Below are 72,089 nucleotides of genomic sequence, written 5' to 3' on the forward strand. Positions count from 1 at the left end.
AGGGTAGGGACAGCATTAGGAGAAATACCTAATGTTGTTGATGTGCTGATGGGTGCAACAAACCACCATGGTATGTATATACCTCTGTGACAAACCTGCATGTTCTGCGCAAGTGTCCCAGAACTCAAGGTATAATAAAAAGAAAAAATAAATAAAGTCAGGAGGTAACATTTAAACTGAGACCCATGAGATGACAAGAAGCCAACTACACAGAAAGCCACAGATATAGCATGTTCAGGCAGAAGGGTCAACATGTGCACAGGCCAGGTAGCAAAGCTTGGTATATTTCTCTCCAGAGAAAATATGCATATATGTGTGACTGTATTCATGTGCACACACAGGTTGATAAATATCTATATAACTAAAGCTATCTCAAATTACATAATAGTAAAAGCATAGGTGTTGGACTCAAACAGCCCAGGTGCAAATCCTACTACTTACAATTAGCAGCAAAGGATGTTCAGCAGTTCACTTAACTCCTAGTTTCAACTCTTTCTTCTGTTAAATGAGGTTTGTTGTGTACATGCATCAGGATTCTTGTGGAGATTAAATGTGATAATGTGTGTTAAGTACCTAGCAAGATAATATAATAAATACTATATAATGTGAATAAAAAGAAAATATTTAGAGTTCTCTACCCAGCAATTAGAGTGAATATGCATTTTTATTAACACGAATGAAACATTTACAATAATGAGTTATTTACAAGATAAAACTCCTCAAAAAGTAAATAATCGTTGTCAAAAATATATTCTTTCACTACATTACAACAGTTATAATTAAGGAAAATATAAATTTTAAATCATCATATATTTGGAAAGAAAAAAGTACATATTAGTAACTAATTAAAGAATAAATCATAATTAAATAATGTGGAAAATGGAACAAATAGTAGAATGCAATAAAATTACACTGTAAACAGACCATATGTGGGTTTTGAGTTTTTTTAAATTGCATTTTAGGTTTTGGAGTACATGTGAAGAACATGCAAGATTGTTGCATAGGTACACACGTGGCAGTGTGATTTGCTGCCTTCCTCCCCTTCACCTATATCTGGCATTTCTCCCCATGCTATCTCTCCCCAACTCCCCACCCCCGCTCTCTCTCCCCTATTTCTCCTCGACAGACTCCAGTGTGTAGTGCTCTCCTTCCTGTGTCCACTTGTTCTCATTGCTCAACACCCACCTATGAGTGAGAACATGCGGTGTTTGATTTTCTGTTCTTGTGTCAGTTTGCTGAGAATGATGGTTTCCAGGTTCATGCATGTCCTTACAAAGGACACAAACTCATGGGTTTTGATGGCTGCATAATATTCCATGGTGTATATGTGCCACATTTTCCCTGTCCAGTCTATTATCAATGGGCATTTGGGTTGGTTCCAGGTCTTTGCTATTGTAAATAGTGCTGCAGTGAACATTTGTGTGCATGTGTCCTTATAGTAGAATGATTTATAATCATTTGGATATATACCCAGTAATAGGATTGCTGGGTCAAATGAAATTTCTATTTCTAGGTCCTTGAGGAATCGCCACACTGTCTTCCACAATGGTTGAACTAATTTACATGCCCACCAACAGTGTAAAAGTGTTCCTATTTCTCCACATCCTCTCCAGCATCTGTTGTCTCCAGATTTTTTAATGATTGCCATTCTATCTGGCGTGAGATGGTATCTCAATGTAGTTTTGATTTGCATTTCTCTAATGACCAGTGATGATGAGCATTTTTCATAGGTTTGTTGGCCTCATGTATGTCTTCTTTTGTAAAGTGTCTGTTCATATCCTTTGCCTACTTTTGAATGGGCTTGTTTGTTTTCTTCTTGTAAATCTGTTTTAGTTCTTTGTAGATTCTGAATATCAGCCCTTTGTCAGATGGGTAAGCTACAAAAATTTTTTCCCATTCTGCTGGTTGCCGATTCACTCTAATGACTGTTTCTTTTGCCGTGCAGAAGCTGTGGAGTTTGATTAGGTCCCATTTGTCTATTTTGGCTTTTGTTGCCAATGCTTTTGGTGTTTTGGTCATGAAGTCCTTGCCTAAGCCTATGTCCTGAGTGGTTTTGCCTAGATTTTCTTCTAGGGTTTTTATGGTGTTAGGTCTTATGTTTAAGTCTTTAATCCATCTGGAGTTAATTTTAGTGTAAGGTGTCAGGAAGGGGTCCAGTTTCTGCTTTCTGCACATGGCTAGCCAGTTTTCTGAACACCATTTATTAAACAGGGAATCCTTTCCCCATTGCTTGTTTTTGTCAGGTCTGTCAAAGATAAGATGATTGTAGATGTGTTGTGTATAGTATTGAGATGGTATATTAGTTGTGCTTTCTGGAGAAATTTATTGCCTTGCATGACTATATTGAAAAGAAAAAAATTAATATAACATACTGTCCATCATTAATTATTAGAAAACAATCAGAATAAACCCAAATGAATGGAATGATAGATTTAAGAATAAAACCAGAGACTAATAAGCTACAAAATAAAGATACTGTACAGAAAACAACAAAGCCAAAGGCTTCTTCATTGTAAATGCTGACAATATCAACAAATCTCTGGCAATGCTTATCAAGAGAAGAGGAAAAAAGTTATAAAAAATATTTTGAATAAATATATATATATATAAATATATATATATATATATATATATATATATATACATATATACACATATGCCCCCAGAAAGAGGGAGACCTGAAAACGGAGACCAGTGATATGGCTTGGCAGGACTCACCCCCACAACGACCAACAAACTGAAGCCCTTTCACTTGAGAGTTCTGCAGCCAGCACATCGGTCCAAGCCGGACCTGGGATGATCTAGCTCAGTGAGGGGAAAATAATCTGCCATTGTGAAGGCTGGTATAATCTCATCTGTGTAAACAAAAGCCAGAGAAAGCAGCTGGGCTGAGTCCGTGGCAGCCCAGCAGCACCTCTGCAGGTAGACAAGGAACAGAGTGCCTCCTCAAGTGGCTCCCTGACCCCTGAATAACCAAAAAAAGCCTCATACAGGAGAGCTCAGGCAGATACCTGGTGGGTAGCTTTCTGGATGAAGCTACCAGAGGAGAGATCAGTCAGCAATCCTCACTGCTCTGCACCCCCTGCAGGTGATTCCCTGGCAAGCAAGGTCTGGAGTGGACCTCCAGCAGTCCTACAGTAGAGGGGCCTGACAGTTAGAAGGAAAACTAAGAAACAAAAATAAATAGCTTCAATATCAACAGAAATGACATCCACTCAGAGACCCCATCTGAAATCACTAACTTCAAAGATCAAAGGTAGATAAACCCAAGAAGATGGGAAGAAACCAGTGCAAAAAGGATGAAACCATCGAAGACAAGAATGCCTACTCTCCTCCATGGGATTACAACTCCTCACCAGTGAGGGAACAAAACAGGATGGAGAATGAGTCTGATGAGTTGACAAAAGCAGGCTTCAGAAGGTGGGTAATAACAAACTTCTCTGAGCTAAAGGAACATGTTCTAACTCAATGCAAAGAAACAAAGAAACTAAAAACCTTGTAAAAGATTAGACGAACTAATAACAAGAATAACTAGCTTAGAGAAGAACATAAATGACTTGATGGAGCTGAAAAACACAGCACAAGAACTTCTCGAAGCATACACAAGTTTCAATAGCCAAATCAATCAAGCAGAAGAAAGGCTATCAGAGATTGAAGATCAACTCAATGAAAAAAAACAAGAAGGCAAGATTACAGAAAAAAGAGTGAAGAGATAGGAACAAAGCCTCCAAGAAATATGGGATTATGTGAAAAGACCTAATCGATGTTTTATAGGTGTACCTGAATGTGACAGGCAGAATGAATCCAAGCTGGAAAACACTCTTCAGGATATTATCCAGGAGAACTTCCCCAACCTAGCAAAGCAGGCCAACATTCAAATCTAGGAAATACAGAGAACACCACAAAGATACTCATTAAAAAGAGCAACCCCAAGGCACCCAATCACCAGATTCATGAGGGTTGAAATGAAGGAAAAATGCTAAGGGCAGTCAGAGAGAAAGGTTGGGTCACCCACAAAGGAAAGCCCATCAGACTCACAGTGCATCTCTGGGCAGAAACTCTACAAACTAGAAGAGAGTGGGGACCAATATTCAACATCCCTAAAGAAAATAACTTTCACTCAGAATTTCATATCCAGCCAAACTAAGCTTCATAAGTGCAGGAGAAATAAAATCATTTATGGACAAACAAATGCTGAGAGATTTGCTGCCACCAGACTTGCCTTACAAGAGCTCCTGAAGGAAGCACTAAATATGGAAAGGAGCAACCAATAGCAGCCACCACAAAAACATACCAAATGGTAAAGACCAATGATGCAATGAGGAAACTGTGTCAACTAATGGGCAAAACAACCAGCCAGTAACAAAATGGCAGGATCAAATTCACACATAACAATATTAATGTTAAATGTAAATGGCCTAAATGCCTCAATCAAAAGATACAGACTGGCAAATTGGATAAAAAGCCAAGACCCATTGGTGTGCTGTATTCAGGAGACCCAACTCACATGCAAAGACACACATAGACTCAAAATAAAGGGATGGAAGAAGATTTACCATGCAAATGGAGAGCAAAGCAAAGCAGGCGTTGCAATCCTAGTCTCTGATAAAACGAATTTTAAACCAACAAAGATCAAAAGAGACAAAGAAGGGCATTACATAATGGTAAAAGGATCAATGCAACAAGAAGAGCTAACTATCCTAAATATATATGCACCCAATACAGGAGCAACCAGATACATAAAGCAAGTTCTTAATGACCTACAAAGAGGCTTAGATTCCCACACAATAATGGTAGGAGATCTCAACACTCCACTGTCAATATTAGACAGATCAACGGGACAGAAAATCAATAAGGATATCCAGTACTTGAATGCAGATATGGACTCAGTGGACCTAACAGACATCTACAGAATACTCCACCCCAAATTTACAGAATATACATTCTTTTCAGCACCACATCACACTTACTCTAAAATTTACTACATAATTGGAAGTAAATCCTCAGTAAATGCAAAAGAAGGGGAATCATAACAAACAGTCTCTCAGACCATAGTACAATCAAATTAGGACTCAGGATTAAGAAACTCACTCAAAACTGCACAACTACATGGAAACTGAACAACCTGCTCCTGAATGACAACTGGATAACAATGAAAGGAAGGCAGAAATAAAGATGTTCTTCAAAACTAATGAGAATGAGCACACAACATACCAGAATCTCTGGGACACATTTAAAGCAGTGTCTAGAGGGAAATTTATAGCAATAAATGCCCCCTTGAGAAGTGAGGAAAGATCTGAAATTGCCACCCTATCGTCAAAGTTGAAAGCACTAGAGAAGCAAGATCAAACAAACTCAAAAAGGTCGCAGAAAACAAGAAATAGCTAAGATCAGAGCAGAACTGAAGGAGACAGAGACACAACAAAACCATTCAAAAAATCAGTAAATCCAGGAGGCGGTGTTTTGAAAAGATCAACAAAGTAGATAGACTGGCTAGACAGACTAATAAAAAAGAAAAGAGAGAAGAATCGAATAGATGCCATAAAAACTGATAAAGGGGATATTACCACTGATTCCACAGAAATACAAACTACCATCAGAGATTACTACAAACACCTCTATGTGCATAAACCAGTAAATCTGAAAGAAATGGATAAATTCCTGGACACTTGCACCCTTCCAAGAATAAATCATGAAGAAATTGAAACCCTGAATAGACCAATAAGAAAGTCTGAAGTTGAGGCAGCAATTACTAGCCTACCAATCAAAAAAGTCCAGGTCCAGACAGATTCCTAGCCGAATTCTACCAGATGTACAAGGAAGAGCTGGTACCATTCCTTCTAAAACGATTCCAAACAATACAAAAAAGAGGGAATTCTTGCTAACTCATTTTATGAGACCAACATGATCCTGATAACAAAACCTAGCAGAAACACAACTAAAAAAAAAACTTCAGGCCAACATCCATGATGTATATCGATGCAAAAATCATCAATAAAAACTGGCAAACCAAATGCAACAGCACATCTAAAAGTTTATCCATCATGATCAAGTAGGCTTCATCCCGGGGATGCAAGGCTGGATCAACATACACAAATCTACAAATGTAATCCATCACATAAACAGAACCAAAAACAAAAACCACTTGATTATCTCAAGAGATACAGAGAAGGCCTTTGACAAAATTCAACAGCCCTTTATGCTAAAAACGCTCAATAAACTAGGCATCGATAGAACGTATCTCAAAATAATAAAAGCTATTTATGACAAACGCACAGCCAATATCATACTGAGTGGGCAAAAACAGGAAGCATTCCCTTTGAAAACTGGCACTAGACAAGGATGCTCTCACCACTCCTACTCAATATAGTATTGGAAGTTCTAGCCAGAGCAATCAGGCAAGAAAAAGAAATAAAAGGTATTTGATTAGGTAAAGAGGAAGTCAAATTGTCTCTATTTGCAGATAACATGATTGTATATTTGGAAGACTCCATCATCTCAGCCCCAAATCTTTTTAAGCTGATAAGCAAATTCAGCAAAGTCTCAGGATATAAATCCATGTGCAAAAATCACAAGCATTCCTCCTGTATGCCAATAACAGACAAACAGAGAGCCAAATCATGAGTGAACTCCCATTCACAATTGCTACGAAGAGAGTAAAATACCTAGGAATACAACTAACAAAAGGATGTGAAGGATCTCTTCAGGGAGAACTACAAACCACTTCTCAAGGAAATAAGAGAGGAGAGGACACAAACAGATGGAAAAACATTCCATGCTCATTGTTAGGAAGAATCAATATCATGAAAATGACCATACTGCCCAAAGTAATATACAGATTCAACACTATCCCAATCAAGCTACCATTGACCTTCTTCACAGAACTGGAAAAAAACACTTTAAACTTCATATGGAACCAGAAGAGAGCCTGCATAGCCAAGGCAATCCTAATCAACAAGAACTAAGCTGGAGGCACCACAGCATCGTACTGGTACCAAAACAGAGATATAGACCAGTGGGACAGAACAGAAGGCTCAGAAGCAATGCCACACATCTACAACCCTCTGATCTTTGACAAATCTGACAAAAACAAGCAATGGGGAAAGGATTCCCTGTTTACAGAAAACTGGTTAGCCATTGGCAGAAGGCTCAAACTGGATCCCTTCCTTACACCTCATATTAACATTAACTCCAGATGGAATAATGATTCAAACATAAGATGTAACACCATAAAAATCCTAGAAGAATACCTAGACAATACCATTCAGGACATAGGCATAGGCAAGGACTTCATGACTAAAACATCAAAAGCAATGACAAAAAAGCCAAAATAGACATGGGATCTAATTAAACTTAAGAGCTTCTGCACAGCACAAGAAACAATCATTAGAGTGAACCAGCAACCAACAGAATGAGAAAAGTTACTGCAATCTATCCATCTGACAAAGGGCTAATATTCAGAATCTATAAAGAACTGAAGCAGATTTACAAGAAACAAACAAACAAACCCATTCAAAAGTGAGCGGAGGATATGAACAGACACTTTTCTAAAGAAGGTATTTATGAGGCCAACAAACATATGAAAAAATGCTCATCATCACTAGTCATTAGAGAAATGCAAATCAAAATCACATTGAGATACCATCTTAAGCCAGTTAGAATGGCGATTATTAAATGATCTGGAGACAACAGATGCTGGAGAGGATGTGGACAAATAGGAACACTTTTACACTGTTGGTGGGAGTGTAAATTAGTTCAACCATTGTGGAAGACAGTGTGGCGATTCCTCAAGGATCTAAAAATAGAAATTCCATTTGACCCAGCAATCCTATTACTGGGTATATACCCAAAGGATTGTATATCATTCTACTATAAAAACACATGCACATGTATGTTTATTGCAGCACTATTTACAATAGCACAGACCTGGAACCAACCCAAATGCCCATCAGTGATAGACTGGACAAAGAAAATATATGGCACATATACACCATGAATACTATGCAGCCATAAAAAAGGATGAGTTTGTGTTCTTTGTAGGGACATGGATGAATCTGGAAACCATCATTCTCAGCAAACTAACACAAAAGCAGAAAACCGAACACTGCATGTTCTTACTTATAGGCAGGTGTTGAACAAAGAGAACACATGGGCACAAGGAGGGGAACATCACACACTGGGGTCTGTTGGGGGGCTAGAAGAGGGACAGCTGTGGGTGGGAGGTTGCGGGGGGATAACACTGGGAGAAATGTCTGATGTAGGTGACGGGGGGATGGAGACAGCAAACAACCATGGCATGTGTGTACCTATGCAACAATCCTGCAAGATTTGCACATGTACCCCAGAACTTAAAGTACAATTTAAAAAATTATATATATATGGACAAAAGGTATTAGACAATAAAAATAGAATATCAATAACAATATATCAATATCAAATAGTTTTAAAATGTAGATAAAAGGGACAAATTTCTTTTTTTCTTTCTTTTTTTTTTTCTTTGAGACAGAGTCTCACTCTTGTTACCCAGGCTGGAGTGCAATGGCGCGATCTCGGCTCACCGCAACCTCCTCCTCCTGGTTTCAGGCAATTCTCCTGCCTCAGCCTCCTGAGTAGCTGGGATTACAGGCACACACCACCATGCCCAGCTAATTTTTTGTATTTTTAGTAGAGACGGGGTTTCATTATGTTGACCAGGATGGTCTCGATCACTTGACCTTGTGATCCACCTGCCTTGGCCTCCCAAAGTGCTGGGATTACAGGTGCGAGCCATCGCGCCCGGCCAGGGGACAAATTTCTTGAGAAAATCTTTCTACTAAAAAGGCTTTAGGAGAATGAAAAGATTAAAGATTTCTATAATAATTAAATAAACTGATGTCAGGATTAAAATTTTTCTGCATAGAAAACATCAGGCCCAGAAAGTTTTGTAAGAAAATTCTATTAACCTTTCAAAGAACAGATTACCCCAATTCTATTTAAACTTTTCTAGGGAGTAGGAGGAAAAGGAAATGTTCTTCAATTTATTCTAAGAAGCCAGCATAAACCTGATAGATATATTATCCTAAATGTAAAAATTTTAGAAGACTTATTATCATAAAGATGTGAATTTGCTACAAATTGACTTTATATTCATGAAATTCCAAGAAAAATCATATCTTTTAATGAATTTTAAGACTATTATAAAATTTACATGAATAGCTATAATTCTAAGAAAACAGAATACATCCAAAGAATAACCAAAGGGGAATTGCCATATTAGATTTTAAGCTTCTCTATGAAGATGTGTTTATAAGTTGACTGAGAAGAGAGAGAGACAGAGAGAGAGAGAGAGAGAGAGAGAGAGAGAGAGAGAGACAGACAGACAGAGAGAACAAGAGCTGATTAAGTGACCTACCAATGTAGGAAACTTTTGTATATGTTAGAGCTGTCAGTTCAGGTAAGCACTAAAAGAAAAAACTTTAATTAGTGGAGTTGGAAAAAAAAAGTTTTACTTAAAGAATTATAGCATTAATTCCTGTCATCACTATATGCTGTAATCAACTTCAGATACATTACAAAGTTATATATTTAAACTCTTAGTGGAAAACATAGATAAATACAACTTAAAAATTAGAGAATAAAAATAGGTATTACGTTCAATCTGTGTATTTATATTTAAATAATATCTCTTCTAAACAGCATAAAATTTAGTATTAAATTTATTTATCCTGACAATCAGTACATATTATAATCAACTCCACATGCATTACAGAGTTATATATCTAAACTCTTAGTTGAAAACATAGGTAAATGCAACTTAAAAATTGGAGAATAAAAATACGCATTACTTTCAATCTGTGTATTTATATTTAAATATCTCTTCTAAACAGGGTAATATTTAGTGTTAAATTTATTTAGCCTGACAATCACTGCCTGATATAATTTTGCCTAGTCTCCACCCACATCTCATCTTGAATTGTAGTTCCCATAATCCCCACGTGTCACAAGAGGGACAAGAAGGAGATAACTGAATCACAAAGGTGGTTTCAAAATGTTATCTTTTGGATTTCAGTGATTTATTCTCATGATAGTGAGTTTTCATGAGATCTGATGGTTTTACAAGGAGCTTCCCTTTTCCATGGGCACTCATTCTCCTTCCTGTTGCCCTGTGAAGGAATATTTGCTTCCTCTTCTGCTTTAATCATTAGTTTCCTGAGGCCTCCCTAACCATGCTGAACTGAGTCAATTAAATCTCTTTTCTTTATAAATTACCCGGTCTCAAGTATGTCTTTATTAGCAGTGTGAGAATGGACCAATGCAGTAAATTGGTATCACAAAGACTGGAGTGGTGCTATAAAGACACCTGAAAATGTGGGAGTGACTTCGGAACTGGGTAACAGGGTTTATAAATTACCCAGTCTCAAGTAATTTAGAGTGCTTAATCCACTTACATTTAATGGATTTAAATGTCTTCACGTGGCCTCTTCTTTGTGTCTGTGCCTGCCTGGTATCATTTCCTCCTATTATAAGGACACCAGTCATATTGGATTAAGACCCCACTCATGATCTTATTTGACCTTCATTGCATTTTCTAAGGTTCCGTCTCCAAATAAAGTCAATTTAGATGTTAAGGCTTCAATATATGAATTTTGGGGGTCACAATTCCATCCATAATACTGAGCTCCATTTCTGTTGTTTTTAACCATATATTAATTTTATTGTTTAGTCATTAGTGTAATTGTCTTGAAATTGTAATACATAACCTTAACTTATCAAATTCTACCTGAGATTAATATTATGCCATTTTATATATTATCCAGGAAACATACAATAATATAATTCCATTGACTACTCAGTCGTTTTGATTATTGCTGTTACATGTTTTGTTTCTCCCATGCATTAAAAAACTCAAAATACATTATTAGAATATTTTATTTATTTACTTTTCTTCATTTTTTCCCGTCACCTTTATCCTTTCTTTGTGTTACAAACAATCCAGTTATACCCTTTTCATTATTTAAAAATGTACAATAAATTATTGTTGACTGTAGTCACTCTACTGTGCTATCAAGTATTACATCTTATGTATTCTATCTAACTACATTTTTGTACCCATTAACCATCCACCCCACCCTATCCATTACTCTTTCCAGCCTCTGGTAATTGTTCTGCTTTCTATCTCCATTAGTTTAATTGTTTTAATTTTTAACTTCCACAAATACATAAAAACATGCAAACTTTGTCTTTCTGTGCGTGGCTTATTTTGCTTAACTTATTGTCCTCCAGTTCCATCCATGTTGTTGTAAACGACAGGAGGTCATTCTTTTTTATGGCTGAATAATAATACATTGTGTACATGAATGTTTTTAAACTCTCAATTATTTTATAAAACAAATTAAGAAAATAAAAAGTAGCCTAAAGAGAGCCCGCATAGCCAAGTCAATTCTAAGCAAAAAGAACAAAGCAGGAGGCATCACACTACCCGACATCAAACTATACTACAAGGCTACAGTAATCAAAACAGCATGGTACTGGTACCAAAACAGAGATATAGATCAATGGAACAGAACAGAGGCTTCGGAGGTGACACAACATATCTACAACCACCCGATCTTTGACAAACCTGACAAAAACAAGCAATGGGGAAAGGATTCCCTGTTCAATAAGTGGTGTTGGGAAAACTGGCTAGCCATATACAGAAAGCAGAAACTTGACCCCTTCCTGACACCTTACACTAAAATTGACTCCAGATGGATTAAAGACTTAAACATAAGACCTAACACCATAAAAACCCTAGAAGAAAACCTAGGCAAAACCATTCAGGACATAGGCGTAGGCAAAGACTTTATGACCAAAACACCAAAAGCATTGGCAACAAAAGCCAAAATAGACAAATGGGACCTAATCAAACTCCACAGCTTCTGCACGGCAAAAGAAACAGTCAATAGAGTGAATCGGCAACCAACAGAATGGGAAAAAATTTTTGCAGCCTACCCGTCAGACAAAGGGCTGATATCCAGAATTTACAACGAGCTAAAAAAGATTTACAAGAAAAAAACAAACAAGCCCATTCAAAAATGGGCAAAGGATATGAACAGGTACTTTACAAAAGAAGACATATATGAGGCCAACAAACATATGAAAAAATGCTCATCATCACTGGTCATTAGGGAAATGCAAATCAAAACTACGTTGAGATACCATCTCATGCCAGTTAGAATGGCGATCATTAAAAAATCTGGAGAAAACAGATGCTGGAGAGGATGTGGAGAAATAGGAACACTTTTACACTGTTGGTGGGAGTGTAAATTAGTTCAACCATTGTGGAAAACAGTGTGGCGATTCCTCAAGGACCTAGAAATAGAAATTCCATTTGACCCAGCAATCCCATTACTGGGTATATATCCAAAGGATTATAAATCGTTCTACTATAAGGACACATGCACACGAATGTTCATTGCAGCACAGTTTACAATAGCAAAGACCTGGAACCAACCCAAATGCCCATCGATGATAGACTGGACAGGAAAAATGTGGCACATATACACCATGGAATATTATGCAGCCATCAAAAACGATGAGTTCGCGTCCTTTGTAGGGACATGGATGAACCTGGAAACCATCATTCTCAGCAAACTGACACAAGAACAGAAAATCAAACACCACATGTTCTCACTCATAGGTGAGTGTTGAACAATGAAAACACATGGACACAGGGAGGGGAGCACTATACACTGGGGTCTGTTGGGAGGGAGGGGGGGGGATAGAGGGGGGTGGGGAGTTGGGGAGGGATAGCATGGGGAGAAATGCCAGATATAGGTGAAGGGGAGGAAGGCAGCAAATCACACTGCCACAAATGTACCTAGGCAACAACCTTGCATGTTTTTCACATGTACCCCAAAACCTAAAATGCAATAAAAAAAATAAAAAAAAAAGAATTTATGGAAAAAAAAAAAAAGAAAAAGAAAATAAAAAGTAGTCTGCATATTTATCAATATCTGGTGCTCTTTATTACTTCTTGTACATTTGTATTTCCTTCTTGTATTATTTCCCTTCGTGCCTGAAGAATTTTCCTTAGTATCTGTTTTAGTACATGTCTGCTGGCTACATACCTTCACACCTTTCATTTATCTGAAAATATCTTTATTTGGTCTTGATTTTTAAATGATAATCTTAACGGATATAATATTACATGTTTTTTTTTTTTAATCTTCTGGCTTGCATCTTTTTGATAACAAGACTATCATCATTCTTATAATTATTTTGCTTTATGCTATGTATTTTTTCTGGGAATGCCTTTAAAATGTTATCTTTTGGTTTTCAGTTATTTAACTATAATGGGCTTGGTGTGGCTTTCCTTTCTGTATTTCCACTAGATATTTGTTGTTACATCAGTAGGTTGAGGTTGTTTCTTCTCTCATTCTTTTCTTCTAAGCCTCCAATTACACTTAAGATAGATATGTTGATATTTTCTCTACTCATTTTACATTTTTTATTCTTTGTACCATCTCTCTCTTCCTGTTTTTATTTAGATAAATTTTATATGTTTATTGATTTTTCTTCTGCAATGTGCTTTTAACCCCATGCAATACTTTTTAAAATGTTACGTATTTTATTTTTTATTTCTAGAATTCATTATTCACATTTTATTTACATTCATTATTGTTTACTAAGCCTAAAGAAAACAGGAATTTTTCTCTCCATTTTTCAAGTTGTTAACTCAGTAGCAAACACTTTTCACATAGTTCCATATCTTAGCTAGAAGAGTTAGTGCACAAATTTATATGCCTGGGAAGATATATTAAGGGCTAATGGCATCAGGAACCTACTCCCCAGTAAACTAGCTAAATAAATAAAAATTCAAAGTTCTTCTTGAAAGAACAATAAACATTAAAATAATTTAAACTGAATAAAATCTGTTCTTTGAGATTTTTTTTCTAAATTTTAAACTTAGTGTATTTAAAGTCTTCTATGAACAGATTTTTAAAACCCCACATCTCCTCTTAAATTCCTATCTCTCTAAATTTATATATATAATTCTGTCTATATAATATATATATATAACGAATATTCTAAAGACAACTGAACTACTATTCAGAAATACTTATCTCAGTACAATGCCAATGTTTAAAGTTTAAAATGGTTTCTATAAATTAAAATATATATTCAGCAAATTGTTTATAAATAGTGAAAAACTAATACAAGTAGTTTATTTCCTATGATCCAAGTATTATAATGTTTCTGAATTACATAAGTTGACATTGACTAGGAAATGTATCTGATATTTTAGAGGCACTTGCTAATCTGGGAAGTTTAATCCCTGAAATAGCTAAATATCAATGTAAGAAAAATTTACCTTTTAGTGTTTCTCAGATCGATTTTATTCTACTGTCATGAAAACATTGAGTATGTGGTGCAAACATTTAGTGCTGTGGGATTACCATTGTGGGGTAATTAGTACCAAAGGTTGAAGGAGGGATGGATTTTGGAATGCTTCTATGCTTGGATTACTGATTATCAAAATTTCTGGGACATCAGAGTTATCCTGGCATTATCCAGACCTATGGAATCAGACTGTAGCAAGTCCTAAAATTTATCTTTTAATATGTCTTTCGGCTGGTTATGTTAATCAACCAGGTTTGGAAATATTGAATCAGATGACATTTGAGCTGAATGCATAAATAATTGCAGAGCAGATTAGTGATAACTTGCATCTAAGAAAGAGAGACAAGCACTAAGATAAGACTATATTTTTAATGAAAAAGAGGACATAAGTTAGGCTTTGTAATTTAGTAGAGTGAATCTGCCAAGAATATAAGAATGGATAAGATTGAGAGAAGGAATACACTTGATTAGGGAGTTCATTTAAATAGGCCAGGAGAGAATTAATGAGGATTTGAACTATGACACGTAGAGATTCTGGGTGACTTACAGATGTAGCTCTTTCTCTCATAGTGTAGCAATGTATTTTGATTTGACAGTATCTTCAGTGCTTTTGAACAGAGAAACATTGTGTGATCTTTAACTTGGCTCCATTAGAAAGAAAACTTCTTCTTTGGTAATGCCTTTGTAACCAGCTTACAAGGTCTTCAGGTCTGTGCTTTTCTCTTCTGAGAAAAGGTCCTATTTCTGTCACACAAGTGGAAAATGTCTCAAATTAGATCTAACGTAAGGAATAACATCTTGACTCTGTGGCTTATTTAAGATAAGGGGACAAGGCTCATGTAGGGCCAATCTACCTGCTTCCCTTTTTATCTTTGATTGATAAAATTGGAAGAATATGAGCTGGGGCTATGTGTTGTGTTACTCATTACATTAAGACAGCCCATTTGTATTAGGAAAGAATAAGGCCAACACAGAGAGAGGCAGAAACATAGGCAATCCTGATAATACTATATTTTTTTTCTTAGTCTTCCCCAAAACAACCTACAATCTGCACTGACAAAAGTTTCTAAATATAAGCAATAAAGATCCCATTTGATTATACCAGGATACGTAGCTTAAGTTTTTCTCTAACACAGTAGAGAAGTCCAACAACACCTCCCATTACCACTGTCAAGCCCGTTCTTAAAACTTCCCCCATCTCCCCAATCCCCTAGTTCAAGCTGCTTCTTCTTAGTGGAATCAAATCCCTATTAATTATGGATCAGCTGTCTTTCAAGAGTGATTACCCATCCATCTCCTTTAATCATAGATTACAATGATCATTAAAATTGGAGGAGTCCAAGCTGGGTGCAGTGCCTCACACCTGTAATCACAGTACATTGAGAGGTTGAGATGGGTGGATCACCTGAGGTTAGGAGTTTGAGACCATCCTGCCCAACATCGTGAAACCCCATCTCTACTAGAAATACCAAAAAAAAAAAAAAAGAAAATTAGCCAGGCATGGTAGCGAGCACGTGTAATCTCAGCTCCTCAGGAGGCTGAGGCAGGAGAATTGCTAGAACCCAGGAGGTGGAGGTTGCAGTGAGCTGAGATCATGCCACTGCACTCCAGCCTGGGCAACAAAAGCAAAACTCCATCTCAAAAAAGAAAAAAAAAAAATTGGAGGAATCCAGAGGATATACAAAAGCATAAGTAATAGAAATTTGTGCAGTTTTTAAAAAAATCTTCATCTTATATTTCTAAAAAAAACCAACCTGAAAGGCGTTTGTACATAAGCTAGTGCTATCCTTCAGTCATTAATGGGTGGAATGAGAATCTCTCACGTTCTTCATTTTTTTTTGTCCTTTTCTAAAACTTGGTAGACAATAATTTGGGTCATTTTCATTCACTAACATTCCATGAGCTATCACAAATAAATGACAACTATGATGTCTCTTTTCTAAAGAAAAAATACCACAAATTATCTCCTTAACTTTTATTAACTGATAAAAAAAACAAAACAAAACAAATTGAGCAACAAAAGGTCTCTTGTAAAATAAAGACATTTTATTCTGTAGCATATTAAGAGAATGATCCACTATACAGTCATCTTTTAAGTAAACAAGGTTTTATAATATATAAATTTATACATTCGTGAACCTTACTGTTTCATATTTTATAAGTCACAGATTAAAATAATGGTACTAATAACATATGCAGTTTGTGCCTTTACAATTTGTCAAACTTTTCATAACTGCTCATGCATCTTCTTCTTTTTTTTTTTTTTTTTGGTCTATGGAGTAGCCACTCTTTTATTCCTTTACTTTTTTAATAAACTTACTATCACTTTACTCAGAAGACTCACTCTTAATGTTTTCTGCCTGAGATTTAAGTACCCTCTTTTGGGGGTTTGGATCAGGACCCCTTTTCGGTAACAAATTCATTGTAAAACAATCTGATTAATGTTAAGCACACATACGCCGAATAGCAGAGATGTGACTATGGAGTTTGTGTTGATTTTTAAAACACAGTGGCTTAGCATTAATTATATTCTTAATTTCAAGGTCTTTATTATTATTCTTTTAATATGTGCATGTTTATGTATGTGTATATAGTATATAGGTATACATTCATTATAATGTATATACTCTTTGAGAACTAATTTGTATTTTTCTTTTTTCATATTAATGAATATCAAAAGCAATCTTAAAAATAATTATAGTTAAAAATCTCATTAAGCTAAAATAATAAATTATCAGTTTGGTTATCTAATTCATGAGATATTTTTAAAAATACATTTCTGGAATCATAAAAGAAACCAAACTGTATCTTGAGACAAACAAAAGTAGAAACACAGTATATCAAAGTTTATGGGATGCAACAAGAGCAGTTGTAAGGTTAAAATTTATAGAGATAAATGTCTACATTAAAAAAAAAAGAAAGATGTCAAATAAACAACCTAACTTTACACCTAAGGGTACTATAAAAAGAAAAACAAGCTATGCCTAAAGTTAGCAGAAAAAATAAAATAATGACTAGAGCAGAAATAAATATAGACTAGAAAGAGTAGAAATATCAATGAAACTAAGAGTTTATTTTTAAAAACATAAATGAAATTGACAAACTTTTAGCTAGATTATCCAGGATAAATACAGACAACACAAATAAAAATATAATAGAAGAGGAGAGAAAAAAAAATTCTGAATTACTGACATGAAACCATCCCTGACACCTTAGCAGCAACTGTATGGTGTGTAGAGTACTTTGCATGCTGGGGGAGGGGAAAAAAAGCAATTGCGAGGCATTGAACGTAGTACTGTCCTATTACAGCAGAAAGAACAAATGAACCAAACTCAGCTAAAACCTGACCTGCCCAGGAACAGCCCTAACCAGAAGGGAATCATGGATCCCATTGGTCAGAGCCTGAGTTCGCACAAACCTCACCACCTAAGGCTGCAGTGCTCTGTGTCCCCACATAAATTTGAAGGCAGTCTAGGCCATAAGGACTGCAATTCTAAGGCCAAGTCCTTGTGCTGAACTAGGCCCAGAGACAGTAGACTATCAGGGCATGTGACATACGAAGATGCTGGTTTGCACAGCCAAGGGAGTGCTGGCATCACCCCTCCACTAACCACAGCCTGCACATCTACCAGTTTCTTTTTTTTTTTTTTCCTTTGCAGATCACTTGAGCTCAGGATATCTACTAGTTTCAAAAAAGGCCTCTTGCTTTCCCTTTAAAAGAGGAGAGGGAAGAATGGAAAGGACTTTGTCTTGCATCTTGGATACTAGTTCAGCCACAGCAGGATAGGGTGTTGGGAGCCTTCCTGTGTGAAATCTTGCAGAGCGAGTTTCACAATACAGGGAGGTTAGAATCCAGATACAGTGTCTCCGGGAAGGAGGAACTCGAGATCAGATATCCAGGAAAAAAGGAGAACCAGCTTAAAGATAAACTAGCGAAAGAATGCATTCCCAAGGAACAATGCTTTAGCATAAACATAAACAATCATTAACCTTTTATGAGCATGTATGGCATTTGTTAATCTTTCACCTTGCATAGTTCTGAGCACATGATTTATCCATTGATTACTTATCTAGCTGTAACAATTGAGGAAAAGAAGTCTGAAAAATGTATATATACAGAGCTTCTGAAAGTAAAGTTGCTGTTGGAGCACTGACTCCTCAACCCTCCTGACCCCATCTGTCTGTCTTCTTTCTTTCCTGGGCACCCCCAACTCAGGTTGGAATCCTCTTGCTGACCGAGAGTTCCCGGCAATAGGGCATCAGTCAGAGTCCTGAGGCCACTATTCTGGGTCTTACCTCTCAAATGACATTTAAGAAATATCCTAGGCCAGAAGGAAACCCACAGCCTTGAAGGAAATGACCCAGGCAGGCAGCATTCATCACCTGCTAATTGACAAGTTCTTGAGCCATGAATAACCAGCAGAATCCCAGGTATTACCTTGACGGCCTTTGTTGAGCCTCTGAGACTTGCTGGCTTCAGGTGAGACTCAACACGTTGTCAGCTGTGTTGTCTACAAGGCAAAGCTGTTTGAAAAAAGCAGAGGGAACAAGGAATGGAAGTTTGTCTTGCACCTTAGATACCAGCACAGCCACAGGGGAGTAGAGCAAGTAGCAGACTCTTGGTGTCCCCAATTCCAGGACTTGGTTCTTAGATGGCATTTCTGGACCTTCCCTGAACCAGAGGAGTGCCTATTGCCCTGAAGGCAGCTTTCACTACAAGCTGACTTAAGAGTCCTTCGACCTTAAGGGAATATTGTGGTAGTCTGGCAGTACTCCTCTGACCTGGTTGAGACTTATCTGCATTTCAAAGAGGACATATACAGATGGCAAGCAGGCATATGGAAAGGTGCTCAACATAATTGATCATCAGATAAATGTAAATCAAAACAACAATGAGATACTTTACTCCAGTTAAAATGACTTACATCCAACAGACAGGCAATAAGAAATGTTGGTGAAAATGTGGAGAAAAGGGGACCCTTGTACGATGTTGGTGGAAATGTAAAGTAGTACAACCACTATACAGAACATGTTGAAGCTTCCTCAAAAATCTAAAATTTGAGCTATCAGGTGCTCCAGCAATCCCACTTCTAGGTATATCCCAAAAAAGAAAATCAATATATCAAAGAGATATCTGTATTCCTATGTTTGTTGCAACACTGTTTATAACAGCCAAGATTTGGAAGCAACCTAAGTGTCTATCACCAGACAAATAGCTAAAGAAAATGTGGTACCTATACACAATGGAGTACTATTCAGCTATATAAAAAATGAGGTCCAGTGATCTGCAACAACGTAAGTGGAACTGGAGATCATTATGTTAAGTGAAATAAACCAGGCACAGAAAAACAAGGCAAGCATTACATGCTCTCATTTATTTGTAGGTTCTAAAAATGGAAACAATTAAACATGGACATAGAGGGTAGAAGAATAGTTACCAGAGGCTTGTAAGGATACTGGGGGTCTAAGGGAGGAGGTAGTAATGGTTAATGGGTACAAAACTTAGAGAAAATGAATAAGACCTACTATTTGACAGTGCAACAGGGTAACTATAATCACCTTAATTGTACATTTTAAAATAACCTAAAGCATGTAATTGGATTGTTTGTAATTCAAAGAATAAATGCTTGAGGGAATGGGTACCCCGTTCTCTATGATGTGCTTATTTCACGTTGCATACGTGTATCAAAACATCTCATGTACCCCATAAACATAAAGACCCTCTATGTACCCACAAGAAAAATAAATAAATAAATAAAGAGTGGGGTAAAAAAATATTAAATGAATATGCAAAAATCAGTTGTATTTCTATACACTAAAAATACACTATTTAAAAATAAGTCGAGAAGCCAATCCCACATACAACAGCATCCAAAAAAGTAAAATTCTTAGAAACAAATTTAACCAAGAAAATGAAAGATGTATACACTGTAAACTATAAGATGCTGATAAGAGAAATAGAAAAAAACAAATAGAAAGCTATCCCATGTTCATGAAATGGAAGACTTAATATTGTGAAAATATTCATATTGTTCAAAGCATTAAATTATATATTCAATTTAATCTTTGCCAAAATTCCAATTGCACTTTTCACAGAACGAGAAAAATAATCCTGAACTTTGTAATAAACCACACAAAAAAACCTGAATTACAAAACCAAGTTTTTGTAATCATGCAAGAAATGAATATAGCTGGTGGTATCCCTCTCCCTCATTTTTAATTATATTATAAAGCTAGAGTAATCAATATATATGGGGCTGGGGCAAAAATACACAATTAGAGCAATGGAACAAATAGAAAGCCCAGAAATAAATCACATATATATGGTTAACTAATCTTTAACAAGTGTGGCAAGAATACACAATAGGATAAGGATTATCTGTCAATTTAATACATGATCTTAGAAATCCTGGATATCCACATGCAAAAAAAAAAAAAAAAAATGAAATTGGGCCCTAAGTTATACCATATACAAAAATTAATTCAAGGTGGATTCAAGATGTAACTCTGAGCTCTGTCACTGTAAAACTACTAGAAGAAAACATAGGTAAAAATTTTTGCCAAGGATATTCACAATAATATTTTGGACATGACACCAAAAGCACAGGCAATAAAAGCAAAAATAATTAAAAAGAACTACATTAAACTAAAATGCTTCTGCACAGCGAAGGAAACAATCAACAAAACAAAAAGACAACACACAGAATGGGAGAAAATGTTTGCCAACCACATGTCTAATAAGTTGTTAATATCCAAAATACATAAAAAACTTACATTATTCAATAGGAAAAAAAACAAGTTAAAAACGATTAAAGACCTGAATAGATATTTTTTTCAAAGGGCATATATTAGAGGCCATGAGGTATGTGAAAAGTGTCTCAACATCACTAATCATTAGGGAAATGCAGATTAAAATCATACTGGGTTATCATTTAATATATGTTAGGATGGTTGTTTTCAAAAAATTAAGAGATAACAAGTGTTGGTGAAGATGGAGAGACAAGGAAACTCTTGTGCACTATTGGTGCAACTGTGTGCTTGTATAGCCATTATGGAAAATGGTATAGAGGTTTCTTAAAATATTAAAAATAGAACTATAGTATTATCTTGCAATCCCTTTTGGGATATACATTCAAAAAATAAAATTAGCATCTCAAAGAGCTATCGTAGCTTCTATGTTCATTGCAGCTTTATTCATAATATCTATGATATGGAAATAACCCACATTTTCATTGATAAATAAGTGGATAAAGAAAATTGTTCACACACACATGCACACAAAAACACACAATGCAATCCATTCAGCCGTTAAAAAAAGAAGAAAAAGAAAATCATGGCAACAATGTGGATGAACCTGGAAGACATTATGCTAAGTGAAATGAGCCAGACATAGAAAGATGAATACTGTATAACCTCACTTATAATTGGAAACTAAAAATGTCAAACTTACATAAGCAGAGAGTAGAATGTACCTGCTTAGGGGCTGAGGGCTGGGGGATATGAAGAGATGCTGGTCAAAGAGTGTAAACTTTTGGTGATAAGATGAGTAAGTTTGGCCAGGCATAGTGGTTCATGCCTGTAATCCCAGAACTTTGGGAGGATGAAGCGGGTGGATCACCTGAGGTCAGGAGTTTGAGACCAGTCTGGCCAACATGGTGAAACCCCATCTCTACTAAAAATACAAAAATTAGCTGGGCATAGTGGTGGGCACCTGTAGTCCCAAATATTTAGGAGACTGAGACAAGAGAATTGCTTGAACCCAGTAGGCACAGGTGGCAGCTAGTCAAGATCATGCCACTGCACTTCAGCCTGGGTGACAGAGTGAGACTTGCTCTCAAATTCTTCCTGTGTGGTAAAATAAAAAACGTGAACTGACTGGTCAACAACAATTTTGGTCCAATTTGAGATATTGCAACAAGACATTTTAGCTCCAGAGCTCCATGTGGGAACGGCAAAGACCATTGCTAGATCTGTATTACAGCAGGACATTTCCCTCTACCTAATCCTTTTCCCCTCCTTTGCTTTCCACAGGTGTTGATCCCAAGGGCCTGCATAGAAAACAAGTGAACATTAAACTCAGTATCCTAATCTGCTTGTATACAAATGTTACCTGCAACATCCAGTGAAAGAGCCCGAAAATTTAGGGAGATTAAAGTTGTCACCTTTGCAGAGGAAAATTATTGTTGAGCCAGGTCTCAAATTTATTATTATTACTCTTTTTCACATATTGATGTCTGAAAATAAACCTGAAATAAATGTTTATGAAAAAAAATTCCAGTTCTCATTATCTATACACCCAGAACCAAATATAGATTCCTTTGAAAATTAATTTCTAGGAACAGAGTAGCCTAAAATACTTATGCATTTTAGATAAATAAAAATGAGAAGCACTATATTTATATCAGCTTTTCTTTAGAAAAAACATGAATTTTTTTACAGACATATTTAGTTGTGATTAATTTGAAACTACTGTCTAAAACTTCCAGTTGTTCTTAATATCTCTGTGTTTTCAGTTCCAGCTGCAAGATAAAAAGTTATAAGATTCTGTATCTTTTACATCACCATTTCCTCCCACAACACACACACACACACACACACACACACACTTATTTTGAGGTAGAGTTGAGTAACCTTTTTTTTTTGGAGACGGAGTTTCGCTCTTGTTACCCAGGTTGGAGTGCAATGGCACAATCTTGGCCCACTGCAACCTCTGCCTCCGGGGTTCAAGCAATTCTCCTGCCTTAGCCTCCTGAGTAGCTGGGACTAAAGGTGTGTGCCACCATGCCCAGCTAATTTTTGTATTTTTAGTAGAGACGGGGTTTCACCATGTTGACCAGGATGGTCTCGATCTCTTGACCTCGTGATCCAACTGTCTCAGCCTCCCAAAGTGCTGAGATTATAGATGCTAACCACCACACCTAGCTGAATTGAGTAACTTTTAAAATCAATTTAGCTGAAGAGAGGTCAAAAGTAATTATATGATGTTTAGAAAATAACAGTTTAAAACCTCGGATAAGGAAAAGAAGAAATTAGTGCCATCTAGTATATCAGGATGGACTAATTATTGTGAATTTGTTATTTTGAGTTATATGGCTCTGAGGCTAGATGTCAGTCAGAGTTTTGGGGTACAAATAACATAATCCATATCCAAAGTGTCAGGATACAAAATCAATGTGCAGAAATCACAAGCATTCCTTTACACCAATAACAAACAGAGAGCCAAATCATGAGCAAACTCCCATTCACATTTGCCACAAAGAGAATAAAATACCTAGGAATACAACTAAAAAGGATATGAAGGACCTCTTCAAGGATAACTACAAACCACTTCTCAAGGAAATAAGACAGGATGTAAACAGATGGAAAAACATTCCATGCTCCTGGTTAGGAAGAATCAATATAATGATAATGGCCACACTGCCTAAAGTAATTTACAGATTCAACGCTATCCCCATCAAGCTACCGATGACCCTCTTCACAGAACTGGAAAGAACCACCTTAAACTTCATATGGAACCAAAAAAGAGCCCGCATAGCCAAGACAATCCTAAGCAACAAGAACAAAGCTGGAGGCATCATGCTATCTGACATCAAACTATACTATAAGTCTACAGTAATCAAAATAGCATGGTACTGTTACCAGAACAGAGATATAGACCAGTGGAACAGAACAGAAGCCTTGGAAGTAACCCCAAACATCTACAACCATCTGATCTTTGACAAATCTGACAGAAACAAGCAATGGGGAAAAGATACTCTGTTTAATAAATGGTGTTGGGAAAACTGGCTAGCCATATGCAGAAAGCTGAAACTGGGCCCCTTCCTTACACCTTATACAAAAATGAACTCCAGATCTATTAAAGATTTAAACATAAGACCTAACACCATAAAAACCTCAGAAGAAAACCTAGGTAATACCATTCAGGACATAGGCATAGGCAAGGACTTCATGACTAAAACACCAAAAGCAACAGCAGCAAAAGCGAAAATAGACAAATGGGATCTAAGTAAACTCCAGAGCTTCTGCATAGCAAAATGAACAATTGTTAGCAGGAACTGGCAACCAACAGAATGGGAAAAATTTTCTGCAAGCTGCCCATCTGACAAAGGGCCAATACCCAGAATGTACAAAGAACTAAAACAAATACACAAGGGAAAAAAACCAAACAACCCCATCAAAAAGTGGGTGAAGGATATCAATGATAGACTGGACAAAGAAAATGTGGCACATATACACCATGGAATACTATGCAGCCATAAAAAGGGATGAATTTGTGCCCTTTGCAGGGACATGGATGAACCTGGAAACCATCATTCTCAGCAAACTGACACAAGAACAGAAAACCAAACCTTGCATGTTCTCACTCATAGGTGGGTGTTGAACAATGAGAACAAATGGACAGAGGGTGGGGAACATCTCACACTGAGGTCTGTTGTGGGGTAGGAGCTAGGGGAGGGATTGTAGTGGGGGATGGGGAAATTGGGGAGGGATAACATTGGGAGAAACACCTAATGTAGGTGATGGGGGGATGGAAGCAGCAAACCACCATTGCATGTGTATACCTATGTAACAATCCTGCACGATCTGCACATGGACGCCAGAACTTGAAGTATAATAAAAAAATAAAAAATTTTTTTAAAAAAAAGAATCTTCAGATGGAATAGTTAGGCTTATGTGGGAAAAATCCAACAAAGCCCAATTTGTACCTATGGCTGCCCCGATAAGAACCTAATTCCTCTATCGCTTGGCACAGACACTGCAGCTTGCACCACTGAGGAGGGACGCTGGGTATGAGAACTTCCTCTTCTAGTTCCTCGGAAAGTCAGACACTTTGTGAAAAGATAAAAGCTCTGATGTTTCTGCATTCTCCCTTTGCTTTCTTCTTAAGCAGTCTGAGGTGGTGTGACTGATTAGTGAAGTCTAGATCACATGAGTAGGAAGAACTGGGAAAGTGAGTTTTTGGCTTCTAACTTGAGGAGCTAATGCTCATATTACAGGAAATTCCATAGATATTAGAAATTCATTCAAAAGTTGGCCACCAGTCATGGCAAATAGCCACATGATCTATCCAAAATTTTCCTGCCAGTTGGTGTCTGAAAAACAAACAAAAATCCCTGCTTCGATAAGGTTAGGCCATTTGCTTAAATCTGCTAAACCCTTAATATATATTTAATAATACTGTGCTAAGCATGTGGAAGGATTGGTTTGTTACACTGCAGGTGGTATATTGGGAAATTCCATGAAAAAAGAGATGGTGACTTTTCTGGAGATTTCGGACTGTAAGCCATGCTTCAATATGAAAGCGCCATGTGGACTGAGTTGATAAGTGCATATGTTTTAGACAGATGGGATAAAGTGTATGTGTGTGCACATGCATGCATGTGTTTGTGTGTGTGTATCTTTATAGTATGATAAAAGGTTGCTCAGAAATGGAAACAGAGAGCAGAAGGATTTGTTGAGGTAAAGGTAGTGCTTGGTATATTAGGTAATGGGATCCAATCAGTTTAAGAAAGAATGAGGTACTGAATAAAGGTTAAAGCAGTTATGATAAGGTTCTTTTTCTAGGGTGTAACTTTCATTTTAGTTTTTCAGCATGAATAAAAAATTGCTTTTTTTCAGCATGAAAAAAAATCAGCCTGATATACTATAATAAAAGTATTGCTTCTTATTTGCAGAGAGTTATGACAGACTACTTAGCTTTATGACCACTTTGCCACTTATCTATGCTCCAATGCCAGGTTGACTCCCAAGGATAGCTATGGAGTTTCAGGAATGTCTATAGGTGGCAGAGAAAACCAACAAGTAAGAGACACCTCAATCTGCTGAGATAAGAAAGAAGACAAATAGATATGGGAACTTTGAAGAATGAAACTCTCCATATATCCATAAATAGCCACTCCCATTGTGGCCAGGGAGAGCAGCAAATGAGAAATTATTGCTTGAAGAAAAAGACTAGATAGAAATATTGAGGGAGACGATGAGGTCATGATATAGTTAGCAGTGGGCAATTTAAACTCTAAATTGAGGGAAAATGCCAGGTTAATAACTCCTGCACACACTGGGGCATTTAGAGTTCAGTTGCAGAGACTTCCAGAAAACAGATTTCTTTTCCTCCTAGAGTTTGAATGGAAGTCCCTATTCTGCGAACTAAGACACTGTCCTATGATTAGACATAAGCTAGTGACCAAAATCATCAAGTTCTCTTGGAAATTGTGACTATGAAAAAAAGTTTAATCTTTCAGAAGAAATAGATTCCTGTGGAAGTGAACATAAAAATACCCTGTAAGGAAAAAAAAAAAAAGCCAAATTGAGAGATTTGGAAGCTCCACATACAATATGGGAAAAGAGGACAAATTCAGCAACAAGAAAAAAGTGTGGCATAATGGAAAGTGTCTCTGCACAAAATTCTGAACAGCATCCTGATTAAATAGAGAACTCAAGATGACAACACCACAGGAGAAAAGTTGATCGTCAAAATGAAAGTTGAGCCTAGCTTACTCAACTTGGCACAACATCCTCCAGTTCCATCTATGCTGCCTCAAACAACAGGATACTGCATGATCTCACTTATATGTGAAATATAAAAAAGTCGATCTCATAGAAACAGAGACCAGAAAGATGGTTACCAAAGGCTGGCTGGGAGAGGGTGGAATAGGGAAAGGGAAGATGTTGATCAGAGGAATAAGTTATAGTGATCTACTGCATTGCAGATGACCACAGTTAATAATGATGTATTATAGATTTCAAAATCGCCAAAAGAAGAAATTTTTAACAGTCTCATCACAAGAAAATAAGTTGGTGAGGTGATGTTAGGTTAAGTAGCTTATTGACTCTATCTACTGCTACATGTATAGATCAAAGCATCACATGGCACCTCATAAATATACCAATTATTATTTGTCAATTAAAATAAATTTTAAAACATAAAAATTGAGAAACATGTATAAGTATTTGAGATAATAGACCAAATTTTCAAACGCCATTTTAAAGTGAACAAGCTAAGGTTGTCCTAGAAAATGAGATTTGGTTTTAAGTGTTAAAGATTTTAAACCTTCTTTCCATAGTTTCTAGTTTCTCTTTAGTAATTACCAGCATCGCAAGATATCTCACTGGGTCACTACATTGATGACATTATGCTGATTGGATCCAGTGGGCAAGAAGTGGCAGAAACAATGGACTTATTGGTGAGACATTTGTGTACCAGAGGATGGGAAATAAATCCAAGTAAAATTCAGGGAACTTCAACCTCTGTAAAATTTGTAGGGATCCAATGGCGTGGGGCCTGTTGAGATATTCCTTCTAAGGTGAAGGATAAGTTGCAGCATTTGGCCCATCCTACAACCAAAAAAAGAGGCACAATGCCTTGGGGGCCTATTTGGATTTTGGAAGCTTTGGGTGTGTTACTATGGCCCATTTATCGAGTGACCCTAAAGGCTGCCAGCTTTGAGTGGGGTCCAGAATAGGAGAAGGCTCTGCAACAGGTCCAGGCTGCTGTGCAAACTGTTCTGCCACTTGGGCCATATGACCCATCAGATCCAATGGTGCTTGAGGTGTCAGTGCTGGATAAGGATGCTGTTTGGAGCCTTTGGCAGGCCCTTATAGTAAATCACAGCAGAGGTCTCTAGGATTTTGAAGCTAGGCCCTGCCATCTTCTGCAGATAACTATTTTAATTTTGAGATACAGCTGTTGGCCTGCTACTGGGTTTTGGTGAAAACTGAACATTTGACTATGGGTCATTAAGTCACCATGTGACCTGAACTGCCTGTCATGAACTGGGTGCTTTCTGATCCATCTAACCATAAAGTGGGTTATGTATAGCAGCATTCCATCATCAAATGGAAGTGGTATATACGTGATCGGGCTTGAGCAGTTTCATAAGGAAGTGGTTCAAGTGCCCGTGGTCTCCACTCCTGCCACTCTGCCTTCTCTCCCCTAGCCTTCACCAATGGCCTTATGGGGAATTTCCTATGTTCAGTTGACAGAGGAAGAGAAGACTAGGGCCTGCTTCATATATGGCTCTGCATGATATGCAGGTGCCACCCAAAAATGGACAGCTGCAGCAATACAGCCCCTTTCTAGGATACCTCTGAAGGACAGCGGTGAAGGGAAATCCTCACAGTGGAAAAAACTTTGAGCAGTGCATCTGGTCGTGCACTTTGCATGAAAAGAGAAATAGCCGGTTGTGCTATTATATACTGATTTGTGGGCTATAGCCAATGGTTTGGCTCAGTGTTGGTCTCTGCTGCTGCCAAATTGGAAACTTAACCATGGCCATAGCCAGGTCAGCCTCTTTAAGTCACAATTACAATACGAAATAGGTGATTATACTCTTTAGGACTGGTGCAGATTTCTCCAGAAGGCTGTATATGCTCTGAATCAACATCCAATATATGGCACTGTTTCTCCCATAGCCAGGATTCACAGGTCCAGGAATCAAGGAGTGGAAGTAAAAGCGGCACCACTCACTATCACCCCTAGTGATCCACTAGCTAAATTTTGGCTTCCTGTTCCTGTGACATTACATTATGCTGGCCTAGAGGTCTTAGTTCCAGAGAAAGCAATGCTGCCACTAGGGTACACAACAACTATTCCATTAAACTGCAAGTTAAGATTGCCACCAGGACACTCAGGGATCCTCCTACCTTTAAATCAACAGGCTAAGAGGGAGTAACAGTGTTGGCTGGGGTGATTGACCTGGACAATCAGGATGAAATCAGTCTACTACTCCACAATGGAGATAAGGAAGAGTATGCATGGAATACAGGAGATCCATCAGGGCCTCTCTTAGTATTACCATGCCCTGTGATTAAGGTCAATGGGAAACTACAATGGTCAAATCCTGGAAGGGCTACAAATGGTCCAGACGCTTCAGGAATGAAGGTTTGGGTCACTCTACCAGGAAAGAAACCACCACCTGCTGAGGTGCTTGTTGAAGGCAAAGGGAATACAGAATGGGTAGTAGAAGAAGATAGTCATGAATACCAGCTATGACCACGTGACCAGCTATAGAAATAGGCACTATTTCTCAATTGTCATGAGTATTTCCTTCTTCTTTTGTTAAAAACATGTTTGTGTAAGTATATACACACTTGTACTAAGAAAATATCTTCATTTTATTTCCTTTTTTCTTTATCATGTGACATAAGAATTACTGACTTCACATCAACATTTAAGTGTTGTTAACTTTATGTGATAGTATTTGGGTTGGGGACTGGAGTGTTTTAGTTGTATGAAGGATAGTTGTATTATGTTAGACATAATTATGACCATATTATCGTCTTTATTGGAAGATTATGTATGATCTCAGGAGACACATATAGGTTCAAGTTGACAAGGGTAGAACTTGTGATAGTTAATACTGAGTGTCACCTTGATTGGATCGGAGGATGCCAAGTATTGATCCTGGGTGTGTCTGTGAGAGTGCTGCCAAAGGAAATTAACATTTCAGTCAGTCGGCTGGGAAAGACTCACCCTTAATATGGGTGGATATCATCTAATCAGCTGCCAGCACAGATAGAATATAAAGCAGGCAGAGAAACATGAAAATACTAGACTGGCCTAGACTCCCAGCCTACATCTTTCTCCTGTGCTGGATGCTTCCTGCCTTCGAACATCAGACTCCAGGTTTCTCAGTTTTGGAACTCTGACTGGCTCTTCTTGCTCCTCAGCTTGCAGACAGCCTATTGTGGGACCTGTAATCATGTGAGTTAATACTTAATAAACTCCCCTTTGTATATATATCTTATTAGTTCTGTCCCTCTAGAGAACCCTGAGGATCACTGGATTCCTGAACCACCTGGTTGGAGCCTGGGGGATTTGAAACTTGCCATTTTAAACATATAGGATATTATTTAATAACATGTACATTTATGGAAGTTTCTTACCCTCTCTTTGCTTTAGCTCTATTTGTCCCTATGAAAATAGGGAAAATAATAATATCTGTATATAGAGAATTTGAGGTGGGTAAATAGATAATATATGTAAATCATTTGAAACTATGTCTGGTACTATTAAGTACTCAATAAATGTTAGACATTATCAACATTACCATCTTCTTTATTGTTCCATTGTCTTATGTATCTGCTCTTTAGAACTGCCTTTAGAGCAACAATCTTGCACTATTCCCCTAAAAACTCTAACCTCATCTCCCAGTGCACAAAGTGACCTGAATAAGCTATGACCCTTTTCAAACAGTATAATTTATTCATTTATTCCTTAAATTGTCCATTCAACATCTATTAAGTAGAATACTGTGTGTTCAACACTAAAGTTAAAGCTGATTTTGGAAGACAGAGAAAATTGTTTCCACTTTCCTCAATAGCTGCTAACTGCCTATGGCTCCTTCTTTATGTTTTAGCTTTACTTCACAAAGATTAATTTGCTAGACAGGATAATGAATCCACTAAATAAGTTTCCCTGTGCTATTATTCTTAAATAAAGTATAATAGGTTCCTACGATTAAATACAAATTTTAAAAGACCAAACATTTTAGTTCTTAATGGAGTAATTGCAACCTTTAAATGACCATTTACTGTGTTCCAATGACCTTTAAAATAAATTTTCATGTGTTACCTCATTAAATCTTTATCATAACATTGTGAAGTAGACATTGTTATTTTGATTTTATAAATAAAGATGCTGAAGTTTAGAGCAGTTAATTAACTTTCCTGCAGTTATACAGATGCTAATTAGCAAAGGTTTAACTGAAACCTGTATGACTCGAAAGCCCAGATTTGTAAACATGCAGCTACTCTACTTATCACTGACAGGTCTCAACAATATATGTGAATCACCTTCACTTTATCGTACCATGTCATTTGATATTAGGAATAGCCTCATTTAGACTTGCTAATTTCCCTTCACAATAAGTGTATAAAGTATAATAAACAAAGTATCCCTTTACAGAAAAATAAATTCAGATAATGGGACTTAGTTGAAATCGTGCCAACTCTTCCAGTTAGCACAGGGTAGAGCCAAGACACGAATTTCTTACTATGGATTTTATTTGCGAATTAAAAGATTTGTGAATGCACTGTAGCAGTGGTAAGATATGTTCTACAAGAAACAATCTGGACTGAAATAAGTTGAGCAAGGATAGTAAATAAAGTAAGGCTCCTAATAGAGGCAGATATCGAGGCCAAAACATCTACTCTAGGAAAACAGTAGTAAGATGAGGGGGCAAGTACACAAAGAGTACAGCAAGAGCACAGGCACAGCTATCGTCTCAGTTTGTTATCATTAACATGAGATGACTTACCTTTCATCTTTCAGACTATGCGAGAGGCATATTTAAATTACTTAAATCAATCAGGGTTTAATATAAGAATAAACTGGGATGAGGAAGAATGTAAATATGATCATTGTATTTTCTGGTTTTATATCCTCCAGTGTTTCCAATAATCTGTACGATAAAAATTGGAATCCTGCTTTACAAGCCTTTTTTATAGCTGAGTAATGATTTCATCTTCGGCCTTATCTCTAGCTGTTTCTGCTGCCCTACTAAACTTATTTCAGTTCTTTTAAAAGATTGTGATCTCTCATCTCTAAGAAATGTTTTATATTTTGAATTCAAAGACCAAATGGGAGACTCTGACTTGGTCTAGCAATCACCATCCAATACTGTGCAAAGGCACTGCTCACAGACAATGGGCAAGCAGATACATGGTGGTCCTTTATCCAGGTGCCATTCTCTTCACTGTGACTCCAGGTGATCTATGGTTATAAAAACTACCTGCGGGCCGGGCGCGGTGGCTCACGCCTGTAATCCCAGCACTTTGGGAGGCCAAGGCGGGTGGATCACGAGGTCAAGAGATCGAGACCATCCTGGTCAACATGGTGAAACCCCGTCTCTACTAAAAATACAAAAAATTAGCTGGGCATGGTGGTGCATGCCTGTAATCCCAGCTACTCAGGAGGCTGAGGCAGGAGAATTGCCTGAACCCAGAAGGCAGAGGTTGCGGTGACCCGAGATCGCGCCATTGCACTCCAGCCTGGGTAACAAGAGCGAAACTCCGTCTCAAAAAAAAAAAAAAAAAAACACAAAAAAACTACCTGCACTCAGTTCCTTCAAAAAGAGTATATGGAAGTGGAATCCTCAAGCCAAAATGGAACCTGATGGTAGGAGACCTGGCCAAAATGCAGAGCGGACAAGCAAAATCATCATTAGTGGCACCTCAGGGATACAGTCACATATTATCATGTAGTATCTTAGGACTGAGTCAATGAATTGTTAAATATTTCATATAGGTTAGTAGATATAAAGGGGTTAAACAATGAACTTGGATTAATGCCCTAAATAAGCAGCAGCTGTTAGCAAAGTCATTACTTACGGTTATGTTTACTCTTTTGTCATCAACTGTAATTATTTGTTTGAATGGAGATCCTGTTATTAGCAGTCAACATTTCAGGTAGTAAAAGAAAATATGCTTCATTTGTCAAGTATGGATCACAGAATTTTGCCAAGTTTAGCTCTAGACTCACTTACTACTTTAATAAGAAGTTTGCTAAAGAAAGATTTTTCTTTACAACAGATACAGAGAAACTCATCAGTGAATTTGCTAATTAGACTTTGGCTTTAATAGATAAACACACTGAAGTAGGAGGATAGACTAATCAGTTTTGCTAAAGGAGTATGGCTGCCTTCCATTAAAAGAAACCCTTGGGCTTCTAATGGGATACATTATTTATGGCGAAATAATCTTTGGAAAATGAATTTTAAGAAGACTACTATGTTTTAAAATTTCAAATCACTCTAACTGTAATAGAACTTGACCACTGAATTATCATAGGAGCTATTACAGTTGTCCATTTCAAAATAAGCATTAAATATATGAAAAATTACATTTGCACATATTACAATTTAATTTCCTAAATATAACTGATAACTATTATTAAACCAGTTTATTTCATGCCTTGGGGTGTTCTAAATAAGCCATGTATTTTGGAGTTTGATGTGAACAAATCTGATTACTAGACAAATCAGCTAATTAAAATGGTTTTATATGTTTTATTTTATTCACATTGCATAAATTAAGTTATATATTTTATTAATAATAGATTATTACCACTTATTGTACCATTGTATTATTTTTACTTTCTCATTCCATCAATATATTAGCAAAGATACAAGCAGGAAACACAAATATTTCAATGAGCAGACAAAGAAAGGAACTACTTACAAAGGAGTAGAGAGGGATAAGAAAACCAATATGAGGTGAGACACCCATAGAAGCAGTGAAACGCCATTACCACTCTTAGTGCTAAAGGAACAAGAAGAGGATTATCAAAGTCCACTGAGAACCAGAACATTGGAAGAGGTCTCATCTGCCATAGAGGATACTGCCAGACACTGTGTATTGATCAATGGAAGAGGCAAGGAAGAAAAACTGTTCTATGGTCCTTGATCTCTCACTCCATCTACTTTAATCTGCCAGGGGCTCTCACTGAGTTGACCCAATCTGAAGACAGCTAGAGAAATTTGAAGAGTCAGTCTATAGGACTTAGTCCCCTAGGGAAGAGCATAGTAGAGAAGGGCAGCGTGCGGTTTGGGATAGAGCAAGCACAATATATTCCCCAACTGTCAATATAAAGAGATAGGTTTTAAGTTTTCTTAAAAGGGATTTTTATTATGAAAATCCTATCTTGTATTAGAAAATAATTCAAATACACAGAAAAGTATAGAGAACACTTTACTAAGTTTCTCTGTATAAGAACATAGTTTTCTTTTAATTTAAAATAGTTGCTCATGTTTGTTTCATATTTTGACAAAAATCATATGTACAGTTGAAGTCTGCTACAAACTCTGAAACTATTCCCCTTTTTTATGGTTAGGAAATTTTATGATTGATAATTCCAGAAATGTGCTTAGAATTATACTTAATGTAAATATATATTATATAAAATACATACATATACAATTATATATAATTATATACGACATATACAGATGTAATTGCATGTATTGTTCAGTGCATCTTAATCTTCAAATAAATTGTATTATAATGTATAGATTCTTAATAGACTCACTTTTCTTATAACTGTATAATATAAAATTTATTCAGATGGATATAAGAAATTGTATTTCATACATTTTAACTGCTTCATCACATTCCATTGTATTTGATATAAAACTTTCTTTATAAATTCTTATATTAAAGGATATGTAAGTTGTCTTCAATTTTAACTGTTGGAAATAATGCTATATTTGACATGATTATGATTCTCTATTTGTGCCATCATAATCAGGAAGCCTGATTAGGTGTATGTCATTTCACTTGATGAAAGTGTACTGGTAGGCCTCCTTGATTCATTGCTTAGTTGTTTAAGGTGCAATATCTCCTGGATTCCCATAATCAGGCATTCAGCTTCCATCTGTGTCCCAAAAGAGTGACAACTATTTCTTAAAAGAAAAATTGTTATTTTTAAAGAGCATATAACCTTGAGAAAAAAAACCCCAGTAGCTCAGTTTGGATATTGATAATAGCTAACAGTAAACAAGGAGACTAGATGGATAAAATATAATGTATATATTCATCAGAAAACATTAAAAAGTTATCAAGATATTCAAGAATTATGAGGTAAAGATTTAAAAGAAAGAGAAGCAAGGCTTATATTTATGATGTCTTTTAACCTGAAAATTCTGGTGAGGAAGACTGAGAGTTTGGACAAGTGAGCAGTGCTTTCTACAGATGGGAGAGATTGGAGTCTGGGCTTACAAGTAGAGAGGCCCTGGCAAACCCCCTGAGTCTATACCCTAGGAAGAGGGTGAAAGAGAAGTAGTGGAGTCTTCACAGGGTCTGAAGCCCAGAATATAATGATATTAATCCCTGATTAGAATTACATTAATCTAGGATGGCTAGTGATTCTTAAATAGCCACCATATGATAGAAAAGTTAACTCTATCTTGGAGTAAGAGAATAGTATCTGGAGACTCAATTTACCTTTATAGTCTTAATACATACCACCTGATAATCAAGAACAACCAGGTATGCAAGTAGATAAAAATAAAAGTGACTACAAACCAAAAGAATTAATCAGATAAGAGATTCAGATTATTCCATTACATGGCACAAGTTTTAAAATAATTTAAAATGTTTCAGTAAATAAGGTACACAATTTTGTAATTTCAGCATTAAACTATAAACTTAAAAGATAGGGAAAATTAAAATTGTAAAACTTAAAAACACAGTAACAGAAACTAAGAACTTAGTGTACCTGACAGTAGATTAGACACAGCTGAAGAAAGAATTAGTAAATTGGGAAGCATCTCAAAAGAAAATATTTAAATTGAAGCAAGGATAAACAAAAGGATAGAAAAAAGAGCATAAGAGAAGGTAAAAAGGCCTAGAGAATGTTGCTCAAAGTGTGTCCTCAGGGAAATGAGTATCTGTAAACTGTTACTGGTCTACATGAGATACATCAGAAATTGAAAATTAGCACTTAGAAATTTTTATAACAAGTTGATCCTGCCACTCTATCACATTTTTCAAAAGTATAGGCCATCAGTAGATTTGATAAAAGAAAATGAACAAACAATACAAAAATGACCACATTCTTTATCACAAATATTTTTTTTTTTAATTGCATTTTAGGTTTTGGGGTACATGTGAAAAACATGCAAGGTTGTTGCATAGGTGCATACGTGGCAGTGTGATTTGCTGCCTCCCTCCCCTTCACCTATATCTGGCATTTCTCCCCATGCCATCCCTCCCCAACTCCCCACCCCCCCGCTGTCCACCCCCTCCCCCCCAACAGACCCCCGCGTATAGTGCTCCCCTCCCTGTGTCCATGTGTTCTCCTTGTTCAACACCCACCTATAAGTGAGAACATGTGGTGTTTGATTTTGTGTTCTTGTGTCAGTTTGCTGAGAATGATGGTTTCCAGGTTCATCCATGTCCCTACAAAGGACGTGAACTCCTCGTTTTTAATGGCTGCATAATATTCCATGGTGTATATGTGCCACATTTTTCCTGTCCAGTCTATCATCGATGGGCATTTGGGTTGGTTATATATTTTAAGAAATTAGTAATTAAAATTTTGAAATCAGATGTGAAAAAGAATGAAGTAGATGCACTTTCATCTGTATTAAACCACTGAGATTTTAGAGTTAACAGCACAGTATAACTATCCAATTTTACATAATTTTAAGGATAGTAGAAAAACTATTTATAATTTTCAATGTTAATCCAGGGTAGAATTAACTATACTAAAATTCTTGAAATACTAAATATTGTATCAGAATCTCTGGGTTCTACTCAAATTCTTCATTCATTTCACTAGCTGCCAGTAGTGTAAACTTCTGATTATTACAGTTGTGTGCCTCTGTGTGAAGAATTGCCCCGAACTGAAGTGAGGTACCTCACCCCAGCTTTCATTCCTCTCCTAACCTGCATTCAAAACTAGTTGATTCAAAAAAATAAATAAAAGGCTCAAGTTTGAGCCAACTTTAAAGAAACATTCCAGCTCCAGCTATAGATGGTATACCCAGGGATATTAATGCAACTTCATTGGAGTTCAATTTCTCTTTTCAATTCCTATTTTCCTAACTTTGTTAATGGTGCTGTCTTTGAGGATCTCCTGCATGCAAATTTCTTCCAATAGCCTGTTTCTGTGAAACTTAATCTAAAATCATTGGTAGAGGACTGGTCTTAGGAAATTGACCCTAAAATGAAATTTTAATGTTGGATCACTCACAGCCTGGCTTGTAATGAATACCCATACTAGTGATTGGGAATGTTTTGATTATTCCTGGTATGCTGTTCTGGTGCAATTGTTAAAACTTTTATCACTAGTAATCAGAGATGTTGTATAAATTGAAGATTGCGCACTGTCAGTTCAACGCCTCAAACATTTGAGAATTACAAGGAAAGCAGTAAATTGTAAAGACTGGAATTGAATGTCTATTGCTGAGTGCTATAGATTCATTGAAGAAAGCCAATGAAGTCTAGGGCAATTAACCCCCATTTTAATGTTAAGTGTAAATTCAGAGCCTATAAAGTAACTTTACTCTCCTATAACCAGTAGATAAAAGAATCTAGAATTAGTCACAGTATTTAATTCTAAGTAGAGCGAAACTCCAAAGTTGAATTCTCAACTCAGTAGATCTTCTACTTGCAAATTTTGGCACAGATTTTAAGGGTATTTTCTTCAAACAGGAAATGTGTTTCAGGAATCTTGAGATCTTGAAATGGCTGGCTTCTCTGAGGTAAAGTCTAGCACTCCCCACTCTTCATTCCACTTCCTAACTCCCTCATCACTTGAAGATAGTACAGAGGTCTCTGCTTTGAAAAATAATGAGTCTGGTTGTAAAAAGTGTTTCATGTATGGGAAATGAACATTGAGCAAGAGAGAGACTAAGTTCCAATAAAGAAGGACATAATAACACCACAATGCATGTAGGCAGTAAATATTCCCTAAGTCATTCCCCACAGAGATCTTTGGCAACTTATTAGAAGAGCCATACACTGGAGTGTGAGATCTACCCAGACATCTTGAGGTGTATTGGACACAGGACCTAGGCTATTAGTAATGGTTGTATACTTAAATCAGTATATATTCTAATTAGAAGATGATACTTCTTATCCCACTTGTTAGATTGGTGCAGGTGCAATGGAGAAAGGTATGGAAGTCATGTGATTGAGCTCTGTCTCTATTTTTTTTCACCATGGATCTATTGGATTTACAGACATACCCAAGGACTTTTCTTCAGTGCATAAATGTACAATTAGAATGTAATTACTTGACAGTTACCAGGATCCTTGTATCAATTCCATGGTCTGTGAGGTGACAGCTATATTATTGGTAAATGACAATTAAAAGTCCCAGCTAAGACATTAACTTAAAAATTACCCTTATTCATGAGGATATAGCAAAGATTAGGGCTACTACTTTTTTTTCATCAAAATGTAAAACTTTTATTCTTTGATATGTACTGTTAAAAAGACAAGACACAGTTATCTCACAAAGAAATTATGTCCAAAGTATATAAAGAATTCTCAAAACTCAATAATTATAGTAATAAAAAACAACTGAAGAGTAAAATAATTCAGGGGCATGACTTCTACCATTTAAATTTAACAGTCTGGCTCCTACAAAATTCGGATTGATTTTTGTGGGTGGCTGTAGATTATAATGAATTTAACCGGCATAACAGTCCTAACTACAACTCCTGGGATAGAAACGGTATCTCTTCTAGAGGAAATTACTAGAACACAGACATTCTCTATATGCCTGCATTAATCTAACAGATGCTAGATCAGAGATAGTTTGCATTCATGTGGGATATACATTTGTAGCTTTGGTTGAGGGTGATACTAACCCTCTTTACCGCTGTAGTAATATAATCCCAGGGGACCTGAACGGTCTGGACACTCTACATTATTCCATTATGTGGATGATTGGGATTTCTGGAAAAGAGGCTTGTGGATTAATCTGTAGGAGTGGGCATAAAGCATAGTGTAGTCAGGAGATGAATGTCTACGATAAAGTATTGACCACAGAAGATACTTAATAGTCAAGTAGAAAGAATGACTCATACAACTCACATCAGCCAGCCTCTGGCATTGGCCATTCTAGTGCTGACAAATGGTTCATAAACAGTGTAGATTTAATGAGAAAGATGGAGTTTTTTCATAGACCTTAGAACATCAGATTCCACTCACCATGATCTAACCTACCATGAGCAAAAAGCAATACTCAGCTTCTGATATGACAATATTCTTTGAAGAGTCCAGCTACCCAGTTGTGACAATTAGTTACTTTTTTATAGATTAGCTATATATTTGTGATTTAACAATAGCTCCCATTAGATACTATCTCCACTACATATCTTGAATAAAATTGCCTTCACACAATGTAATTATGGTTAACCCCTTTCTAAATTATGCATTATTATTATCTTGCATTTTGTTTTTTCAACCTTACACATTGAAAGAACATTATTTTTTATACAAACAATGCTTTCTTACCTGTTTTTCAATTTATATATTTTCTATTCTTTATTTCCAAGAGTTTTCTTCTAAGATTCTTTTCTATATTCCACAAGTACACTCTTTAGAAGTTTCACTATTGAAAGACATTTAGCTGTGAGCTTTCAGTTTATTGAATCTTTAGCTTTGAAGAACAATTTTGTTGACTAAATAACGTTAAATATACAGCTCCCTACTCACTGACATTTAGCTCTCTAATATATCATCCTGTAGTTTTTTAGTCAATTCTTTATTTTATCAAACAATTTTATAGTATGCAGTGTTTGTTATTCTACATTGTAAGTACATTCAAAAAGTCTGAACATATTTAATCCTCATAAAAACCTTAAGTAGCAGACATTATTACCTCTCTCATTTTATAAGGACTACGGTAGACAGAATAATGTCCCTCAAAAATGTTTAGGTCGTAAGGCCTGAAATCTATGAATATATTACCTTATATAGCAAAATGGGCTTTATAATGATTGAGTTAAGGATTTTGAGGTGGGGAGATTATCCTGGATTTACAATATGATCAATCACAGTGGTCCTTGTTAAAGGGAGGCAGGAGGTTAGGAGTTAGAAAAGGAGATGTGAACAAAGCAGAGGTTGCAACAATGAGAAGAAAGGCCCATAAACAAGGATTGCAGGGTACCTCTTGAAGCTTGAAACAGCAAAAAGCATAGATCATACTTTAGGGCCTCCAGAAGAAATGCACCCCTGCCAACAACTGACGTTAGGACTTCTGGCCTCCAGGACTGTAAGATAATAAATCTGTGTTGCTTTGTGCCACTGTTTACAGTGATTTATCACAATAGCAATTGAAAATTACTACAGAGGTAAGACACAGAGAGATTAAGTTGTTTTCCAAAAATCACACAGCCAGAGTGGCAAGAAGACTCAAGCAATCTGAATTTAGAAACTGCACTTTTAGTTATTGATGCAAAGTGTGCTTTCAATATCACCCAGTTATTTGTAGGTGATTTCTCTACCTGCATTAAAAACTTTGTATTATCTTTTGTATCTTCAATGTTATAATATAAATGTGTTTTCATTTGCTTTTCCTGTTTATAATTTATAGTGTTTCATTTATAGAGGCTCCTCAACCTATGATGGGGTAATTTCACAATAAAATCATCATAAATCAAAAATACCAAAAGTCAAAAATGCATTTACTTCACTGATAAAAAAACCCATCATAACATTAAAAAAAATGTTAAGTTGAGCCTTGGTAAATTGGCAACTGTCTGTATATGTGGGTTCATGTTGTATGAACTCTCAACTAGCCCTTTTCAGATATAACCTTTGCTTCGTTTTCTAAATCTTCTCTCTTGATCCTCATCTCTTGGCTCCTGGTGTTCATACCCTTTTGTAGTGACTTCCCACTTTGTATCAGGCTCTCACTATCACTCACTCTTATGCATGCTTGCTCTCTGTCAGTCTATACAGAGACCCAAATGGTGAGATGGCAGTGGAATTAAAGGACCTGCAAAAAGACTTGTGAGTGAGATTTGAAGAAATTTTAGCTTAGTCACATCCTCAGATACTGCTGTCCAAACAACGGCTTGACTGAAAACTGGTTAAGAGATCCTAGAGCCAGACAACCATCTAGTGTTTGTTGCCTGAGGTTGCTACATTTTGGGATAATGTGTTATGTAGTAGAAGGTAATTAATACAATCTTCTATTGGGATAATTATTTCAGATACGCATTAAATCTTCTCATTGTAAACAACACACCACTTTTCTTTTTTCTGCCTACTTCATTTTGTCTGTTTGGTTAATTTCTTCAGATTTGTTTTCCTGCTTCATCTTCAACTGTGTCTACTTTATTAGGTCTTTTTCATTTCAAAAATTATGTGTTTTTAATTAATTAATATTTGATTCATTTTCTAATTAACTTTGCCTTTAAAAAATAATAGTATTAGCTAATTCTCATATGGACATATATATTTAAATGATATTCTGTATTTGATCTTAAAATGTAAGAACTAAGTGGAAGCCCTAACTAGTTATTATTACTGCTGTCTCTTAAATCTGGTGGTTTATTTCCTTGTGTGTTGGGTATCTTTATTTGCTGTCTCATATTTTCTTTACCACAATCTTTGGAATCCTAAGGGCCTGAATTGGGAAAATTTTTTTCTCCAAAAGAGATTGTTATTTGTCCATGATGGAAATCAAGAATAGTGTCAATCTGGGACCACTTTAGCCTTCTTTGAAAATTACGTACCTAATGTAATAATCTCAGATTCAATTCTTCCACTTGGTAGATGGGCCTGTTGTAGTGACAATGTCTCCATTTTCTCTCAAGGTACCAGCTACATATTTTGTGTGTGTGAAGGGGTGATTCTTACAGATTTTCTTTACTTCTTAGAAAGGCACATACATAGGAAAAGGAAAGGCCTATTGAAGATCTACTTGTTTTTACCAAACTGCTAAAAGAAGACTTTTGTGAAGACTATTTTTTTTAGAGCAGCTATAGATCTGCAGCAGAATTGAGAGGAAGGTACAGCAATTTCTGGGATATCCTTTATCACACACATGTATAGCCTCCTCCGTTATCAACATACTCTACTAGAGTGATATATTTATTATAATATAATTATAACTACGTTGACACATCAAAATCAGCCAAAATCCGTAGTTTACATTAGAGTTTACTCTTGGTCTTCTACATTTTATGGGTATGAATGAATATATAATGGCATGTATCCATCATTATAGTATCATACAGAGTATGTTCGTTGACCTACAAATCCTGTGCTCTAACTATCCATTCCTCCCTATTCCCTAACCCCTAGCAACCACTTTTTTTTTAAATTGTTTTCATTATTTGGACTTTTTCAGGATGTCATATAAGTTAGAATCATATGGTATGTAGCCTTTTCATACTGGTTTTTTTCACTAAGTCATATAAGTTTCCTTCATTTCTTTTTAATGCTGAATAATATTCCATTGTCTCAATGCACCACAGTTTATCCCTTCACTTAATGAAGAACATCTTGGTTGTTTCCAAGTTTTAGCAATTATGAATAAAGTTGCTATAAACACCTATGTGCAGGTTTTTCTGTAGATATATGTCTTTAACTTTCTTGGATAAACAGTAAGGAGGGGAACTACTGATCATATTGTAAGAGTATGTTTAGTTTTGTAGGGTATTGTCAGCCTGTTTTTCAAAGTGGCTGTACCATTCATTTTTTATTCCCAGCAGTAGTGAATGAGAGTTCTTGCTGCTCCACATCTTTGCCACAATTTTGTGTTGTCAATGTTCTGTATTTTAGCTACCTTAATAGTTGTGGAAAGCAAACATCTCTTCTATTCTTAATAACTTCGTATTCATCTGCCACATGATTTTGTTCTAATTTATATAACAACAGCCCAAATGAACACTCAGGTTGTTTTCTCTTCACTTCTATGATAACACTGTGTTATGCATTTTTGTACGTAATAAAAGATTTCTCTCATTATTTCCTTGGTGTAGAGCACTATAAATTTATTTAGTAAAATCAGGAAATACACAGTATGTATAGGAATAAAAATATATTGCTAAGTTGTATTCTAGAGAGTATATATCAATTTGTGTCCTCAACAGCAGTGTTTGGTGATTTACATTTTTAGTTGTAGTAGTATTAGTTTTTCTGAATTATTTTCCTTCTGTATGCAAGCTCAAATACATAAAACTAATGAATTACATTGATGACCATAGCAGAAATAAGTTAGAAGATGTTTCAGTACTACACATAAATAAAGCTCCGCAAGGATATCCTTGGCTTGGTTGCCAGAAATGATCATTGCATACTTAGCAGAAAGTGGTTACAGGAATATGAGAAATGGGATAATAAAACTAATCACAAAGAATGAACTGTACTTATTTTGGAGATTTTCTACTACCAAATCCAATTTATAGGATAAGGTATTTTATTAAATTAAACATTCTCTAGATCACATAAACTTTTTAAAAGGTAATTTCCCAAAGAAAAGTAATTCATACAAGAGTTAGGTCTATATACTAAGGTAAAAGAGAATAAAATGGTTTTATAAAGAACATCACTTTTACTTGCATTACTGATGAAAAGACAGAAAACAGCAAAAGAATCAAGCTAGCTTTCAGCTGGCTAAAAAATTAATTTGGCAAAAGTAGAAGCTGCTGACACACTAATAAGAAAAGATTTATTTGAAAAGACCTGTTGTTGCCTCTGCAGAAGATTATGTAACTTTGTGCCATATATTTTTTTCTAAAAAAGTGTCTATTAAATCTAAAATACCCCCAGATGATTAAAACCTCTTAAAAGGATGGAGTATTATGCAAAGAAAATATATATGGTAATAATTTTTCTGTAAGATATCTACTGAACATGAGATGGTTTACTTCAAGATCTTTGTTAAGTGTAAAAAAATGGCATGCATAACATTTCAAATTGGTTTTTACCCATGCCCACGTATAAAATGTGGCCTAAATAAATAATTTTCTAAAGAATATTTCTGATTCTTCTAATTTATTTATGTAAGGGGAGTCTTTCTTCATTTTTATGGTTTTACAATTATTGAATTTCAATGTACTATAATTTTATAAAACAAGACATAAAATCATTGGTACCTAGCCTAGAATTTAGATGTTTACTTTAGCTCCATTCTTTATGGTTTTAAAAGTGTATCCCGAGATTAATGACCCATATCAGCAGACTGTAATGGATAAATGGTTGATCCATGTTTGTAAAAGCATCACATACTCCTGCACTGAGGAAGAATATCATGTCCTTAAGACTCGCTTTTCCCAAACTGATATATCCCAGTAAAATAGTTCCTTCTCCATTATTATCCTAGACACATTTTATTTTTTTTCCCCTTTGCAGTATTTAGTTAGTGCTTTAAAAATACTTCACCTTTTTTTTTTTTTTTTTTTTTTTTTTTGACAGAGTCTTGCTGCGTTACACAGGCTAGAGTGCTGTGGGGGCGATCTTGGCTCACTGCAACCTCCGCCTCCCAGGTTCAAGCGATTCTCCTGCCTCAGATTCCTGAGTAGCTGTGATTACAGGTGCCTGGCACTGCGCCCGGCTAATTTTATTTTTAGTAGAGATGGGATTTCACTATCTTGACCAGGCTGGTTTGAAACTCCTGACCCCGTGATCCACCCGCCTCGGCCTCCCGAAGTGCTGGGATTACAGGCGTCAGCCACCGCGCCAGGTAACCTACTATTTTACAATAAAGAAACAAAAAGAGTCCAACAATAAAAACAATTCCCAAACCATGAATTGTGAACTATATATTATCTTAAAAAATACAAATCTTTGTTGATCTGAGATATTAAAGGAGACTAAAAGCATTCTACATTTCAACATAAGAAAAAATAGCAAAATACAGTTATAAATGTATTGTGCTGACAAAATAATTTATTCAATATTCCTACTACTTATTTTATATAAACTATGGTAAACATTAATTTCCTTTAAATAATATCCTTTGTGGTTAACTGACATTTTAAACCAAATTAGAGTGTGTGAAATGAATTTTAAAATGTAAGCTAGAGTACAAGCCATAATGGCAAGAGCCTTACATAAATATTAAATATATAATGGCAAAAAATTGTGTTAGTACTGTTTGAAAACTTGGCCCTCAGATAAAGATAAAGTTATTTGGCTATTTTAAATAACAAACTCAATTTAGAATAATACAAATAACAGTTTTTTTAATTAGATAATTGACTAATTAAAATAAGTTTTTTTTTTTTTTTTTAACTAAATCTCAGTTTGGGGTAGGTAAATCAACAGAAGCCATTGTAATTAAAACATCACACAGAAGTAGTAGTAGTGGTAGCTCTTTATTATGCCTTTTGGATATATTCCCAGTCTCCAAATAAAGTTCTATAGTCCTTAGGCTTCAAAGCATTGCCTCCTATCTCTATCACAGGTCTTAATTAGAATGTCTTATTTATGCTTTGTATTAACTATTAATACTAAAGAAGAATTTGCCATGAGATTTTATGGTTGTCATCAGGTCCTAACTGGTGGACATTTTTGTATTCATTTGAATCGTTTCATCTAACTACATGAGAATAAATGTTCTAAGAATTTATCATACAAACCATGGCATATTACAAGTTTTTTTTTAAAAAATAATGGCTTAATCCTGATAGTTAAAAAATAACCTTTCAAAACTATTGTGTAAATATACGTAGTCTAACAGGGCTATAAATGTCATCTGTTGAATTACTAATAACAGGAGAGAAAAGAAACATCTTGCTTTTTCTTCCTCACAATCGCTATATTTTGTGCCAAGATCTATGAATTATTATGAAATGAGATAGCTATTGATACATAATGATATTAGATTAGATATACATGTAATTTTTAAATCAAGCCTATTGGGGAAAATTTTATTTTTGCCTTATAAAAATAAATGTTTCCTTTAATATTTAAAATCAAATATACCTTAATATTCTTTAATATTTATTAACATAATTATTGTTCTATAATCAAAATTTTTCAAGCTTCAAGGAATATCTATTCTATCTATTGGACTTGATCTTACAAACAAGTCCATTCCCTGCCTTCTATCCTAATGACACTATAGATTCCAATCATATTCTTTGCCTTTATACTTCAAAATTGGTAAGTTCTAATCCTTTATAGCATCCTCATAATGCAACTTGCTTGATTCCAAGTTACTTTGATTATTTTAATTATCTTTATCCATCACTTCTCAAACTCTTAATATTACTTTTGACTTATGCAAAGCAGTTCATTTGTGAATACAGAGTGAACACGTGGAAGGATTATATGATGATTACCTTCCTGACAATTCCCTTTCTTTTGAAGACCCATGTTGTTGTTTAACATGGAAGCACAAACCAGCAACAGCTTCAGAAAGTAGCCTAAAATATTTTTCTTTTATTATTAGCTGTATAGATCCCATCATCCTCTAGTTTCTTTGGATTATTTTCCCCTAAGTATTAATTTTCATTTACACATATTGAAGCCCTTCTATTGTGTTTATTGTGAATAAAACCATTTATTTCTTGTTTTTGTCCATGGAGCAATGATAGTAGTAGCAAATTTCATCTAACCCTCTTGCTACATTGCTCCTTCCACATTCCCAGGTGTTTATAACATTTTATAATTAAGGAAAATTAAAATTGTGAAGATGACCACAAAATATTTTATTGGAGGACTAGTATTTTGCAATGCTTCTTTAAGAGCAGCCTTAGTCATTACTTTGCACATATTCCATGTGATACCTTGATTTCAGAAGACGCAACTTGCCCATCAACAAAAGTACAACTGAATATGTTAATTTTCTAGTGCTTCCATTGCAAAATACTGCATTCTGGGTGGCCTGAAAAACAGAGATTAATTTCTCACAGTTCTGAAGGCTGCAAGTCTAAGATCAAGATCCTGGCAGGGTTGATTTCTCCTGACGCCCCTGTCCTTGGGTTGGAGACAGTCACCTTTTCACTGTGTCCTCACATGGGCTTTTCTCTATGTGGGCCCCTCCCTAGTAATTCTTCCTTTTTTTATAAGAACACCAGTCACATAAGATGAGGGTCTCATCTTCATGTGCTCATTTAACCTTAATTGCCTTCTTAAGAGCCCTATCTTCAAATACATCCACATTAGGGGTTACTGCTTCAACATGTAAATTTGGAAGGGACATAATTCATTCCATAACCCTGGGTTTTACCTTCCTTTTTGAAAACAACTCATAAAAACCACAGTAGTAGAAATTTTGGTACCAACAATATCATTGAGGGAGATTGCCTCATGCTCCCAAACTATGTCACTCTATATCCAAACGACTTATTTCTATTAAGTCTTTTCAAGAATATTTTCCTCATTTACAATACACCAGAACTTACCAGAAAAAAAAGTAGATACTTGCTTCTATTCTTCTGATCTGAAACAACATTTTTTCTTTGCAATTGAATACATCATTAGAGTGAGACTGCAGGAGATAGGGGATATCTGCACATTTAAATACCCGAAAAAGGTAACATGATCTCCGTAAATCCAAGGTTGTTGTCACTGCTCACACACCTTCTATGTGTCTGTCTTTCATGTGCTAAAGAGTTATTCTGTATATAAGAAATAGACCAATGGAACGGAACAGAGGTCTCAGATGTAACACCACACATCTACAACCATCTGATCTTTGACAACTCTGACAAAAACAAGCAATGGGGAAAGGATTCCCTATTTAATAAATGTTGTTGGGAAAACTGGCTAGCCATATGCAGAAAGCTGAAGCTGGACCCCTTCCTTATACCTTATACAAAAATTAACTCAAGATGGATTTAAGACTTAAATGTAAGACCTAAAACTATAAAAACCCTAGAAGAAAACCTAGGCAATACCATTCAGGACTTAGGCATGGGCAAAGACTTCATGACTAAACCACCAAAAGCAATGGCAACAAAAGCCAAAATTGACAAATGGGCTCTAATTAAACTGAAGAGCTTCTGCACAACAAAAGGAACTATTATCAGAGTGAACAGGCAACCTACAGAATGGGAGAAAATTTTTGCAATCAATCCATCTAACAAAGGACTAGTATCCAGATCTAAAAAGAACTTGAACAAATATACAAGATAAAAACAAACAACCCCATCTAAGAGTGGGTGAAGGATATGAACGGACACTTTTCAAAAGAAGACATTTAGGTGGCCAACAAACATATGAAAAAAAACTCATCGTCATTGGTCATTAGAGAAATGCAAATCAAAACCACAATAAGATACCATCTCACACCAGTTAGAATGATCATCATTAAAAAGTCAGGGCACGACAGATGCTGTAGAGGATGTGGTGAAATAAGAATTCTTTTACACTGTTGGTGGGAATGTAAATTAGTTCAACCATTGTGGAAGACAATGTGGCGAATCCTCAAGGATCTAGAGCCAGAAGTCCCATTTAACCTAACAATTCCATTACTGGTTATATACCCAAAGGATTATAAATCATTCTACTATAAAGACACATGCACATGTGTGTTTATTGCAGCAATATTCACAATAGTAAAGACCTGGGACCAACACAAATGCCCCTCAATGATAGACTGGATAAAGAAAATGTGGCACATATACACCATGGAATACTATGCAGCCATATAAAAGGATGAGTTCATGTCCTTTGCAGGGACATGGATGAAGCTGGAAACCATCATCCTCAGCAAACTAACACAGAACAGAAAACCAACCGCTGCATGTTTTCACTCATAAGTGGGAGTTGAAAAATATGAACATATGGACACAGGGAGGGGAACATCATACACTGGGGCCTGTCAGGGGTGGGGGCAAGAGAAGGAATAACATTAGGAGAGATGCATAATATAGATGATGGGTTGATGGGTACAGCCAACCACCATGGCACATGTATACCTATGTAACGAACCTTCATGTTCTGCACATGTGTCATAGAATTTAAAGTATAACAATAATAAAAGAATAAGGCCAGGCACGGTGGCTCATGTCTGTAAACCCAGCACTTTGGGAGGCCAAGGTGGGTGAACCACCTGAGATCAGGAGTTCGAGACCAGCCCTGTCTCTACTAAAAACACAAAAATTAGCTGGGCATGGTGGTGGGTGCCTGTAATCCCTGCTACTCGGAGGCTAAGGCAAGAGAATCACTTAAACCCAGGAGGCAGAGGTTGCAGTGAGCTGAGATCCCACTATTGCACTCCAGCCTGGGTAACAGGGGGAGACTCTGTCTCGGAAAAAAAAAAAAAAAAGAAAAAGAAAATATTAAAAAAAGAAACAAAAACACATCTTAAAACTTAATTTAATTAATAGGCTAGTGCCTTTTAATAAGCCAATACCTATCCAGAAGAAAGTTCCCAGAATCTCAATTTGAAACACATTTTTGAAATTATTTAAATCTAGTTTTGGTGTAGTGACAGTTTATCTTCTAGAATAGAGCAAAACAGATGAATCCAAAGTCTCATCATTATAGTGTTTTTGGGGGGTTCAGTTCCTTCCACAGTATTTCAGATTTTATGTGCAATATAGCATAGTCTGAAAAACTGAACATAGATATGTCAGTATATGCAGAAGTGTGTCACCCCAGGTTATACTATAGATTATCAGGGGAAAAGAGAACAGGAAAACTTTTCTTTGTGTTCGACCTGTATTGGTTTCATATTGTTTTAGTGAACATATTATTTAAGGACGGAATTAATGAGGCTCCTCTTTTAATACAAAATAATTCTTCCAATAATTTATTGTTTCAGACAAGACAAACATCTCTTCCTGTCTACCAAATTAATTGTTACCTCCACCCCCCTTCCTCCTTCCTCTCTTTATTTTTTTGTTTTTATATGTATATATTTTATACTATTATCAATGTAACGTAAGATGTTCAGTTGGAGGAAAAGCACAGGGAATGGAGTTTTCAACATAAAAAAGGTTATTAGGTCAGTAAAGTATAAGGGACATGCCTGACCTATGTGTGGCATTAGAGAAGAGTAAACAGTTTATCTTCAAACTGGAAAGGAGTAAAAACTATGCACTTCCAAATGATTTTCATAAAGGAAGCTGATTTGAGTCATATGATTTTATAATTCTAAAATGTCTTCTTAATGAAAGTGTTCTCTTTTTTATTAAAAATAATTAAATAATAAATACCTGCTGTGCAGTGTCAAATAATATAGCTGAGCCAGTGATCAAAAAAATTACGTTCAAGATATATTTTAAGCAAGAGAAAGCTCAGATTCCTTTCAGAAATACCTCTAATAAGAAAGATGTAAAGATGATGATGAAAACAAGGTAGAAAAATGTGAAACAGGACTTTGCTGCTTCCTTTTAATTGTGGTAAATTATTTTCTCCTTGGGAGAGTGAAGATGGTTTTTCTGTTAAGTCATTTGTAGAAAACAAAGCAAGAAGTCATGCACCCTTAGGAAAGCTGAGACATGCCATTGCAAATCTAACAGAATTCACGTTCCACTCAGCATGGATTCCTAACAGGTCTTTAGATGGGAACAGCTTAATGCTGTGGAAAGTTGGCAGCTAGGAGGAATTTGGGAGCTCTCTTTGAAAAAGACAAAAAGCTTATTCGTGGTTGTCACAAGATTTTCTAAAGCTTACAGGGTATCTTGAGAGGATTAATGTAAGTTAAGAGAGATGCATTCCAATCACTATTAAGCAAATATCACTTAGTATTTGATGCTGAGTTGACTTTTAGTTATGCTTATTAAGGCATATCTGTGTCTGTACTTTTTCTCATGAAGTAAAATTAATCCATGTTACCATACATTTTGTCAATAGTTTAAATTCTCCATTCAAATTTTGAAGTACTTTTTAAATATTTGACCACAAGCTGGGAGAAACATTTTGCTTTCATTATTTACTTGCTCAAAAACATTCAGTATCTTAGCAGTATTTACAGTATGAAGTTATCCTCCATAACAAGGCATTCAAGTATTTCTATCATATGTCTTTAGTTCTTAAACATTTTCTTCTGGAATTATATTCTTGGTCTCCAAGAGTTTTGAGCTGAATTATTCTCGTCTTCTCAAATTCATATGTTGAAAGACTAACACCCAATACTACATAATGTGGCTGTATTTGGAAATGGAATCTATAAAGAGGTAATTAAGTTAAAATGGGATCATTAGACTAGACTCTAATCCAGTATGTCCTTATAAGAAGACGACAAGAAAAGCGAGATATCTATGTGAGGACACACCAAGAAGGCAGCATGTCCACACCAAAGAGAGACCTCAAAGGAAATAAAGCCTGTCAATACCTTGATCTTGAATGTCTACCCTCCAGAATTAATAGAAAATACATTTCTCAGTGGGGCACGGTGGCTCACGCCTGTAATCCCAGCACTTAGGGAGGCCGAGGTGGGCAAATCACAAGGTCAAAAGATCAAGGCCATTCTGGCCAACATGGTTGAAACCCCGTCTCTACTAAAAATACAAAAATTAGCTGGGTGTGGTGACACGTGCCTGTAGTCCCAAATATTTGGGAGGCTGAGGCAGGAGAATTGCTTGAACCTGGGAGGCGGAGGTTGCAGTGAGCTGAGATCGCGCCACTGCATTCCAGCCTGGTGACAAAGCGAGACTCCGTCTCAAAAACTTAACTAAAAATAAATTTCTGTTACTTAAACCTCTCAGTGTGTGATATTATATTGTGAGATTTCTGGTAAACTAATGCAACCAGCTTTAGTTAATTAAAATTTTTCCAAAAACATTTTTCATTGATGGAATATTTATTGAACATTTACTAATGTCAAATGTATTTACTTTATACACATACCAAAAAATTGAAAGGAGATTATTGTTATCCTCATTTTAATGATGTTAACACTTTGCCCTAAATTGTATGGTTTGTTAACACTGGTTACCCCATTTGGATTTTGCTTATGTGTTATAGTGTTCTACCTTCCCGGTAGTGAAAGTTTACATTCCTACCTACTTCAGCTTTATTTATTTTCAACAGCTCTAGTTTCTAGTCTTCTGTTTCAGGATTTTGTTCACTATACAAAATTTTCTATAACTGACATCTTCAGTGTCAAAATTAGAGTAAACTTAAGAACAAAATCAGTACAATGGAAAGAGAACAGACCCAGATATAAATCTTCAATGTACCAATCAATAGTTGTGTGACGTGAATCCACTTAACCTTTCTGGGTCTTGTACTTTCATTTGAGGAATGGAGTTACACCTAATCTGAGGGCTCTTTTGAGGTTTGATGTAAAGTCTGTGCATAGTACATGATTTGTTACAGACTCTTAATACATCAATTGGAAAATAAACAGCTTTTAACATAAAATCTGTGGCTCTATCACAAGACTTTCTGTTTTTGTGTGATTCCATATAAATATAATTTTAAGATTAGTTTTCAGAAATCTAATATTGCTAAGTCCTGACAATTAAAAATGTATTGTTTGCATGGTAATATCAACTCCAGCAAAGTAAATTATTCTTTGGATTAGTATTCTCAGATAAGAATTGTTTTCTTCATTAGGTGCTGCTGAACAGATAATCAATTGTGAAATTATTAAAAGCAAGAGTTGTTGCTAACCCAAGCTGACAGGTAGCATAAGCCAAAGTAAAAAATTATTAGGAAAAAAATCTACTCTTCATTATTACTTCATTTGTTGATTCATTCACTCAATAAGTAGTTAATGAATGACTAATGTGTTCAAAGCACTAAGATGATGCAGATGTTACAAAGATACACCAAAGACAGCATTAATAAAAAATATCAAAATGATTAATACAAGATAAAAAATGAAAATTGTATTTCTCAAATGACAGAAAACCCCGAGTCTTGAGATTTCCCCCTAGTGAATAAATTATTTTTTACTGACTTGATTAGGGCAGGCAATATCAAGGCTACATAATTTAAACTGAGTTATAAAAAATGGACAATATTTAGAGCTTAAGAAAATAGAAGTAATAGAAGTGTGGGAGAAACAAAGCATGTTTTTAATGAAGATGAGGAAGTACTGGGCACATATACGATAAATCAGTAAGTCTGGAGTTCTTTTTAGCAATAACATAGCTTTCCTGATGGGAAATAGTTGAAAATACACTTGGAAATCATGAGTGTCTTGCATACCAAATTAAGAAGCCTTGATATATTCTGAATAGAATGGAGATCAATTATAGATTTTTTTTTAGCAAGGGGGCATTACTCAATCAAAGCTGTGTGACATTTCTTTAAATAACTCATTATCCAGTCCACTCCAGCAAGGGGCAAGGCTAGCCTCTCACATGAGCTACAAATCAATATTTCTCTGGCTCTGCACCTAATTTCGGTCAATGCAGACTATTTAAAATTCCTCTAGACTGGTAGCTTTAATCTTTTACCTACTGGTAGTCTTTAGGAGTTACATAAACCAGGCATAGCCCAGAAAAAATTATAGACCTCATGCACACAGAAACACACACTTGCATGCACACAGTCACATGCAGGCACACACACCCTTCTTTGATTACCTTTCTGTCATGTTGTAAACAGTGTTTGTTTAGAGAGAAAATGTTATATTAATCATATTACATAATTACATTAAAACTAACAACATTTTTAAGTTTTGTTACATTAATGCGAGTATGTCTTTCCTATAAATGGCATAGAATACTACTGTGAATACATGTATGTGAGTATAACCATGTTTCATTTATAAAAATGAATGTGAGTATAACCATGTTTCATTTATAAAAATGAAACATTTATAACCATGTTTCATTTATCATTCTTCTTGATATAAAGAAATTAAACACAGACTTCTTAGCTATTTGTTATATCAGGCAACATTTAAGTTGGAAACTGTCAAAGAAAATATAGTAAAATGAAGCTGAAATTACTTTAGATTTTAATTTCATTTTGAAATCAGATTGGACATCAAACTGCAATATTTATAGTATGACAAACTTTGTATGCCAATGGTAATCTAAAGCCCTAGAGGCTGAAAAAGCTCCTCAGATGTGTTCAACCTGAGAATATGTCACACACATTGATACGTCTCAGGAGAAAATAGCTTGATTTAAGGAGGCTGGAAATTAAAGCTACCCTGAATCAAAACCTTCCTTGAGAGCATCCTACGCAAAATTGGGTATTGCATTTCCAATTATGAAACAAAGCTGCTCACAGTTGTGAAGATCTTGATATAATCATGAGATAGAAATGGATAAGATTTTCTTTCTTGTGGTTTTCTTCCCAGAAAGAAAATATGCAGTGTGTGTGACAAATGACATCAGCCATTTGTTTTATAATATATAAGAGGTCACTAAAGAATCAGTGATTCAGAATCAACAGAGAATCTGATAGTATATTAATGAAGGTCACTAAAGGATTAGCTAAGAATCAGCATGCAGCAACATGAAACTACTGAAATCTCTTTGTGCAGCCAACACACAGATTTCACCTCTTAAACTAGGATGATATCACTGAGAATTCCAGTTTGGAGAGCTTATTTAGAATCATCAATATCTGAAAATCCTTTGCTACCAAAATGTGTAACTGAAAGGATAGTCTTGATCCTCTGTTCAGAAATGAAACACCTGCAATGCTTGTTAAGACTGTTTTGCTGTTTGGGCAGAAAAAATTATGTAAACGGGTCCTGTTTCATAGAACAGTTGTCAAATCTCAGTCAAAGATTCTACAAGAAAGCTTGGACTTCTGCTGTGAGACATTAACTTCAATGGAGCTACTGATCTTTCCTCTCTAAAGTGATCTGGGCAAGAATTAAAAGCAGAAGATCAGGTTGCTTACCTGTGACAAAGAATGTTTTCATCTCTCTGTAAATAATTACTGAAGTGTTTGAATGAACTTCAGACAGATGTTTGACTATATTTTTGAATAAATAGGGAAGCCTATCTCAAAATAATTTGATAAGAAGCAGTTCATCCAAGTCTTCCTCTATTAAATAAAAATGTTTGGTCATAAAATGAAGTTTATTGTGTCTGTTTGAGCTCTCTGAGAGGAGTATGTTAAAATCATTAATTACAATTTTTCATTAATCCATTGATCCCAAGGTTCCATCAAGAGTTGCTTAATGTATTTTAAATACATTTATACATATTTATAAATATAACATTTCATCCATTTTTCTTTTACAAGATACAGTTTTTTTCTTTAATCCTATTTTTTTCTTATGCCATAAATTCTATTGTGATAATCATTAAGATTAATTTTATAATGATTTGTATTTAAATATTATGAGTTTTCAATCCTTTCCTTAGGTATATTTTTATTTAAGAGAGAATCTTTAAAAATTGTCTTATTTTTAAAATTAAAATTATCTTTCTAAATGATGTTAGCCAAATAGACACATTTGAATTTACTGTTATGTTAGAACTCATACATGTCATTTTAGTTGCATATTTTACGTTAATTGTACTTTCTATTTTTTTTCTTCCATTTATGAGGTCCTTGGATGAACTGATTTATCTTCTAATTGTTTCAAAGTTGTACATGTGTTCCACATTTTTTAGAAACACTGTTCATTGTTCTTTATTATATTTTCTTTTTCATATTGAATAATGTCTAATGATCACTTTGACTTTGCTAATTCTTTCTTCTGATAGCTGCTAACATTTAATGTTGAGTCCTTCTAGTGAATTTTTAAAATTTCTATTCTTTGTTTTTTCAATTGCAGAATTTTCATTATTTTTAGAATTTCTGTATCTTTATTGATATTCTGTATTTGATGACACATTGTCATCAATATGTCATAAAGAATCATTTATTCTTTAACATGATTTTCCAGGCCTAAACTAGGATCTGGAGGAAGAGGTAGCCATCATTCTTGACCCAGAGTAGAGCACTTGAGCTAAAGATTCTATAGCATGGAGCTGGAGGCGGAGTTTTAAAAGAGCAAATTATGATTTTAATATCATAGACTCTCTCTGTTCTTATCAATATTTAGATTTTCTTGAATTAATATTTCTTCATTTTTTTGTGTTTTCTGTATTCTGTATTTTTATTTTTTTATTAATTCCTGTTCTTAAGACAATTTCCAGAGACTTTAAATGAATTGTTTTTATAATTTTCATCCTTTAAGTTATTTGGCAAAGAAAATGGTCCACTAAGCTTCCTAGGCTGTAATTCTGAAGTCCTGCTCTACCATATGCCTTTGATGAATATTTGAATTTGCATAGCATACTCTGGAGGTGTTGAGCTATTTGCTGTAGCTTGTATATAGGGTCACTGAGGTAGGGGCAAAGAAATGATATTGAAAAATATGATAATGCTATATGGTAGTGGACTGACATGGCTTGGCTATAGATCCCCAACCAAATCTCATGTTGAATTATAATTCCTATAATCCCCACATGTGAAGAGAAGGCCCAGGTAGCAGGTGACTGCATCATAGGGGTGGTTTCCCCATGCTGTTCTCATGATCTTGAGTGAGTTATCAGGAGATCTGATGATTTTATAAAGCAGTTTTCCCTGATCTTGCTAAAACTCCTTTTCTTGCCTGTCGGCAGGTAAGATACACCTTTGTTGCTCCTTCGTCTTCTGCTGTGATTTTAAGTTTCCTGAGGCCTCTCCAGTCATGCAGAACTATGAGTCAATCAAATCCCTTTCCTTTATAAATTATCCAGTCTCAGGTAGTATATTTACAGCAGTCAGTGTGAGAACCAACTAATACAGTAAACTGGTACCTCACAGGATAGGGTACTGCTATAAATATTTTGAAAATGTGGAAGTGACATTGGAACTTCATAATAGGCAAAGATTGTAACAGTTTGGAGGGCTCAGAAAAAGGAAGATGTAGAAAAGTTTGGAACTTTCTAGCAACTTGTTGAAAATGCTGATGGTGATATGGACAATAAAGTCCAGGCTGAGGTGGTCTCAGGCGGAGATGAGGAACTTATTGGAAAATTGAGATTTTAAAAGATTTGTAAACACCTAAAAGTAATAGAAAAAAATTACAATGAAAAATTTTCTATCATTAGCGTGAACCAGCAACCAACAGAATGGGAAAAAAATTTTTTGCCATCTACCCATCTAACAAAGGGCTAATATCCAGAATCTACAAAGAACTTAAACAAATTTATAAAAAAAACCAAACAACTCCATCAAAAAGTGGGTGAAGGATATGAACAAACACTTCTCAAAAGAAGACAATTATGCAGCCAACAAACATGAAAAAAAGCTCATCACTGATCACTAGAGAAATGCAAATCAAAACCACATTGAAATACCATCTCACAGCAGTTAGAATGGTGATCATTAAAAAATCTGGAGACAACAGATGCAGGACAGGATGTGGAGAAATAGGAACACTTTTACTCTGTTGGTGGGAGTGTAAATTAGTTCAACCATTGTGGAAGACAGTGTGGTGAATCCTCAAGAATCTAGAAATAGGAATACCATTTGACCCAGCAATCTCATTACTGGGTATGTACCCAAAGGACTATAAATCATTCTATTATAAAGACACATGCACACATATGTTTACTGCAGCACTGTTCACAATAGCAAAGACTTAGAACCAACCTAAATGCCCATCAATGATAGACTGGATAAAGAAAATTTGGCACATACACAACATGGAATACTATGCAGCCATAAAAAAGGATGAGTTCATGTCCTTTGCAGAAATATGGATAAAGTTGAAAACCATCATTCTCAGCAAACTGACACAAGAACAGAAAATCAATCACCGCATGTTCTCACTCATAAGTGGGTGTTAATGAGAACACATGGACACAGAGAGGGGAATGTCACACACCAGACTCTATTGGGGAGTGGGGGGCTAGGGAAGTGATAGCAGGGGGTGGAGGCATATGGGAGGGTTAGCATTAGGAGGAAATACCTAATGTAGATGATGGGGTGATGGATGTGGCAAACCATCATGGCATGTGTATACCTATGTAACAAACCTGTATGTTCTGCACATTTACCCCAGAACTTAAAGTACAATTTTAAAAAAAGTTTTCTAAAGGATATGCTCTAGGAAAAAAAGACAGAGCAAAGTTCTCTTTCTCTTTTTATTCGAGAGAAAATTCATGTTTTTTCTTCTTTTCCATGTATACTGACCCTTAAAGTTGCAACATATTTTGTCCACCTGTGAAAGCTTGTGAAATCTGTTTAGTATTCAGGGATCTTGGAAAAACAGTTACCCAGATCTTTTATTATAAACAACAATAGAAACAAAATGATACTGTACCTGTGTAATAGCTTCTTTTAATTGCCCTATTATTTTAAATTAGAGACTGTGTCTTTCTCTGTTGCCCAGACTGGAGAGCAGTGGTATGATCATAGCTCACTGCAACCTTGAACTCCTGCATTAATGTGATTCTCCTACATCAGTCTCCCAAGTAGCTAGGACTACAAGCACTTGTCACTATGCCCAGCTAGTTTTTAAAATTTTTTGTAGAGGCAGTGTCTCACTATTTTGCCTAGTCTGCTCTCAAACTATTGGCCTCAAGTAATCCTACCGTCCTTCTGCCTTGGCCTTCCAAAGTACTGAGTTTACAGGTTTGAGCCCCTGCACCTGGCCTTACTGGCCCTATTTTTCAAAAATAGTTTTAAAAATACATAATATGTGTAAAGTTTGATGGAGTACATCTGACATTTGGATATATGCATTCAATGTATAATGATCAAGTCAGTATCTTTAGCATATCTATCACCTCAAATATTTAGCATTTCATGTTGGAAACATTGAAGTTTCTCTTTTGAAACATGCTATAAATTATTATCTGCTGTAATCTCCCTACTGTATTATCAAATTCTAGAACTTATTCCATCTATGTAACTGCATTTTTTGTACCTAATTAACTGATTTCTTTTCATAGTCCTCTACATCCTTCAATTTTCACCCACTGATAACCACTCTTCAAGTTCTACTTCCATTAAACCATTTTTTTTTTTAAATTTCTACATATGAGTGAGAACACATAATATTTATCTTTCTGTGCTTTGTTATATTTCATTTAATATAATGACTTTTGGATCCATCCTGTTGCTGCAAATGATGGGATTTCATTCTTTTCATGGGTAAATAGTATTCCACTGGGTGTATATGTGTGAGTGTGTGTGTGTGTCTGTGTGTGTGTGTGTGTATCACATTTTTTTAAATTATACTTTAAGTTCTAGGGTACAGGTGCAGAACTTGCAGGATTGTTACATAGGTACACAAATGCCATCATGCTTTGCTGCCTCCATTCTCCCGTCACCTAATCAGGCATTTCTCCCATTTCTTCCTCTCCAACCTCCCCACTCTCCACTACCCCTCCCAGTCCCCCACCCCCCAACAGACCCTGGTGTGTGATGTTCCCCTCCCTGTGTCCATGTGTTCTTATTGTTCAACACCCACTTATGAGTGAGAACATGCAATATTGGGTTTTCTGTTCTTGTGTCAGTTTGCTGAAAATGATGGTTTCCAGATGCATCCATGTCCCTGAAAAGGACATTAACTCATCCTTTTTTATGGCCGCATAGTATTCCATGATGTATACGTGCCACATTTTCTTTATCCAGTCTATCATTGATGGGCATTTGGGTTGGTTCCAGGTCTTTGCTATTGTAAACAGTGCTGTAATAAACATATGTGTGCATGTGTCTTTATGATAGAACAATTTATGATCCTTTGGGTATATACCCAGTAATGGGATGTAATGGGATTGCTGGGTCAAATGGTAATTCTATTTCTAGATCCTTGAGGATTCACCACATTGTCTTCCACAATGGTTGAACTAATTTACACTCCCACCAACAGTGTAAAAGTGTTCCTATTTCTCCACATCCTCTGTAGCATCTGTTGTCTCCAGATTTTTAATGATTGCTCTTCTAACTGACTTGAGATGGTATCTCAATGTGGTTTTGATTTGCACTTCTCTAATGATCAGTGATGATGAACATATTTTCATGTTTGTTGGCTGCATAAATGTCTTCTTTTGAAAAGTGTCTGTTCGTATCCTTTGCCCACTTTTTGTTGAGGTTGCTTTTTTTTCTTGTAAATCTGCTTTAGTTCTTTGTAAATTCTGGATATTAGCCCTTTGTCAGATGGGTAGCTTGTGAAAATTTTATCCCATTCTGTTGGTTGCCAGTTCACTTTAATGATTGTTTCTTTTGCTGTACAGAAGCTCTTAAGTTTAATTAGATCCCATTTGGCTATTTTGGCTTTTGCTGCTATTGCTTCTGGTGTTTTAGTCATGAAGTCCTTGCCTATGCCTATGTCCTGAACGGTGTGGCCTAGTTTCCTTCTAGGGTTTTTACGGTGTTATGTCTTATGTTTAAATCTTTAATCCATCTGGAGTTAATTTTAGTATAAGGTGTAAGGAATGGGTCAAGTTTCAGCTTTCTGCACATGGGTAGCCAGTTTTCTCAACATCATTTATTAAACTGGGAATCTTTTCTTCATTACTTGTTTTTGTCAGATTTGTCAAAGATCAGATGGTTGTAGATTCATGGCATTACTTCTGAGGCCTCTGTTCTTTTCCATTGTTCTATATCTCTGTTTTGGTACCAGTACCATGCTGTTTTTTTATTACTGTAGCCTCGTAGTATAGTTTGAAGTCCGCTAGAGTGATGCCTCCAGGTTTGTTGCTTTTGCTTAGGATTGTCTTGGCTATGCAGGCTTTTATTCATTCCATATGAAGTTTGAGGTGGTTTTCTCCAATTCTGTGAAGAAAGTCATTGGTAGCTTTATGGGGATACCATTGAATCAATAAATTACTTTGGGAAGTATAGCCATTTTTACAATATTAATTTTTCCTACCCATAAGCATGGAATGTTTTTCCGTTTGTGTACTTTCTTAATTCCTTGAACAGTGGTTTGTAGTTCTCCTTGAAGAGGTCCTTCACATTCCTTTTTAGTTGTATTCCTAGGTATTTTATTCTCTTTGTAGCAATTGTAAATGGGAGTTCACTCATGAGTTGGCTCTCTGATTGTCTGTTATTGGTGTATAGGAATGCTTGTGATTTTTGCACATTGATTTTGTATCCTGAGACTTTGCTGAAGTAGCTTATCAGCTTAAGGAGATTTTGGGCTGAGATAATGGGGTCTTCTAAATATAAAATCATGTCATCTGCAAACAAGGACAATTTGATATCCTCTCTTTCTATTCGAATACGCTTTATTTCTTTCTCTTGGCTGATGGCCCTAACCAGAACTTCCAATACTATGTTGAATAGGAGTGGTGAGAGAGGGCATCCTTGTCTTGTGCCAGTTTTCAAAGGAAATGCTTTCAGGTTTTGCCCATTCAGTATGATATTGGCTGTGGGTTTATCATAAATAGCTCTTACTATTTTTAGATACTCTCCATCGATATCTAGTTTATTGAGAGTTTTTAGCATAAAGGGCTGTTGAATTTTGTTGAAGGCCTTCTCCACATCTATTGAAATAATCATGCAGTTTTGTCTTTGGTTCTGTTCATACGATGGATTGTATGTATAGATTTGTGGATGTTTAACCTGCCTTGCATCCCAGGATGAAGCCGACTTGATCATGATGGATAAGTTTTTTCTGTTGGATTCAGTTTGTCAGTATTTTATTGAAGATTTTTGCATCAATGTTCATCATGGATATTGGCATGAAATTTTCTTTTTTAGTTGCATCTCTGCCAGGTTTTGGTGTCAGGATGATGTTGGTCTCACGAAGTGAGTTAGGGAGGATTCCCTCTTTTTGTATTGTTTGGAATAGTTTCAGAAGGAATGTTACCAGCTCCTCTTTGTATTTTTGGTAAAATTTGGCTGTGAGCTCATCTGGTCCTGATATTTTTTTGGTTGGTAAGCTGTAAAAGTTGCCTCAACTTCAGACCATGTTACTGGCAAATTGGATAAAAATTCAAGGCCTTTGTGGCTTTCTTTTTCCTGTAGTTTTATAGTTTAAGCTTTATTTTGAGTTGATCTTTTATATGGTGAGAACTGGTCTACTTTCATTCTTCTGCATATAGATATCTAGTTTTCTCTGCATTATTTATTGAAGAGGGTATCTATTTAGCAATCTATGTTCTTGACACCTTAGCAAAATATCAGTTGGCTCTAAACATACTTATTTATATGTAGGCTTTCTGTTCTGTTCCACTGGTCTATGTGTTTCTCCCAAACGATGTTGTGTTTGCTTGTTTATTGTACCTTTGTAGTATATTTTGAAGTCAGGTAGTGTACTTCTTCTAGATTTGCTTTTTTTTTTGCTATTCATGTCTTTTGTGATTCTATCCATATTTTAGGACTTTCTTGTTTGTTTGTTTGTTTTTCTGTGAAGAATGTCATTGGTATTTTGATAGGGAATTGATTGAATCTTTGGATTTCTGTGGGTAATATAATCATTTCAACAATATTAACTCCCGGTCCATGAGCATAGGATGACTTTCTACTTGTTTGTGTGCTTTTCAGCTTGTTTCATCAATGTCTTATACTTTTCTTTGAAGATATCTTTGACCTTCTTGGTTTTATTTATTCTTAAGAATTTTATTTATTTGTGTCTATGATGAATGGAATTGCTTTTTTTCTTCTCCACTAGTTTATTATTAATGTATAAAAATTAAGTGAGTTTTATATGTTGTCTATCCTGCAACATTACTGAATTTGTTTAACAACTCTAATATAGTTTTTTAGTGGATTCTTCTAGTTTTTCAACATATAAGTTTATGTCATATGCAAAGAGGACAATTTGACTTCTTCTTTTTCAACTTGGTTGCCTTTTCTTTATTTCTTTTACCATATTGTTCCTCTAGGAATTTCAGCATTATATTGAATAAGAGTAGTAAATGTGGACATCCTTGTCTTGTTCCAGTTCTTAGAGAAAAGGTTTCAGTTTTGCCCTATTTATTATGATATTAGCTATGGGTTTGGCATACATGGCCTTTGTTATATTAAGTTATATTACTCCTATATCTAATGTGTTAGGAGTTTTTATTATGAAGCGTTTAATTTTATCAAATACTTTTGCTGTATCTATTGACATTGTCATTATGGTTTTGTCCTTCATTCTGTCGATATAACGCATCACATCTACTGATTTGCATATGTCAAACCATCCTTACATCCCTGGGTTAAATCTCATTTGATCGTGATGTATTATCTTTTTGATGTGTTGTTATGTTCTGTCTGCTAGTATTCTGTTGAGAAATTTTGTGCCTATGTTCATCTGGGATATTTGTCTGTAGTCTTTTTTTTTGTGTGTCCTCATCTGGCCTTGGTATCCAGATATGCCTTGCTCATAGAATGATCTAGAAATCATTCCTTCCTCTTTCATATTTTATTTGATAGGAGACTTTTTATTACTTATTTAATCTTATTAGTCAAAGTTTTGTTTACATTTCCTCTTTCTTCCTTTTTCAATCTTGGTAAGTTGTATATGTTCAGGAATTCATCCATTTTCTCCACGTTTTCCAGCATGTTTAAGCATAGCTTTTCATAATAGTCTCTGACAATCGTTTATATTTTTGGGGTATTGGTTGTAATATAATATTACCCTTTTTATTTCTCATTTTGTTTATTTTGTTTTTCTTTATTCGTTGTTTTATCTAACTAACAGTTAACCAATTTTATCTTTTCAAAAACATGTTTTTATTTCATTTATCCTTTGTATTTTTGTTTTTGGTGTCCATTGTGTTTAGTTCTGGTTTGATTTTTATTATTTCTTTTTCCTACGAATTGGGGGTTTGGCTTGTTTTTACTTTTGTAGCTCCTTGAAGTACACAGGGTGTTTATTTTTAATTTTTCTACTTTTTTGATGTAGGCATTTATTGCTATAAAATTCCACCTTAACATTGCTTCTGGTATACTCTAAAGGTTTTAGTACATTGTGTTTCTGTTTCTTTTTGTTTAAAAATTAACTTCTTCCTTGACCTAGTGGTTGTTCAGGAGCATGTTTAATTTTAATCTATTTGTAGTTTCCAAAATTCTTATTATTGATTTCTAGTTTTATTCCATTGTGATCTGAGAAGATACATGATATAATTTTGATTTTTAAAATATTTGTTGAAACCTGTTTTGTGTCCTAATTCATAATATAGCCTGGAAAATGTTCCATGTGCTGATGCAAAGAATGTATATTCTGAAGTTGTTGTATAAAATATTCTGTAAATGTCTGTTAGGTCCATTTGGTTTAAAGTGCAGTTTAAATCCAATGTTTCTTTGTTGATTTTCTGTCTAGATGATCTATCTAATGCTAAGAGTAGGATACTGAAGTCTCCAAATATTAATGATGCATTTGAATCCAATTGTCCAATTTGCTCTAATAATATTTGCATGATATATCTGGGAGTGTTGGTGTTGGGTGCATATATATTCAGAATTGTTATATCTTTTTGGTGAATTGTTATTTTTATCATTATATAATGACCTTCTTTGTCTATTTTTACTGTTTTTGACTTAAAGTCTGTTTTATCTGATATAAGCATAGCTACACATACCTGCTTTTGGTTTCCATTTATGTAGAATATCTTTTGCTGACCCAATGTTACCAAATACCCAGCACAATGCACTGGAAGAATGGAATACATGAAGCAAATCTGTTTTCCTCTGCTTTTTAATGGAAGCAACAGTCACTATCTGCCACAGTACCATGTATTTTAATTCTATCTTAACTCAAAAATAAAATACTTCTTTTAGTTCTTTTAAAATAGCTTTTCTTTCATGAGTTATATTTAATATTCTATATTAAAAATAGACTGTAATTTCAAATCTTTGTAGCAAACCTATAAGCTATCATCATCAGTACATTTTTAAAATAATTTTCAAATGTGTTCTGCTACATAGAATGCAAAATATTAACTCACTTTTGATAGAAAATTATAGTTTACACAGTCTACGTAGATATATATCTCATTTCTAAAATAATACAATGAGTCATTAGGATAAATAGAATAATATATATCATACTGATTAGGAAAACCAGAGAGTTTGAGCAACTTTCTCAAAGCAAGGAAACAGCTAAGATTCAAATTCAGCACTCCTGAAACCCAATTTCTAGGATTTTCCACTGTGCCATATGTATTAGTCTGTTTTCATGTTACTATAAAGAACTGTCCACGACTGGGTAATTTATAAAGGAAAGAAGTTTAATTGACTCACAGTTCTTCAGGGCTTGGTAGGCCTCAGGATACTTGCAATAATGGCAGAAGGGTAAGCAAACATGCCCTTCTTCACATTGCAGCATGAAAGAGTAGTGATGGCAGGCGAAATGCCAGACACTTATAAAACTATCAGCTCTTGTGTGAACTTACTCACTATTATGAGAGCAGCAAAAGGAAAACCACCCCCATGATTCAATTACCTCCCACTGGATCCCTCCTATGACATGTAGGGATTATGGGGACTATAATTTAAGATGACATTTGGGTGGAGACATAGCCAAATCATATCATTTTACTACTGGCCCTTACCAAATCTTATGTACTCACATTTATAAACACAATCATGCCTTCCCAACAGTCTCCCAAAGCCTTCACTCATTTCAGCATTAACTCAAAAGTACACAGTCCAAAGTCTCATCTCTGACAAGACAAGTCCCTTCTGCCTAGGAGCCTGTAAAATCAAAAGCAAAACTAGTTACTTCTTAGATATAGTGGGGATTGTGTTAGTTTGTTCTCATGCTGCTAATAAAGACATGCCAGAGTGATATGATTTGGTTGTGTCCCCACCCAAATCTTATCTTGAATTGTAGCTTCCATAATTTCCTCATGTTGTGAGAGAAACTCAGTGGGAGATAATTGAACCACAGGGGTGGTTTTGGCCATACTGTTCTTTTAGTTGTGATTGAGACTCACAAAATCTGATGGTTTTATAAGAGTAAACCCTCTTTGCTTGGTTTGCATTATTTTCTCTTGTCTGCCACCATGTGAGATGTGCCTTGCACCTTCCATTATGATGGTGAGGCCTCCCCAGCCACGTGGAACTGTGACTCCATTAAACCTTTTTTTTTTTTTTTTGTAATTTGCCCAGTCTTGGGTATGTCTTTATCAGCAGAGTAAAAATGGACTAATACCCCAAGTCTGGGTAATTTTTAAAGAAAAAGGGACTTAATGATCTCATAGCTCCACATGGCTGAGGAGGTCTCATCATCATGGCAGAAGGCAAAGGAGGAACAAAGGCATGTCTTACTTGGCAGTGGAAAGAAGTACTGAGCATATGGGGGAAAAGCTTCTTATAAAACTATCAGATCTCATGAGAACACACTCATTATGAACAGCATGGAAGTAACCACTCCATGATACAATTACTTCCCCCATGTCCCTCCCATGACACAGTGGGATTATGGGAACTATAGAAAAGATGAGATTTGGATGGGGACACAGCCATACTATATCAAGGATTCAGACATTGGGTAAATACACCCATTCTGAATGGGAGAAATTGGCCAAAACAAAGGGGCTACAGGCCCCATGCAAGTCTGAAATCCAAGAGTGCAGTGATTAAACCTTAAAGTTCCAGAATGATTTCCTTTGGCTCCATATCTCACATCCAGGTCATGCTGATGCAAGAGATGGGTTCCCATGACCTTGAGCAGTTCTGCCCCTGTGGCTTTGCAGGGCATAGCCCTGTTCTCTGATGCTTTCAAAACTGGTGTTGTGTGTCTTCAGCTTTTCTAGGAGCACAGTCCAAGCTGTCAGTGGATCTACCATTCTCAGGTCTGGAGGATGCTGACTCTCTTCTCACAGTTCCACTAGGCAGTGCCCAAGTGGGACTTTGTATAGGAGCTCCAAGCTCACATTTTTCTTCTACACTGTCTTAGCATAGATTCTCCATGAGGGCTCCATCCTTGCAGCAAACTTCTGTCTGAACATCCAGGCATTTCCATAAATCCTTTGATATCTAGGCAGAGATTCTGTAGCCTTGCTTTTTGTCTTCTATGCATCTAAATGCCCAACACCATGTGAAAGCTGCCAAGGCTTGGGGCTTGCACTCTCTGAAGCAATGGCCTGAGCTGTACTTTGGCCCCTTTATCAATTGCTAGAATGGCTGGGAAGCAGGGGACCAAGTCCTGAGATTTCACACAACAGGAGGTCCCTGGACCTGGCCCAGGAAATCATTTTTCCCTCCTAGGCTTCTGGGCCTGTGTTGGGAGAAGCTGCTGTGAAGCCCTCTGACATGCACTGAAGACACTTTCCCCATTGTTCTGCTGATTAGCATTTGGCTTCTGGTTACTTATGCAAATTTCTGCAGCAGAATTTAATTTCTCCCCAGAAAATGGGGTTTTCTTTTCTTTTGCATTACCAGCCTGCAAATATTTCAAACTTTTATGCCGTGCTTCCTCTCAAACCCTTTACCACTTGAAATTTCTTCCAGCAGATAGCCTAAACGATCTCTCTCAAGTTCAAAGATCCACAGATCTCTAGGGCCAGGGAAACTTTCAGCCAGTATATTTGATAAAGCATAACAAGAGTCACCTTTTCTCCAATTCCCAAGAAGTCCTCATTCCAACTAAGACCATCACAGCCTGGACTTCATTGTCTATATCACTATCAGCATTTTGGTCAAAGCCAATTAACAAATATCTAAACAAACTTTCCCACATCTTTCTGAATCCTTCAAGTTTCTAGGAGTTCCAAACTTTCCCACATTTTCTTGTCTCCTTCTGAGCCCCCAGAAACTGTTCCAGCATCTTCCTGTTACCCAGTTCCATAATTGCTTCCACATTTTTGGGTATCCTTATAGCAGCACCCCACTCTCTGTGTTACCAGTTTACTGTATTAGTTTGTTCTCACACTGCTATAAAGAACTGCCTGAGACTGGGTAATTTATAAAGAAAACAGGTTTAGTTGACTCACAGTTCTGCAGGGCTCAGGAGGCCTCAGGAAACTTGCAATTATGGCAGAAGCGTAAGCAAACATGTCCTTCTTCACATGGTGGCAGGAAGGAGAAGTACCAGCATGGGAAATGCCAGATTCTTAAAAAGCAATTAGATCTTGTGAGAACTTACTATCATGAGAGAAGCATGGGGGTAACCACCCCCATGATTTAATTACCTCCCACTTGGTCCCTCCCATGAAACATGGAGATATAGGAGACTACGATTTAAGATGAGATTTGGGTGGGGAAACAGCAAAACCGTATCACCATACTAACAACACTCTGAAAATTGAACATTTCTGTATAAAAATTACAATGTAGCTTAAAGTATCTTGTTATAAATTCAGACTAAAATATCTGTAACAAGATAAAAGTCCACCATGCAACTGCACAATTTTTTATTTATAATCATTAATATTATACAGAAGAACATGAAGAGGATGCAGAGATTCACTATAAAGTAACAAACAATTGTCCAATGTTGTACATTATTATAGTGTCTGAAATGAAATAGTTAGATTCAGATTGAGCAAACACCTAATGAAAGTTAATGGTTTAGAAACTCTCACTTAGTTTAACTGGAGCCAAGATTTACATTTTGTTTTAAAACATGTTTAGGAATGCTGCCTCATTGCAACTATGGTGGTTATCATTTAGCCATGAATGAAGAAATCTTTTCTAACCTGGAGCTGCATAACCAAGCAATTAGCCTGGAATTGAAATATAATTAAAATACTTAAAAAATTTTACTTGTCCCCAAAACTCTCTCCCTGGGGGGCATTATGTTCCTCCTCCCCTCTTCTGTGCTAATTGAACAGTCCCATCAAACCCACAAACACATACCACAATGCTTCCCAATTGAATGACTACTGACTTCTGCTACAGTAGATATTTTTAAAACCTCATTGTTATCCTGTCATTCTGAACCAACGGCTTCCTTTTTGTCTTTGTTTTACAAAAACTGGCTAGAATTAATAAAAAGATTATATTAGCAATACAGATGGCTAAGCATGGAAAAAATAACTATACTTAGGAAAATCTGCTTGCATATTAGGTAATAAAATCAATCAAATACTTCTATCCAGTATATAAGTTAATAAACATAAATTTGATGGGTTCAGTTCTTCACACATAGTAGATGACTTGCAAATATTAGTTACTTTTCTGCTTATTAATAGCCTCACTTAAATCACTAATGTAAACATTGTGAAATGAGTACTTTACAGAAAAAATAGGCATTCTTGCCAAGACTCCAAGAGTTCCATATACAGTATAGTTAGAAAGAATCAGAAGTTCTTTCCAAAAAGGCAATAGATATTTGGGCCAGTAATTGCACAGTAGGACAAGCAAAGAGAAGTTAAATCACAAGGTAAGTCAGTTACAGACAAGAGGTTGCAAGTAAGAAACACCAAGCCTCTAATCAAATCTGTTCTCCTGTTTATTACAGTGATATTCTTCAATTTTTATATTACAATTTGTATGGAAACTTAAGAAGATGATAGAGGCCAAAATTGTATTCAGGGTCCATTCTGTCACCTCAGTTTATTTAACAAAAAAAACTCCATTAGAAAAACTTTATAATAGAGAGGAAAATTTTACTAATGGCAAATTCATTTCAGTGACATCTTATCATTATCCAGAAAAACTCCTCTGAAAGTTAGGGAATCAAGAATGCTGATGAGTTGGTGATGCAGATATGATATGGAATATCAACAAGATGATAATATGATAGAATATTACTAATTGGCACAACCTGGTAGAAACAAAAATATGCTAATTAACCAAGCATTTCAATTAACAGAGGCTCCTGGGGATACCTTGTGCTGCACAATACGTACTTTCAATTATGTTATTGTTTGCAAAAATAACTAGAGACATAATATTTTTTAAAATGCAAAAATATATATTGTTCCAAGGACACATAGAAACACACAAGTTAAAAAGGTCTAATGAACAATTAATATAAGTTATTTTTAGGAGTATGCCTTAATGATTCTGTTGCAAACAACATATTTATACTAATAAATTCATAAGTAGAAACATATTCTGCAATATAATGTTGACTGTTATGTGCAGCTCATATAAGCAAAAGCATTCAAAAGTCAACCCGAAGTGAGTTTATATCTAGATAATAGTTTAGATACAATCAGACTCTGATAACCTTAAATTTGACCTGAGTCAGGTACCATATTGCTACCCAACTAACAGATTAGTTGCTAAATAATGACCATCTTCTAACATATTTTACAAATTTATCTATTCTATTTCTGTGCCATTATTCCTGTCAAAGTAAAAAACTGGATTTAGAGTCCAAAGCTCTCTCTACCCACTTTGTAGTAAGGGCTTCTCAGATTCTGATTAATTTATGATTGAAGACAACTCAAGTAGACTACTCTTATAGCAGTTGATTGATTCTATACTATATATATGTGTGTGTGTGTATATATATATATATATGTATATGTATAATGCTGACTGTTATATGCAGCTCATATAAGCAAAACCATTCAAAAGTCAACCCAAAATGAGTTTGTATCTAGATAATAGTTTAGATACAGACTCTGATAACCTTAAATTTTCAATCTTTTGCATGTATACTGTATAGTAAGATTGTCCATAATTAGACAAGTAGGACTCTAGGAAGAACAGATATATACATATCAATGCTTAAATATTGATAGCTTGTGAGAGATAAATGTTTAGAGAATATAGCAAATACAAAATTCTATGAATAAGATGATTGGGTTTTAGGCCAATGAATGGATTTTAAATTACTGTGATATACCAGTACACTGTGAAATCTGCTACATCCAGCTTTGTGGTGTTATATAAGTTATCAATCACTCTAAGTTTTAGTGTTCTTATCTAGAAAATTGAAATAATAGTTTTATCAACTAAAAATGACAAGAATTAACAATGAGATGATCTACATAAGCTTTTGGCAATAAAAGTATTCAATAAATTATAGTCATTCTTTACTCTTGATTTAAATGTAGTCTTTTATTAATAACGTAAGGAATAGATATGGTAAAAACTGTGAGGGAATTGTTTTCTTCTTCACCTTTCAGGAGTCAGATTTGTTTTCTTTCTTGTTACCTTAATTAGAGCAACTGAATCTGTAGTTTCTCTTGTTCTCCCAACACAGTTTTCAGTTAATGAATACTGGATAAAGGACAACATTGAAACTGATTAGCCAAAAATCTTTGTAAAGCAAAGGTCCTCGTATGGTAAAAATGTCATCTATAAAATTTTTTTCAAAAAAATTTTTATTCCCCAAGACTCTTTTAGAATAATAACAGGCTAAATGAACATTTCCTGGATATTTTTAGAAGAGCAAATAGTTAAGTATGAAATGAAACGAATCACAGAAATACAAACACTTATCACTGAAAAGCATATCAAGAAGCCCTGATCAGAATTGACAATTCAAATACCAATCATAGGCAAATAGCTTATGCAATTGAGTACATCAGGCAATCAATAGAAGCCAAGACAAATGAGACAAAGGACAACTCTTAAAAGAGGTGATTTTTATTCAGCTCCACCCGGTTGTTGCCATGAGAAATTGAACCCAATGTTGTTGTAGGTTCACATTTTTCAAGATAGATGGAATATACATGTATGTATGTATAGATGCTCATGTCTTAAGTGGTGTCTACTCATTTTATTCTGAGAGTACAATTTTGGCTGGAAGTATTCCATATACAGACAATTTGTGAATTCTGTGCTATTGAGTGAGACAACTCTCCTCACAAATGAGAAAGGTGATACTAAAAAGGTCACTTTACAATAAATAGGAATGTGTATAGCCAAAAAAAATGTATGCATAGCAATAAGTTTAATAGTAGAGAGGGGTAAATGTCTTTAGTCTATGTTAAGATTAAAATATATTTAAAATCTGTTGATTGCCATATACTCTTCTTCTGCAAAAATCAACTTTACTGCCATCAAAGTCACTTTATTCTTTCTTCTTCTTTATTCATCTTATTATACATTCTGGTTTACATTGGCCTTTTTTATACTATTTCTTTTTATTCTCCTAAAATCTGCTACCAACACCTTTAAAAACACTAATTGATTTTCATGGACAAATACAAACGTAAGTTTTCTGAGAGCAAAAACAATGAACCATTTACTCTCAACTTTATCCTTTGTACCTTGCATAATGCCAGAGGCATGGAGATGATCGATATATATTTCTGAAATGAATGAATATATAAATTAATGAATAAGTAAATGATCACCCCAGTCAGAACTGCTGATTCCATCCTCTAAAAAACTAGAATATTTCTTATGTTTGGAGTCACTCGTCTTAAACTTTCTGATTCTATGCCCTTTTGGTAAACTCAAAAAAGGTGTCACATTTTAATGATTGTCAGTTTTCTTGCTACCTTTAAAATGTATGTTACTTGGGCCACACTATTTGCAAGTTGGGGTGCTAGAATTCAACTTTGAGATACTAGAAACAGTCTTGTCCAAACACACATATTTGTTTCTTATCTACTCTCTCCCTCACTAGATTTCAATATCTTTGCAAGCAGTGGTGGTATTACACATTATCTTCTTAC

This window comes from Aotus nancymaae, unplaced genomic scaffold (assembly GCF_030222135.1).
Source record: "Aotus nancymaae isolate 86718 unplaced genomic scaffold, 86718_ANA_hifiasm-v0.15.2.pri h1tg000006l, whole genome shotgun sequence".
Classification (NCBI taxonomy): Eukaryota; Metazoa; Chordata; class Mammalia; order Primates; family Aotidae; genus Aotus; species Aotus nancymaae.